This window comes from Neovison vison, chromosome 3 (genome assembly GCF_020171115.1).
Source record: "Neovison vison isolate M4711 chromosome 3, ASM_NN_V1, whole genome shotgun sequence".
NCBI lineage: Eukaryota > Metazoa > Chordata > Mammalia > Carnivora > Mustelidae > Neogale > Neogale vison.
This window is the reverse complement of record NC_058093.1, coordinates 81,893,549-81,965,637: the sequence shown is the minus strand read 5'-3', so window position 1 is coordinate 81,965,637 and position 72,089 is coordinate 81,893,549. Positions and strand designations below refer to the sequence as shown.

Below are 72,089 nucleotides of genomic sequence, written 5' to 3'. Positions count from 1 at the left end.
GCTCACTCCTGGGCTCACTCTTTGCAGCTGGCTTCCCTGCTCCAATACCTGGGAGCTCTGCTGTCCTCAAGTTCCCCTGGTCTTCCTGGGACCCCACGGATCCTGAGACCACACTGTCTCATCGAGGGTTCCACCCCCTGCCCAGCTGCCAGAGTGATATCCTTCACCAGAGCAGACTTCTAAAAGTTCTGATTTTGTGCTCTGCTGCTCCTAGCACTTGGCAGTAGCTGGCTGACAGAGATTTCCTCTCCCCAGGGTTTATCGTCCCACCTATCAGCTCACTTTTCTGTACCCCCTACCTTGTGGAAAGTGGTTGCTTTTCTGTTTGTAGAGTTGCTGCTATTCTTTTCTCAGGTCTGTGCTTGAATTTGCAGGTGTTCAGCATGGTTTGGTAGCTATCTAGCTAAATTCCTTGTGCCAGATGAAATGAAGGTGTCCTGCTCCTCTACCATCTTGGACTCTCTCTCATTCTTCTTGTTCCAGATTGCTTTGGGTATGGTGGACATGTTAACATTATTAACTCTTCCAGTTAATGAGCATGGTGTATGCTTCCATTTATTTGCATCATCTTCCAAATCTTTGGTCCATACATCACCCACCAACACACACATCTTTTCCTTCCTTTTCCACCATGTGTGCAGTATACCAGGTCTTTCTCTTTCTTGGCTACTTTTATTCCTAGGTTTTTTTTTCTTGAAGCAATTGTAATGGCATTGCTTTCTTAATTTCTCTTTGTGAACTTTGGTCTTCCATATATAGAAATACAAGTTGGGGCACTTGGGTGGCTCAGTTGGTTAAATGTCTGCCTTCAGGTCAGGTCATGATCCTGGGGTTCTGGGAATGAATCTGCCATTGGGCTCCCTGCTCAGCAGAGAGTCTGCTTTTCCCTGACTCTCCTCTGCTCCTCCTGCATATGCTTTCTCTCTCTGTCTCTCTGTCTGTTTCTCTCTGTGTCAAATACATTAAAAAAAAAAAAAGAAAGAAATGCGACATGTCTCTATATATTGACTTTGTATCCTGCAGCTTTACTGAATTTATTTATTCTAATTTATTCAAATTCATTTATTTGTTAATAAAACAATTTAATTTTTTTGTGTGGACTCCTTAGAGATTTCTACATATAATATCATGTCATCAGCAAATAGTGACCATTTTCTTTTCCTATTAGATTTCATATCTTCTTTTTTTTTTTTGTATAAATGGTGTGGGGAGGGCTTTCAATACAAAGATGAGTGAAAGTAGTAAGACTGGGCATCTTTGTCTTGTTCTTGCTAGTAGTGGGAAAGTTTTCAGCATTTCACCCTCAAGTGTAATGTCAGCTGTGCTCTTTTCATATAGAGCCTTTGTTTAGTGGAGGTATAATTCCTCAGTACCCAGATGGTTTAGAGTTCTTACCATACATGTATTGAATTTTGTCAAGTGTTCTTTATGCATTTATTGTAACAATCCTAGGGTTTTTGTCTTTTGTTTTGTCAAGGTGGTGTATGCTATTGGTGGATGTGCAGATGTGGAATCATCCCTGCAACCCTGGAATAAATCCCACTGGGTCATGTTGTATGAATCTCCTGATGTATTGTTGAATAAATGTTGCCAATAATTTGTTGAGGATTTTTGCATCTCTGTTCATGAGGGATATTGGCCTTTCCTTTTCTTCCTTGTCTTGTTTTGGTAGCAGGATAATGCTGCCTTCATAAAATGAGTTTGAACATATGCCCTTCTCTCCTTTTTTAAAAACAATTTGTGAAGGGTTGGTATTAATTCTTCTACCTCTGGTTGTACTTGTCAGTGAAATTATCTGGTCTTGGGCATTTGTTTCTTGGGAGGATTTGATTATCAAATCAATCTTTTTACTAGTGATCAGTCTGTTCAGATTTCTTTTTCCCTTCAAGGTTCATTCTAGGTTGTTGTTAGAAATATATCCATTTCTTCTAAGTTGTCCAAGGTGTTGGCCTCTACTTGCTTATAGTACTCTCTAATGATCCTTTGTATTTTTGTGATATTCATTGTAATAGTTTGTGTTTCTTTTTTTTAAGTTTTTCAAATTTTTCATTTAAATTCAGTTAGTTAAAGTATAGTTTTTGATGTAATGGTCAATGATTCATTAGTTGCATATAACATCCAGGGCTCATCACCACATGTCCCCTTATTAATACCCATCACCCAAATACCTCACCCCCGCAACCTACCTCTTCTGCAGTTTGTTTCTTGCATATGATTAAGAGTCTCTCATTGTTTGTCTCTCTTTTTTGTTTCTTCCCATTCAGTTTTCCCTCCCTTCCCCTGTGATCCTCCACACTAGTCCTTATGTTCCACATATGAGTGACACCATATCATTATTGTCGTTCTCTGCTTGACTAAATTCATTTAGCGTTACCCCTTCTAGTTCAATCCATGTCGATGCAAATGGTTGGCATTCATCCCTTCTGGTGGCTAAATACTATTCTATGATATGTATGTACATCTTCTTTATCCATTCCCCTGCTGAAGGACATGTCAGCTCCTTCCACAGTTTAGCTGTTGTGGACATTGCTGCTATGAACATTGCGGAGTGTGTGCCCCTTCTTTTGACTGCATCTGTATCCTTGGGGTAAATACCTAGGAATGCAGTTGCTGGGTTACAGGGCAGCTCTACTTTTAACTTTTTGAGGAACCTCCATGCTGTTTTCCGGAGTGACTGCACCAGCTTGCATTCCCACCAACAGTATAAGAAGGTTCCTCTTTCTCCATATCTTCATCATCTTCATCAACTGTCTTGTTAATTTTAGCCACCATAACTGCTGAAAGGTGGCTATTTGTGTGTCTTCTTTGGAGAAGTGTCTTTTCCTGTCTTCTGCTCATTTCTTGAGTGTTTTCATTGTTTCTTGGGTGTTGAGTTTGAGCAGTTCTTTGTAGATCTTGGATACCAAACCTTTATCTGTCATGCCATTTGCAAATATCTTCTCCCATTCTGTAGGTTGCCTTTTCATCTTGGTAACTCTTCCCTTGGCTATGCAGAAGCTTTTTACCTTGATGAAGTCCCAATAGTTCATTTTTGTGTTTGTTTCCCTGGCCTTTAGAAACATGTCTTGCAAGAAGATGCAGTGCCCAAGGTTGAAGAGGTTGTTGTCTGTGTTCTTCTCTAGGATTTGATGTGAGACAGGAATCAGTTATCTTTCTTTCCTGATTGTATTTGAGCCCTCTCTTGTTCTTGGTGAGTCTAGCTAACAGTTGGTCAGTTTGGTTTATCTTTCCAAAAACAGCAGCTCATGTTTTCATTGATCGTTTGTCTTTTTAGTCTCCATTTGGATTTATTTCAACTTTCCTTTTTTTTAAAGATTTTATTTATGTATTTGACAAACAAAGATCACAAGTAGGCAGAGAAGCAGGCAGGGAGAGAAGAAGGGAAGCAGGTTCCCTGCTGAGCAGAGAGCCTGATGCGGGACTGGATCCCAGAACCCTGGGATCATGATCTGAGCCCAAGGCAGAGGCTTTAACCCACTGAGCCACCCAGGAGCCCCTCAACTTTCCTTTTTGTTATTTCCTTCTATCTACTGATTTGGGGCTTTGCTTGTTTGTTTGTTTGTTTGTTTCCACTTCTTTCCCATGTATATTAGGTTGGCTACTGGAGAGCTTTCAGATGGATGGATGAGGACCTGAATTTCTATGAACTTCCCCCTTAGAGCTACTTTTGCTGTATCCCATAACTTTTCATAGGTTCTCTTTTCCATTTGTCTCAAGGTACATTTAAATTTTCTTTTGATTTCTTATTTGACTATTTGTTGTTTACTAGCATGTTGGTAAATTTCCACATATTTATGACTGTGCCATTTTCTACTTGACTGATTACTATTTTCATACTATTGTGGTTGGACAAGATTTGAACCAGAACATGAAGGGAGCTTCAGTTTAAAGGTTATTTTCCTGGGGTATTTTCTGAGGGCACAACATGACTTCTATGGGGACAGAGGAAGGTTTTGTGAGACTGAGGGGGAGATGCACAACACTTGTTAATAACTGATTACTACCATGAGGGGTGTACCACTGTTCACACTGTAGCCCTGATGGACATGTAATTCCTTAGAAACATTTTCCAGGAGGTGCAGGGTGGCCTTCTCTAACAGAAGGGTGCCATGTGGGTTTATGGCATGGCCCCAAGTCAGCAATCAGGATGTATGGTAAGTTGGGGGATCAGAACCTGACTTTCTGTAGGAGGTAACAGATATAGGTCATGGTGAGTTTCATGACAATAGTTGAGGTCCCAAGTAACCTAGTGCATTTTTGTGGTGGATGATATAGTAGGGCCTTTGGATTTGTCTCATCAGAAACTGTAGAATTCAGGGACACACTCCTGTCTGTTGAGTTGTGTGGAGATTGGTAGACAGTAGTCTCTGGCCAGGCATGAGGGTCACACTAGACCACCATCAGAGGGGTAGTGTGTGGTGGGAGCCAGTGTTTGGTTTCCATGAAAACCAATTGGGACCTGGTGACTGTGATTCCAGAAGCATGTGGAGAGGAGGAAGGTGGTGGTGTGCAATTCCTAGGGTTGTGGTCAGCAGTAAACTGGAGTCCACTGAAGTGAACTGTGTCTGGCACAGAAGGTGCCCAGTCACTGTAGCTATGGGCACTGTGCCCATGGCACTTTCATGTCAGAGTCTTCCATGCTGCCACCTCCAGCTTTTTATCATCTTCATGATCATGAGCCTATGCTCTTGCCCCATGGCCCCCTGAGGTGTTTTCCTCTCTCCATCTGGCCCTCATCCTCTGCCTTGTGCAAACCAATGCCAAAGTAGCCTTCTCATGAGGTAGCTCTTTTGATCCCCTGATGGAACACTTCCTTCTGTCCCCTGTGAGGTAAGGATGATGCCCTGTCCTGGAAGGAGGCTACAGGTCCCCAATCAGGAGACCCATGTCTTCCTTTTCAGCTTTGTCAGCCCTCCCCTCAGTCCTCTTCAGGGAAGGTGTCCCCACTTCCTCAGGTGACAGCTCTGACCTTAAAAACCAATATTGTTTTCTGAATCTCCATGCCTAAGTTCATCCATGGCATGTCTTTCAAACCTCTCAGTGGGTTTTCAGCAGTCCTGCAGGGCTGTCTGCTCAAAACGGGGATGACCTCAGAGGGGCAGCCTTCCCTGCCATCTCCCTCAACATGTCGCTGAGTCCTGGAGCCAGCTGCCCCACTGAGTGCTGAGGGACCTAAGCCAGCCCATCCTGAACCCAAGCTGTGTTAGTAGTGTAGACTGATGTGTGCCAGGAACAGTGGCCATGTGGCATGGGCCAGGTGCAGGCAGTTTTTTGTTCTTATTCCTTCCCCCCTCTCCATCCCAGAGGTAGCTCAAAGCAGCCCCCATACCCCATATCACAAGATCCCTTGACCTGTGCCTCCTGCATTCAGCTGGTGTGCTTGGTGGCTTCCCATTGCTTCTGTCTCCCATAGTGACACCTATGGGAGTTCCTGGATCAGGGGAGGGATTATACCGTTGTCTGTACTTGACCCTCTTCCTATCCCGTACTGAGCCCACCCACCCTTGTGTTTCCATGGATGTGCTTGGAAGTAAGCTCATCCACAGGAAATCTATAAGCCAAATGGCCCAGGGAAAGATCACTGAATTAGTGACCCAGGATAGAGAACAAACCTGCTCTGAAACCTGTCCCACACTCTGTGACCACTCCTACTGAAACAGAAACAGTAATAGCTTTCTGGATTATGACTTGGCATCTATCTCTACTTACACTCTCTTGAATGCATAGGTGCTGATCCTGGATGAAAAGGGACCATGGCTCCTGTGGGCTGGGATTAACAGGTCAAATATAAGAACTCAGTGAAATTTGAGTTCCAGGCATAGAGTGAATAAATATTTTCCAGGAAATACTCCCAAGTAGGGCATATGATCATTGTGTACCAAAGCTTTTTCAAATAGGTCACTGAAAGAAAAATCTTTTTTATTATTTATTTTAATTCTAGTTGAGTTAACATACAGTGTTATACTTGTTTCATGTGTACAATAGCGTGAGTCAGTAATTTTCTAGATCACTCAAAGCTCTTCAAGAAAAGTGTACTCTTAGTCTCCTTCATCTGTTTCACTCATCCCTCCATTTGCCTCCCTTTTGGTAACCATCGATTTGTTTTCTATTATTAAGAATCTTTTTTTTTTTTTTTTTTTTGGTTTGTCTCTTTTTTCCTCCTTTATTTATGTATGTTTGTTTCTTCAATTCTACACAAGAGTGACATCATGTGGTATTGTCTTTCTCTGACTGACTGATTTCACTTAGGGTAATCCTCTCTAGATATCCATCCATGTGGCTGCAAATGGCAAGATTTCATTCCTTTTATGGTTGAGTAAGTTTCTACTGTGTGTGTGTGTGTGTGTGTGTGTGTGTGTTCATCTCTCATCTCATTTAGCACTTAATTAGTGGACACGGGTTGCTTCCCTATTGTGATCTTGTATATAATGCTGCAAGAAACATAGGGGTGCATGTATCATTTTGTGTTATTGTTTTTGTATGTTTCAGGTAAATACCCACTAGTGTGGTTGCTGGATCCTAGGGTAGCTCTATTTTTAATGTTTTGAGGACCCTCCATACTGTTTTCCAGAGTGTCTAGAAAAATGTTGCTTTCCACTCTGTTTTCCAGAGTGTCTTTCCAGAGAGTCTAGAAAAATGTTGCTTTGGTCCATGTTGAGAAGTTACTGTCCGTGCCCTCTTGTGGGATTTTTATGGTTTTAAGTCTTTCATTGAGGTCTTGAAATTGTTTTGAGCTTTTGAGTCTGTATGGTGTAAGGAAGCAGAGTAGTTGCATTCTTGTGTGCGTGGCTGTCCAGTTCTCCCAACACCATTTGTTGTACAGACTTTTCCTTTTTGATATTCTTGCCTGCTTTGTGGAAGACTAATGGGCCACACAACTGTGGCTTTATATCTGAGCTTCTCTCCTGTTCCCTAGGTCACTGTGTGTATTTTTGTGCCAGTGCCATACTGTTAGGATGACTACAGCTTTGTAATATAACTCGAAATCTGGAATTGTGACTTGTCCAGCTTTGTTTTTCTTTATCAACATTGTGTTGGCTGTTCATTATTTTTGGTGGGTCCATACAAATTTGAAAGAGTGTTTGCTTGAGTTCTTTTTGTTTAACTAAATTTCAATGAGCCAACTTATAGTACAGGATTAGTTTCAGATGTAGTGTTCAATAATTGATCAGGTATAACCCCCAATGCTCATTGCATCATGTGCCCTCCTTAATGCCCATCAGCCAGTTACCCCATCCCCAATCCTCTCCCCTCCAGCAACCTTCAGTTTCTTTCTGTAATGAAGAAGCTCTTGTGCTTTTTCTTCCTCTTTGATGACTTCCCATTCTGTTTTCCCTCCCTTTCCCTCTGACCCTCTGTGTTGTTTATCTTATTTCACTTATGAGTAAACCCATGTGCTAATTGTTTTTCTCTTATAGACTTATTTTGCTCAGCATAATACCCTCCAGTTCCATCCAGGTGGATATGATGGTAAGTCTTCATCCTTTCTGATGGCTGAATAATATTCCATTGTAGTTATGAACCACATTTTCTTTATCCATTCATCTTTCCATGGACATCTGGGCTCTTTCAATAGGTTGGCTGGAGTGGATAATACTGCAATGAACATGGCCGGGTGCTACTACTTTTCACTCAATCTGTATCTTTGGGGTAAATAACTAGTAGTGCGATTGTTGGGTCATAGGGTAGCTCTATTTTTTTTTTCTTTAGTATTTATTTACTTGACACAGAGATCACAAGCAGGCAGAGCAATAGGCAGAGAGAGAGGAGGAAGCAGGCTCCCTACTGAGCAGAGAGCCCAATGCAGGGCTCGATCCCAGAACCCCAGGATCATGACCTGAGCTGAAGGCACAGGCTTACCCACTGAACCACCCAGGTACCCCGGGTAGCTCTATTTTTAAATTCTTGAAGAAACTTAATAACATTTGGCAGAGTGGCTATACAAGCTTGCATTCCCACCAGCAGTGTAAGAGTGTTCCCCTTTCACCACATCTTCACCAACATTTGTTGTTTCCTGCCTTGATAATTTTAGCCATGCCAACTGTTGTAAAGTGGTATCTCATTGTGGTTTTGATTTGTATTTCCCTGGTGGCTATTGATGTGGAGCACGTTTTCATGTATCTGTTGGTCTCTTCTATATCCTTTGGTAGAAAGATGTGTTCATGTTTTCACCTATGTCTTAAGCTAGGATAGGGGTAGTCCCAGGAGCATGGAAGTCATGATCCTTAGGTGTGGAGACCTTAAGAGACATCTGAATTGAAGGCTAGAGTTAAGGAGAGTATCAGGCTCAGGCTTTGTGTTCAGTATGGTATGAAAGTATAAATAGGCAGGGATTGGTTCAAGATGCCATTCAGATTTCTCCTGCTCTGAATCCTTTCTGGAGTTCCAAAAGGTGTGATTTCTGACTTTGTTGTGGGATGAGCCCTCTGCTTTGCTTAGGTGTCCCCATTCCCTGGGGATTTGGAGCCAGGCCTCTGGGCATGGTCCTTTAAAAAGCCAACCTACAGTTAGGATTGGGGCCTAGGATCATGGCAGGTTCAATCTGCCAGCTGTGTGGTAAGACTCCCAGAGGGCTAAGTTAAGGGCATGGGTTGGGGAGAGTATCAGGCCCCAGGTTTGTGTCTAGTGGGCCAATGAATGTGGGGGTGACCTCAGGTAGGCATACAGATTTCTCCTGCTCTGAATCATTTCCAGAGTTCCAAAGCCCTGGTTTCCTTCTGGGGGGAGGCAGAGTCCTATGGAATTGCTTGGATGTCCCCAGTCCCTGGAGCTGTGCTGCCAGGTCTCTGGGAAAGAACCCCCCACCCTGAGCCCAACCTGAGGTCAGGGGTGGGGTCAGGTTTAGGGTCCAGATTTAGGGTCATGTGTTAGGGTTAGGGTTCAGGGGTTTGCTAGGGTTAATTTATTTGCCTTTGATACAAGATATACATGCTTAAATAACATTTTCTTAGAGTATTTTAAGTGAATAAAGTTTAGCATACAACACAAACAGTTACAGAGAAGAACCAAATTTTCCAAAGCAACACTTAAGGCAATATTTCTTAATATTTATATTTTATGGTCAAATAAATAAAAATTGAATTTCTCTGTGACTCTTCTCCCATATGAACTCACTGGCCCTGTCTTTCTGGTCTTGGCTAAAAGCATCTTCTCAGTGGGCTTCCTTAATGGGCCTATCTGAATACAATGGCTGTCTTAGCCCTTACTCTGCATTCCTTCCAATCATTAATCTATTGATTATATCCCGAGCTCTTTGCAAGCTCCCAGGTGGAACTAGAGCTATATACATTTGCACTAAGTAGATACTCCATAAATATTTATCAATTCAACAAGTATGGCTTTCTTTTTAATAAAAAATATCCATGTTTTATCAGTGAATTTTTTTTTACCATATCAGAATATATTTGGAGAAAGCTATTGCTCCATGAGTATACATCTGTCAAGGCTGTGACTTTATTATGTCCTGTGTCACGCTTCCCTGAGCTAGCCAGGGTGCTACGTGATACACGTATGAATCTCAGCTTCAAAGCTTAGGAGTGAGTTCTGTGAAAACACTGGGGGGGACGTTGGGGTGTTGCTCTGCTGGATACCACTGTGTCATGTGGGGCCAGATGTGACGTGAGCACCCCTTCTTTCCCTAGCTTTTTCCATCATCTTCTGCCATCTGTCAATATGTGTGTTTCCCATCAGCCATATCTTTGTTGACAAACTATGAGATGACCTATGGCTTGGGACTCCATTGATATTACAGAGTCTCATTATAACTAGTGCCAGAGGTTTCTGTGGCACTGACAGGACCTTGGTTCCCAGAATATGCCCCATGAAGAGTCACATGAGAGTCTGGGAGTCCAGAAAAGGTCAATGGGTGATTGTGGCTCTAGCTAAAGCCACTCTGGGGGATCATGCTGGAAGCCACCTCCCATCTCAGTCTGGCTCTTTTGCTGATTTCCAATACAACCTAGGAGAGTCACTTCATCAGAGCTTGAGGCTCATCATTTCTAAAATGAGGAAATGTTTTTAGATTAATTGATTCATGCAGGATAATGAAATGAACTCCTAAGAAGCTCAGGGCAGTCTCCTAGATGGATTCTACCTCAGGAGTTCTGACTCCCATCCTTCCCACTCCTATTGAGTTCTCCCATTGGACACAGTGGCTGTTCCATGGAAATTCCCCAGGGCAACACTGGGCTAGCAAGTGTCTTCAGGCTGTGCCACCAGGCCATCTGATGTGGTTGTGCTGCCTTACTTGCACAAAATAGCAGTGCCTGAGTCAGGCCTTCACTACAACAGCAGAGCCGGCTTGGTGAGGACCTTGCCCATGACACTGTGAGGGCCTTGGAGTCTACAGTTAAGTCATGCAATGCAACAAGTGATTCTACATCAGGTAGATGATGTGAGGTATAGTTTCACAGCAAACATGACAAAAGATATTTAAATGACAGAATAGTAAGTAGTTAAACATAATCTATATTATGGCAGTGATGGGAAAAGTGAACAATGGGGTCAGAAAGCGGGAATGGGAGTTCCAAGAAGCAGGCTGGAGTCCTCAGTGGGGAGGGGATGTTTCGTGAAGGAAGGGACCAGGAGACTTGTCACGGGTTGTAACAGTGCAGCATCAGGCTGTGTGCTCTGCTTGACCCACGACCCCCAGGGGCATTGGGGATATTCTAGCTCCAGAAGATCTATGGCCTGCAAGTTGGCCTGAGCAGAGCTTCCGTCGTATGCCTTCCTTTTTCCTGGGTGTGCCTCTTTTTCTGCTTCTGGAGGCTGTTGACTCTCCTTTTGTTTTCCTCTGAGCTGCACTATTTTGTGTGGATTCAGTGCTGTTAGATGACACAAATTCTTCCTGAAAAGAAGTGGAATAGTAGTCATCCTTGTTTCCTAAGTAGACCTGAGTAGATTCAACAGTAATAGCCTTTCCCCCAGGCTCCTGGGCTTCATCTGCTCGCCAACACAAAGATTTTTGAAAACATCTACTATTCTTAACAGGTTGAAAGAACTAGTTTTGTTTTTTAAAAATTCAACAAAGTCACACTTTTCATAATCTATAGCATGATGTGCAAACATTGAATGAACAATGTTTGACAGGATGAAGAATTGGCTTTGCAGTGCGATTTGGAGCAATGCTTACTCACTGTTGCCCCCGTGTGGCCACTCTCCAGATAGCACGTGGCCGAATGTGTTCGAATTTACCAGACTGGAGGGAGAATAAGACAGAAGAAGGTAGGTCCCTGAATTCCTTAGCTCCTAAAAACTATCCTCTAATTTATGAGAAAAATTCTAAACCAAGTATATCTTAACTAGATACTAGGGTTTGGGCCAGGGTCAAGTTGTATACATTAACTATGGACATATTTTTTTGTGTGTCAATCTTACCTGCCTAAAGTGTTTTTAAAACATAAATTGGGAGAGGATTTAGTTACCAAAGCATTGAGCACATTACCTGCACCAGGAAATAGGTAACTAACATAATTATTGTTTCATCTTAGCTGAGGACCAGGAGTTGGTCCTACAGGTACTTGGCAGGTAGCATCTGTGGCCAGCTGGCTATCTCCCCCTGACAGCCACAACCAGCTCAGCACATCCTCTGCTCTGCTCAAGGGCAGCAAACAGACAGACCAGATGCAAGTGGGACTCCCTTCTGTCAGGCTTGGCTTGCTTCCGACAGATAGAGAAGTGGGCCAGCTCACATGCACATGACGTGTTCCTTACAGTTCCTTGCTATTGCCCTCCCCTTTCTGTCACCCGGGTCCTGAACCTTTAGCTCCTGTGAGAACTTGGGTTTGCAGATTTCTGTGGACATTTCGAAGTCCGTAACTGTGTTGCCTTTGTTCCATGTCCTTGGGTCAGATATGAAGGCAGGTAAGTCGTCATACTCTGAAAGCAACAAAAAGAAATATCAAGTGTGCTCTACCTCCCAGCACCTCAGGTTTGAAAGCCATGGCCAACAACTTACTTCATGTTCTACACAATCAGCTTTAGGAATTCATGGATGTATGTGACATGAAATTGTACTGAAAGAAATCTCATTACCAAACTTCTGCTTTGCAGAAGACAGTTTAGAGACACCACTCCTTGCCCACCGTGTCATTTTTGGTCTGGCCAATGCCCAGTCACATTGACACGTGTAGCCACATAAGGGCACAACTGTGACATCCTCCTGGAGCATTCCCGGTCTTCCTGTCCCCTGGTCTGGCCAACCCTGCACACACCCAGTCCTCCTGAGTATCCCCTTTCATGACACTTGTTACACAAGGCTGTCATTTGTTGTCTCTTGGTCTGTCCTTTCTCCTTGGAGTAGATCTCTCTCACAGATGCCGGGCTAGATGACAGGCAGATGAATGGTTTCAGGATCTTTTGTCCTGGAACAGCAGGCATCCCTCAAAACCCTGATGGGCATGGGGAGTCTCTGTGTGCCCCCAGCCTCAGTGAAACCTGGTGTCCAGCACAAGGGACTTGGGGGTCCTCCCAGATGAAGTTTGTTCTATGAAAGTGGCTTCCTTCCAAGATCATTATGGACCCACATTGCATGGCTGTTCCTGTGGGACAGAAAGCATGCTACTGTATTGTATTCTCCTTGCACACCGTGGCTAACAAAGAGGAAACACATGCTCACACTCGTAAGTTCACATTTACACCTCCATTTCTGAGCATCAGTACCATGAAAAGGACAATGAATTCTTGTTGGGCTGCAGACATGTAGATGTGCCTTTCAAGGTGTAGAGGAGGATGAAGATGGCATTGTGGTTAAAAGGATGGATGTCTTTGCCTCTGAAGAAATTAAATTTGACCCAGAAGTGCAATGTTCTACTCAAAGAAGGTACATGATCCTAGGATTCATGAGACTAGGGATCAGCACAGACTTTTCTGGAAAGTCTTCTGTAAAGATTTTCTGTGAGGTGTTGCAGTCCATGTGATATCTCTGACAATGACTCCACTCCTGCACTGTGGCTTGATAGCAGCCACAGACTGTCCCTAACTAACGTTCCAGTCACACTAGATTGAGAGAATATGGGGGGAGGTCCTATTTGGCCCATGGGTGGTAGTTTCCCACACCCCAGATCTGTGAGATTGGCCAATTAAGACCTCAGGAATTCAGCCCCCCGCCATTTCTCTGTAGGCCTTGAGCTTCCCACAACATGTTTGTCTGTGGTTGAATTCCATGTAGGTATTGTTTGGCTGTGTAAGTCCCCATTTCCTGGCAGGGATATCTTGCAGGTTATGTACCATACAGATGGTCATCTTGTCCAGGCAAAGACCATGAGCACATTTAGGGTTCTTCTGAGTTAGTGGAGGATCTAGCATGTGTGGGCTTCAGGTCGGGTCTGAATCAGCTTTAAGCAATGTTGTAGAGTATCTGGCTTCCTGGGCCATCTGTGACACTGGCTTGGGCCTGGCCTAGACCACTTCCACAGTCATGATGGGAAAACACCTGGCCTGGTTGTCCACCCCATGCTTGGCTCTTTAGGCTCAGACCCAAGGTTCCTCTCACTTCCTTGGCTGGGACCAGGTCACATGCCCATGGATGAGCCAATCCCTGGAGCCAGGTTGTGGAGCCATGGAGATTGGCACATGTTGTTAGGATCTCCGTTGTAATGACTTTTCTAATGGCCATGGTAGCAAGATCTTCTGGGATGCATCTGGTAATAAAACAAATATTAATTTCTGATAGTAATTGGGCCCAAGGTGCTGGCTGAGCACCTAGTACCTCAGTTCCTCAGTTCCAGCACATCAGTACTACTTTACAGAGACAATGGTTGAAAATGAGCAAGGTGGATGGAAACTGGTCTGGAGTGCATAAGGGAAGGGTGTGTGTGTGTGTGTGTGTGTGTGTGTGTGTGTGTGTGTGTGTCTGTAGAGGGTTAGGGATAATAGCTCTGGCCAAGCTGTATCTCCAACTTACCTAGGCTCAAGAAGATGCAGGAAATCCATGATGTTATACCATCCATCATTTTGTAGATGAAAAACGTGCCTTTTGCATGGAGCAAGGCAAGACTTGTTCTAAGTATTCTCTAGTTGGTATGGAAGTCGGGGAGAGCAGCACCTTCCATCTGCTAGGATAGGTGTGAGAGGCTGAGTGCTCTCAAGATGTCTAGTTTTTGCAGGGCTCACTGTGAGCCTGTACACAGGACTGAGGAGGACAGTTCACAGTTTTGTTCTGAGGATGGAGTATTGGAAGAATGTGGTGCCCCGTGTAATCCCGGGAAGAGGACAGACCTGGAATCCACTGTAGAGTTACTTGGTGGGAGTGGTGGTGATTTGCAGCATATGCTTCATGAGATGTCTGTCCTTTATTGAGTTCTGGGTGTGGTTTCTGTGACTTTGTCCTAGTATCTGTGATTTCCAAGGAGTGGGATTTTTTTGGCTTCAGTGTAAGAATTGGTCGACTGGGAGTGGGCAAGTCCTGCTCTCATGGGGAGAAGTGTGTCTCTAGTGGTTGGAGTGTGTATTACAAGCCTAGAGTTCAATGGTGAGGTGGTTACAGTGGTCGGTAGGCTATTGTTATTGATGATTTTTATGGGTGAATTCTATAGGATGAGATGTTAGATCTTATGGTTAGGGAACCTTATTAAGTGCCCATCAAGGGTGCTTTTTTCTGAGTTTCATATTCTATATCTTTTTATTGCTTCTAATAGCCCTCCTTCTAGTTGGGTATTCCAATGAGCAGTGCATTACAACATTGCCTGCATTTTACCCATGTGTTGATGAGGATTTGAGAAAGGAAAATGTCAGTGCTTCCACAAATTGTACACTGGAAAATACAAATAATAAAATTTTGTTTTGACACAACATAGGAAGTATCCTGCTGTGATTCTTAGTTTAAAGCAGGGGAGGGGGCCCTATTTCAGTACTGGTAACAAGTACCATAGGCCTTCCTAGGGAACATACTGTTTTCCATACTCCATACTGTTTTCCAGAGTGGCTGCACCAGCTTGCTTTTCCACCAATAGTGTAGGAAGGTTCCTCTTTCTCCACATCCTCTCCAACATCTGTCATTTCCTGACTTGTTAATTTTGGCCATTCTAACTGGTGTAAGGTGGTGTCTCATTGTGGTTTTGATTTGTATTTCCCTGATGGCAAGTGATGTTGAACATGTTGCCGTGTATCTGTAAGCCATTTGCATGCTTTGGAGAAATGTCTTCTTGTGTCTTCTGCCCATTTCTTGGTTGGGTTGTTTCTTTTTTGGGTGTTGAGTTTGAGTTTCTTTATATATCTTGGATACCAGCTATTTACATGACAAGTCATTTCCAAGTATCTCCTATTCCATGGGTTGTCTCTTTGTTTTGTTGACTGTTTCCTTTGATGTGAAGAAGTGTTTATCTCGACTAAGTCCCAATAGTTCATTTTTGTTTTTGTTTCCCTTGCCTTTGGTGATGTGTCTAGGAAGAAGTTGCTGTGGCTGATGTTGAAGAGGAGACTACTTATGTTCTCCTCTAGGATTTTGATGGATTCCTGTCTCTCACGGAGGTCTTCCATCCATTTTGAGTTTAACTTTGTACACATGAAGTTAAGAGAATGTTTTGTGTGTACTTTTGTACACACAAAAGTAAGAGAATGGTTGAGTTTCAATCTTCTGCATGTGGCTGTCCAATTTCCCCAGCATGATTAATTGGAAAGACTGTCTTTTTTCCATTGTATATTCATTCCTGTTTTGTCAAAGATGAGTAGACCATAGAGATGAGGGTCAATTTCTGGGGTCTCTATTATGTTCCATTGATCTATGTGTCTGTTTTTGTGTGAATACCATGCTGTCACAGCTTTGGAATGTAGCTTGAGGTCAGGCCTTGTGATGCCTCCAGCTTTGGTTTTCTTTTTCAACATTTCCCTGGCTGTGTGGGGTCTTTTCTGGTTCCATACAAGTTTTAGGAATGTTTGTTCCAGCTCTATGAGAAATGCCGATGGTATTTTAACAGGGATGGTGTTGAAAGTGTGAAGTGCTCTGGGCAGCATAGACATTTTAGCTATGTTTATTCTTCTGATCCATGAGCATGGATTGGTTTTCCATCTTTTTGTGTCTTCCTCCATTTCTTTCATAAGTGTTCTGTAGTTTCTAGAGTATAGATCCTTTGCCTCCTTGGTTAGGTTTATTCCAAGATATCTTACAGTTTTTGGTGCGATTGTAAATGGAATCAATTCCCTAATTTCTCTTTCTACGGTTACATTGTTAGTGTATAGAAAAGCAACAGATTTCTGTGCATTGATTTTGTATCTGCCACATCACTGAATTGCTGTATGAGTTCTAATAATTTGGGAATGGAGTATTTTGGGTTTTCCACATAATGTATCATTTCATCTGGGAAGAGAAAGTTTGACTTCTTTGCCAATTTAAATGCCTTTTATTTCTTTTTGTAATGTGATTGCTGAAGCTAGGACTTCTAGTACTATGTTGAACAATAGTGGTGAGAGTGGGTATTGTATATGTATTCCTGATCTTAAGGAAAAAGCCCTCAACTTTTCCCCATTGAGAATGGTATTCTCTGTGGGCTTTTCATAAATGGTTTTTATGAAACTGATGAATGTCCCTTCTATCCCTGTACTCCGAAGGTTTTAATCAGGAAAGGGTGCTGTATTTTGTCAAATGCTTTTTCTGCATTAATTGAGAGGATCCTATGGTTCTTGTCTTTTCTTTGATTAATGTGCTCTATCATGTTGATTGATTTGCAGATGTTGAACCACACACTTGCATCCCAGGAATAAATTCCAGCTGGTCATGATGGATAATCCTTTTAATGTACTGTTCAATCCTATTGGTTAGGATATTTTTGAGTGTTTTGGCATCAATGATCATCAGGGATATTGCTCTGTAATTCTCCTTTTTGATAGGGTCTTTGCCTGGTTTTGGTATCAATGTAATGCTGGCCTCATAGAACAAGTTTGGAAGTTTTCCTTCTGTTTCTATTTTTTGAAACAGCTTCAGAAGAATAGATATTATTTCTTCTCTGAATGAAAGCCTTGCTGGATGAGGTATCCTTAGATGCATGTTCTTCTCATTTAGTATCCTGAATATGTCTTTCCAGCCCTTTCTGGCTTGTCAGGTCTCTGTGGACAGGTCTGACATTATTCTGATGTTCCTCCTTCCATCCATAAGAGATCTCCTCCCCCAGGCTGTTTTATGGATTGCTTTCTTGGTTCTAAGATTTGCAAGTTTTCCATTTTTAATTCTAGTAGTGTATTTATAGATATTTTATATTTTCCATGTACACCCTAATATTATCTGTGTATAGTCACAATTATCCCCTCAATTCTTATTCTTTTTGTTTCTCTTGCTTTATAACACTTGGTAGACTCTCCAATGCAATGTTGACTAGAGTAGCATTGTTTGAATATTTTAATATATCTTTCTCAATATCTGATACAAAAAGCAGGTGAAACATTGGTAACAAATGTGACCTAATTGACACATATGGAACATTACACATTAAGTACAGAATATGTTATTTTCAAGTGGTCCTAGGATATTTACCCATGTAGATGAGATGTTGGGCCATGAAGCAAGTCTACACATTTTAAAGCCTGAAATTAACTAGATTATATTCTTAGAGCACAGGAGAATTGAGCCATAGTCATAATGAAAAGAAAATCATGAAGTCCCTCAGTGTTTAAAAATTAAATGTAACTTTGCTACATATCCTAAGGGTCAGAGAGGGAATCACAAGGGAAATCCTCAACCTTTCCTACATCAGAGCTTGCAGACAATGGCAGAGCAGTATAATTAGATAGACAAGAATTGAGCCTTGGATAAAACGACAGGACCCATCCATATATTGTCTACAAGAGACCCATTTTGAACCTAAAGATACACCCAGACTGAAAGTGAAGGGATGGAGAAGCATCTTTCATGCCAATGGGCCTCAAAAGAAGGCTGGGGTAGCGATTCTCATATCAGATAAATTAGATTTTAAGCTAAAGACTGTAGTCAGAGATACAGAAGGACACTACATCATTCTTAAAGGGACTATCCACCAAGATGATCTAAAATTGTAAAAATCTATGCCCCCAATATGGGAGCAGCCAATTACATAAGAAAACTGTTATTCAAGATAAAGAGTCATACTGATATGAATTGATTAATAGTAAGAGATCTTAACACGCCTCTCTCAGAAATAGATCATCGAAACAGAAAATCAATAAAGAAACAAGAGCATTGAATGACACATTGGACCAGATGGACCTCATAGATGTATACAGAACATTCCACCCTAAAACAACAGAATACTCGTTTTTCTCAAGTGCACATGGAACCTTCTCAAGAATAGACCACATACTGGGTCACAAATCAGGACTCAACCAATACCAAAAGACTGAAATTATTCCCTGCATATTCTCAGATCACAATGCTTTGAAACTGGAGCTCAATCACAAGAGTTAAGCCTTAAGTCAGAGTTCTGCCTGCCCCAGCCACACCTGGCAGCCTTGGCCTGTGGTCCCCCCACAGCTGCCCTTTTCGGTAGCCCTGAGCTAAGAGGTACAACATGGCCATATGGAAATAGGAAGCTCCCACCCCCTAGTGATGATGGTGTTATTGTATTGTCCTCACCAGTCCAACAGCATATTTTCTGAGTGAAATACGACACAGTAACAGGTTCTTGACCTTCCTTAAGGTCTGAAAATCATCTTGTGAGTGATCTATTAGAAATATGGATTCATGGGCACCTGAGTGGCTCAATGGGCTAAAGCCTCTGCCTTTGGCTCAGTCATGATTCCAGAGTCCTGGGATCAAGCTCTGCATCAGGCTCTCTGCTCAGCGGGGAGCCTGCTTCCCACCACCTGCCCCGCCTACGTTTCTGCCTACTTGTGATCTCTTTCTGTCAAATAAATAAATAAAAATCTTAAAAAAAAAAAAAAGAAATATGGATTCAACATGTGTTCTTTCTTCTGGAAAAGAAGTAGACCCCAATAGTAATCATGGCTTCCTGAACACCTGGTCTTAAGAGCCATCACACCGACTCTTTGTGGAATTCTCCCTCTCAAACTTCCAAACTATGATGTGGATATTATTAGTCACATTTTCTAGATGCCTATACTGGGGCTCAGAGATGATGTGAGTCACAGGATTTTAGTGTCAGAAACCTAAGTGGGATCCCCAAACTGACTCCAAATCCTTTGTTATTCCATACATGGAACTATTTCCCTCTTATCTCTGGTTTTCTCAATCTGGAAACATCTCAAGTTTTAGGATTTTCTTGTTGTGTGGTCAACCAGAATGAATTCAGCTGGCCTTTTTACCTCTGTCAATCATGATCATTAAGCACGGAGGAGCTCTGAGTAAGAGATGCAAAGATCCCTAGGAATAGAAACATTATAATATTTTTCTGATATTAAAGTTACTGAAAGAACTATCTTTTTAAAATTGATTGAGGTTCAGAGTATGCTGTAAGACAGGTCTGAAATAGTGTTTAAAAACACTCAGCTCAGCCTCTTCTACAAAGTGAGACAATGCTTCTAAACATACTAAACTATTCCCTTGCCCATGATGACTTACTTTCCAACCATCCTAGTGTTTATATGGTATGACCATGACTTGCATTAGTCAATATCTGCAGGGAAAGAACTAAGACAGTGTGCCCAAGCTTTAGGGGGACTTCATGTTTTATTTAGTGTTGTGACAATGAGCTACTCTGTTTTATTCTGTAGTCCAAGGGAATGGTGGCAGGCATCTCTAAGATCTTGGAAAGTCCTAAAATTCTGACTTTCAATAATCTGTGTGCTTCAGAGATTTGGGCAGGAGAAAGGGAGGAGTCCAGCTTCTGTGAACACCTCTGTTACCTGTATTGACCATGGAACAGGTAAACTTCTGTAGGCATCATTTTGATTTCTTAGTAGTATTATTAAAAGTGCTTTTGTCTCAATTTCCTCTCTTTAGTAGTAATTAGAATGATAATGGAAATTTTTGCCTTTTACCATCCATGGGCCCAGATCCTGGGCTCCCAGGGAAGCTATCCTTTAACATTCTACCAAGCTCAAAGTGACTGGGAAAAACCTCAGAGCATGGACCCTTTTTCTGCTTCAAGCACATGTTGTACATCTCCTTCAAGAAGAAAAAGAGAAACAAACAAACAAACAAATGCCATTGCAAACACAAAGATGAGAAAAACAAAAGAACCTCTCCTGCTCCCACAAGATTAAAGTCATACTGACTTGCACATAGTGAAAACATAGAAAAAGTCTGTAACTTTCTGGAATGTTTCTTCATGGTGATGTGTCACTCTGTATGTAAAACAAAACAGAACAAATATAGAAACCTGCCCCAAATGTTCCTCCCCCAGAGCACTCCTTTCCTTGTGAAGATCCTGTCTTCCAGGCAGTTATCTTGACTTGGGTTTGAATAAAACTCTCTTCTTTTCTCCTTAAAATGTTTAAACGGGGTTGTTCCTTTAGTTTTGACAATAACAATATGTTTTCTTTCTAAGTGAAAAATCAATGTTCCCGGCTCACAACTCCAACAGTACAGAAGGGCGGTTGTTCTTGTTCATCCTGGAGCTTCCGTGCAGAACCAAGTATATGTATACATATTCCCGCACAAGTGGACTCATCCTAGAAGGAGGCTTGGAAGGTCTGAGAAGCACTATCCTCTCCATGGGTGAGACCAGAAGGTGAAGCTCCTCCCACTTAGAGCATTACTTTTTGGGGTCTTAAAATTGCCTGGAAATGTGGGGACCACTGCATTTCCTTTTCTCCCCCTAAGATTTTATTTATTATTTGACAGAGAGAGACACAGTGAGAGAGGGAACACAAACAGGGGAGTGGGAGAGGGAGAAACAGGCTTCCCACTGAGCCCAAAGCCAGATGCGGGGCTCGATCCCAGTACCCTGGGATCATGGTTTGAGCTGAAGGCAGATGCTTAATGACCGAACCACCAAGGTGCCCCAACCATTGCATTTCCTAAAGCCCAAGCCTGGGAAGATCTGAGAGCAGCAGACCTCGCCAGGAGCCAGGAACAGCTCTATGGGCAGGACTGGTGAAGGAAGGGAAGGGGCAGGGCTCTGAGGGTGGTCTGCAGCCAGAGGGGTCCTCAGAAAGTGCCAGATATCTGGGGGAGAGGGGCCCTGCCCACGACCTGCCCATGACTGCCCTGCGGAGCCAGGTGTTCCAGCAAGGAGATGCCACCTCCAGCAATACCTGCGAAAGCAGGGAGGTGCTGGTGTAAGGGGGGCTCACCTGGTACAGGTAGGCACAGCATGGTCATACCACAGTGGGCTCAGGGCACCACCCTCCAACCATCAGCACGTGGGAGTGGAGCTATGTCCTCTATGGGCAGACCCAGAGCTGCCTTAGGACGCAGAGGCGGGGCAGGCAAATGGATGCTAGGAGAGATGGGGGGTGGGGTGGCGGGTTCTGGCTCACTAAGTGTGGCCTCTCCACTGTTGTGGGGTTCCCGAGGGTAGGGTCCTTGAAGGGTGCATGAAGCGAGTTCATCGTGAAGACTCAGATGGGTTTTCTTTTCCCCTTGAAATTCTCTTCTGCCCAATGTCCTTCAATAGGCCCTATCCCCCACACCCCTGAACTCCAGGGAACCTTCTCACCCAAACTTTTGTGAAATGGGTTGCAGGCATTTCAGGGTTTCCTGTGTTCCCCAGGAAGAATGCATGTAAAGACAGCACACCGTCCCCAACTTCAGTGTGTCCCATCCCCTGGCACAGTGCAGGTAATGGACCTTGAGCAGCAAGCACCCAGAGTTCAGCAGGATGTCCCCTGTTCCCCACCCCCCACAGGCACGGTGCTAACAAGCCCCAGAACCATCCCCCAGCTTCAGCATTGTCCCCCGTGTCCCCGGGGATGGTAGTAATGGGCTGTCGGGATCCCACTGGAGGGTCCCCCAGGTTCCTGCCGCCCACCCCCCCCAGCACAGGTGTGGCTGTAGCAGCCCCAGAGCCATCCCCCAATTTTAGCATTGTGCCCCATGTCCCAGAGGATGGTGGTAATGGGCTGTCAGGATCTTGCAGGAGTGTCCTCCAGGTGGAGGCCTGGAAGCTGGAGGAAACCAGATCCCACTCAAGCTGCATGAGGAACAGGTGAGTTGAGGTGTTCATTTGGAAGGATAATTTCACTTTTCCAAAAAAGACAAAGTCATTGGTCCACTTTAGAATATTGATAATTACTACTTAAGAAAACAAGAATGTGTTTCCAAAAAAGAAAGATAAAAGAAAACAAACAAGTATGTGATTTCCCTTCACCCAAGAACAGAAGCAGGTGTGCTGGCCTTAGGTCAGAGGTGCCTTCTCAACCACATCTGACAATGCTTCTCTGATCTGGCTCCACGAGACCCAACATTTTTTTTTTTTTTTTTGACAGAGAGAGATCACAAGTAGACAGAGAGGCAGGCAGAGAGAGAGAGAGAGAGGGAAGCAGGCTCCCTGACGAGCAGAGAGCCCGATGCGGGACTCGATCCCAGGACCCTGAGATCATGACCTGAGCCGAAGGCAGAGGCTTAGCCCACTGAGCCACCCAGGCGCCCGAGACCCAACATTTTGAACAGCGTCTGAGTCAGTCATGCAGCTGGTCACAGGATGTCAGTGTTCCGAGAAAACAGCAGGTACCTTGGGTGCAATGTCACTTACATTTCCAGACTGGAGGTAAGACTTCTTTTTAACCCAAAACCTCCTGGGCTTTTCTCTTTTCTCTAGTTGAGCCACCAAGTAAAACTGAAGTAGCTGTCTGCATTCTGGATTTGGTGCAAGAGTTACTTAGGTTCCCTGCAGGTAGAACATCACAGGGAATACCATTTTCTCTGTTCATTTCCTGCTTACAAAATGTAACCTGCACAACTGTTTCCTAGGAAATCACTTGTATTAGAGAAGGAAGATGAGATTTACTCTTTGCGTGCTTTTAACATATAATTTGATCCTTCATCTAACAGTGTTTATTCACTTGGGCCTGGGGTATGGTCGAATGGCCACCGTCTAGAGTGAGGTGGCTTTTTGCGGCCTGATAGAGACATGGATGAGTCTTGTCATTTGTCAAAGGTGATGTTTCATAACTGTTTAGTGTCTTCATCTAAAGAGTTATAATTAAGGTATAGGGAAAACTCAAAATTATTCAAAGTAGTCTTTTAGTGTTTAAAAGTAAAGCTTGACTTTCTAGTTTACCTAAATGTATCATCTAGATATTTTGATGTGCTGTATTTTCTCTGTAGTTTCTTTGGTGGTGGAGTCAGAAGGAGATTCTTTGGGAATTCTCCTGGATAGAGGCACACTGGTGGCCTCAAGGGACTTGGCAGACTTCAGCCAGGGGTGAATTCTGGAACTGCTTGCCTGATGTTGGGTGAGTCAGGTTATCCCACAGAGTTTGTTTCTCCTCATGAAATTGCTGGAAGGTAATATCTATGGAAAGGCTTTTTACACAGAAACTTTTGGACTAATGAAGAGAATCTAACAATGAGGTTATTTGGGCTGTATTATTCTGTAAATAATAGTTTTATAGCCCCTGTCCTAGGCTATGGTATTTCATTGCATAAGGAGTCCTCAGAAGTCTATAATGAAAGACTCAGATCTCAGAGCATATTCATGTTCCACTGTTTCTTTACTTATAGTTAGCCCAGGTAGGAAGGTGAGTTGAGAGAAATATGACACATTTATGAAAGCCTTGGGCCAGTGTAATTTTGACAAGAGGGGGGAATCCTGGAGCTTTGCAGCAGAAGGGGAGTTTCAGGATTGGGTAATGCTGGCAGGGGTCCCGGAGGAGAGCGGAATGCATTCTGCAGGAGGGTGTGGGCAGGGCTGGATTTAGAGGTGGCTGTGTGTCTCCCATGTGACAGTTGTGACAGGTCAGGGCTGTGAACAGGTTCCTGGTTGAGGACAGGGGAGGTCCGGGAGGAGAGCTGGCAGAGCACCTTCTTCTGTGCCACCAGCCTTGGCCAACACACACGAGCCCTTCATCTGTCCTTGTCCCTCCAATTCAGACTTCACCTTGCAGGCCAAGATGTTGGTTTGTGTTTCCTCTTTTTTTTTTTTTTTAATTAAAAAGTTTTGTTTATTTATTTGACAGAGAGATAGAGATCACAAGTAGGCAGAGAGGCAGGTGGGGGTGGGGAGCAGGCTCCCTGCAGCAGAGAACCTGATGTGGGTCTTGATCCCAGGACTCTGAGATCATGACCTGAGCTGCAGGCAGAGGCTTAACCCACTGAGCTGCCCAGGTGCCCTAGGCTTCTTTCTTTGAGTGTGTGTGGAGTTTCAAAACCTAGATGATGGAAATGATGGGTCATCAGAACATCTGTTCCTCTTGTATTTCCTGCTCTCCTTTAAGTCACCACAGTGAGTTGTATCTGCTAGTGGAAGGGGCTATCTGTGCATTTTTATTTCTTGTTTTAGTTAAACAATGGGAAACAAATCTTCTGAAATATTAAAAGAATTCTTTGTGGGTGTTCTTGTTTTTCTCTTCCATGAACCACATTCCAATATTAGAAAATATTTTTTAAGGTAAAACACAGGCACGGGGCTCAACAGGTCACAGTGGCCTTTGTGAGGAGGACGCATGGAGAAGGAGAATAGGTTGTTGAATAGCTCGGGGAGGGACTCGTTGTGCTCCCAGAGAAAATCTACCCTTCCCTCGGTGGGGAGGGGTAGCTTCTTACTTGGTGGCCCATCCTGGGCTCTAAAACCTGACCCAGTGAGTCCCTTGTGACCAGAACTAGGGAATTTCTGAAGAAAACAGAATGAACCCTGGAGGGTGCCTGCATCCTTTGCACTCAGACAACTCCATGGAGCAAAGGAACTCATCACCCGTGAGGCATGTCAGGATCCCTGAGGGTGTGGGCTTTGTTGCCTGGGAAAAGGTTCTGTCTTCATCCTTATCTGAACCAGAGCCATGTTGTCTGGCTATGGAGACCCAGACCTTTACGTGACTATGTCACTATTATTCTTGTTATTTTAAGAGAGCAATATAGACATTGACTTTGAGATCCAAATATCAAAAGGAAAAACACAAGGCCAAATATATATAAGAGGACTGAACTTGTGGTATCTCTCATTAGTATGGGCAATGTAGGGCTGCCCATATGAGAAGGAACACGGAATTCTATTTGGATAGAAGTGTGCTGTGCCCACATAGTGTTTTATTCTATCCTTTCCTGACTTCTCTGAAGGGAAATTAGAGCGGTGACTGGAGCTTGGTTTCTGATTTGAAGAAATGGGAGACAAGAGATTTGAAAGAGCAGTGTTCATGCTGACATGGTACTCCGTGCCCAGTGAGGGAGGGTTTGAAGTTTGGACTTGGAAGCGTTGGTGGTCAGGGAGGATGTGGAGTTTCCCACACACAGAGTCACTCAGCTGGCCTGCCTAAATGGACCCATTCCAGCCTTTTGAATGCTGAATGCGTTTCTGAGCCTGGAGTTTGCTTCTCTGTGAGTAACATTGCGCTGGGGTGAAAAGCAGTCTCTGGGTCCTAGGAGTCACCATGTCAGCAGATGTGAGCTGGCAGGGCAGTCTGATCAGATAGCTGTGAGGCTGTGAGGCTGTGGCAGTGGCCTTCACTGCTGATACACAGGCCAGCTTGCTCCAGGGACAGGGCTCTGCTCCCCAGCCAGCCCTCCTCCAGATGTGATAGGAAACTTGCTTCCTCCTTGGTTCTCCAGCCCTCATCTCAGCAGGGTCTTTGGTGGGAAGGAGTCCACAGGCAGCATTACGGATTCTTGCCCAGTGTGCCTCTTGCCTCCTCGGATGAGGCACTACAGGTGTCCTCTGCCTGGTGTCTGTGAATTCAGCCAGGAGAAGCTCTTCTTCCAGAACCACACCCCTGAGAAATCCTCCACTTTCCTGTGCTGTGTGGAAGAGGCCAGTGTTCATTTGGAACTCAATCTCAGCTCCTGCCACTGGGTTCCAAGGCCACATGGCACATCAGTCTCCTTGAATTTCTAGTTCTACATGGGGCCTGATGTGTGAGGCTAAGACTGAACCTGGGGGGCCTGCTGCTGCTGCTGGTTCCTTCCTGAAAACTGTGCAGCAAAGCCTAGTTTGTGATGACATCCCAGGAAAGAGAGACAGGTGCACCATTCTGCTCCAGCACAGGAGGATGCCGGACGTCAATCACTGGTGGTTGGTGCTGGGAAGACAGATGTCTGTTTCCCAGGACCTTGGCCAGAGGGAGATCTGGACCCTGGGATGCTTCTCTGCTCAGGCTTCTCAGATGAGCACATCAGGCAAGGGGAGGACGTGTGTGTGCTCGCCTGGAATCGAGGAAGGTGTCTGGTTTCAGGTTTCTTGTGCAAGTGGATTCCTCTTATGGGTCATTTTCCTGATGGTCTTCAGGGTGCCAAAGGGGGACCCATTGTCCCAGGCATCCTGACTGTGTAAGAAATCTAGTCATCTCCTCCCCCCGCCAGGGCTCTGGACTAGGAAATCGGAAGGAGTCAGTGGTGAAACCATCCGAGTAGGGCTCTGTTTCCTCCTTGCTGAGATGGCTTGGTGACTGTGATAACTGCCCTGGAAATAGAAAGCAGGAGACAGGGCTGTGATGCTGAAGGGGAGGTGGCAGTGGTGCTTGCTATTCACATAGGGGCCAGGTGGGACTTCACTAGGAAGGTGACACTTGAGTCAAGTTCTAAATAAGGTGAGTGATATCACGCCAAGAGCCTTATAAATGGCAAGGAAAGCATATGCAAAGGCCCTGGGGCAGGAGCATACCAGGTATGTCCAGGAGCAGCAAGCCATGTGACCACAGGAGACAGCTTAGGACATGACCTCAAGAAGGTGACAGTAGGGTAACAGAAAGCCATTGCAGGGCTTTGGCCCCATGGGACCTTGTTTCACTGAGCTGTCCTGGCTACAGTGTTGAGAACAGATGACACATGGTTGAGGATGGACAAGGGATGTCAATGATGAAGATTTTCTTGGAACTCAGGCAAGAGATGGGCTCCAGTTTGGGCCAGACAGGTGGCCTTGGAAGGAGGGGTTAATGTTATTCTGGGTACCTATTGAAGATGGAGCTCACAGGATTTGCTGATGGTTTCGATATTGGGTATGGGAGAAAGGAGGAATTGAGGTACCTCTGAGCTCTTGCTGGTGGCCCCAATAAAGGTGAAGGAGGAGGTTTCTGGGAGTAGGAGGTAGTCTTTGTTCCACCTGCTGAGGAAGATGCCTTTCACAGTGGACCTGCTGATGTTTGTGTCTGGGAGAACTCTGAACCTCTACCCCCTTCAGCATCTTTCAAGTACAAGTCTTTCCCACTTTTCTCAAGGTTAATGGTAGGACACTTGGCTTTTTCAAAAGATCTATGTTGTTACCCACCTCCAGTAGCAGGAAGAAACCTGAAGAGGATTTCTCTCTTATGAAAAAAGTAAAAAAGTGGGCGTCGCATTCAGCATCTGTTTTGTGGGGAACCACTACACAAGCAGTGTGCACTCCAGCCAGCTCTTTCCTGAGCATGGCTCTCTGCGTCTAGCCACCCGGGCTTTGAATTGTGTCTGTGAGCATCTGCTGTGCTTTATCTCCATTTATTTTGGGCATCCGTTAGGATGTTGTGTCCTGAGGTCCAAGAAGAGCCAAAGAGAAGGAACTTTTGGTGTCTGAACATGCTCACTCATTTTTCTGTAGAAATGAATGGTAATTCCTTTTTCTGTTTACACCACTTCTGTTGTGAAAGGTTTCCTAGGAGCACTGTACTTTCGAGAATGAGGGAGCCTGTACCCCATCCTGCAGGGTTAGCCTTCGTCTCCATGTTGCACAGAACATTCCATGACTTGCTGATTTTACCACTCAAACACAACACCTTTGACTACCTTCACCCATTTCTCCTCACCATCTCCGAATCTGGCAACTAGCCATCTATTCTCATTATCTCTGAGTTCAGTAATTCTTTTTTCCATGTGGAATGTCCATGACAGCCTCTGTTGTTTGTCTTTCTATGTCTGAGCTACTTAACATAATGCTCCCAAGGTCGATGTTTCCATGTTAGGTTATTGTGAATAATGCTGCCATGAACATGGGAATGCATCTTTCTTTTGGAGGGAATGTTTTTGTGTTCACCAAAGAAATACTCAGTAGAGCAATTACCAGGTCATGTGATAGTTCTATTAATTTTTCCTGGAACCTCCACAGCATTTGTCATAGTGGCTGCACCAATTTCCATTCCCACCAACAGTGCACAGGGTCCCTTGATGTACACACCCTTGACCACATGTGGTGTCTGTCTCTGGGACAATTGCCATTTCCACAGTTGTGAGGTGATAGCTGACTACAGTTTTGACTTCTATTTCCCTGATGACAATTAGTAATGTTGAATAACTTTCTCTGTGTCTGTTGGCCACATGTATGCCATCTTTTGAAAGATGAAATGAAAGAATATGGCTATTCACATATTCTCCCCAGTTTTTATTGATTTTTTTGTTTGGATTTTAAGGAATGTTTTGTGTATTCTGGATCTTAGCCTCTTCTCACACATAGGCTGTGCAGATATTTTTTCTCATTGGGGAAGTTGCTTTTAAGGGTTTGATGGTTTCTTTGTCATTCAGAAATTTCAGTTTGATGTCCTGCCACTTGTTTATTTTTGCTTTTGTTGCCTTTGCTTTTGGTGTCTGATGTAAAAGTCTTCTCCAAAACCAGTATTGAGAAACTTACTACCTGTGTTTTCTTTTTGGAGGTTTATAGATTCAGTTCTTATGTTCAAGTCATTCATCCATTCATAATTTGTATTTGAGGTATAAGAAAGTGATCCAGTCACATGCGTCCACATTTAGTGTTCAGTTTTCCCAGTACTATTCACTGAAGAGACCATCCTTTCCTCATTGTGTATTTTCTGCTTTGTCATAAGTTAAGACTATACATGTGTGGGTTAGTTTCTGATCTGTTTTCCTTTCTTTCTTTTCTTTTCTTTCTTTCTTTCTTTCTTTTTTTCTTTCTTTCTTTCTTTCCTTCTCTTCTTCCTCCCTCCCTCCCTTCCTTCCCTCCTTCTCTCCCTCTTTCTGGTCTTATAGTTTATTTATTGGGAAAATATTTTTCCTGTCAGAATATATGCACTGTGGACTTCAAAGGTGGTGCCTTCATACTCTTTGTTAGGACTTTTCTCTCATATCTCTGTTTTTGTAAATGAGTAGCTAGATCCATAGCTTTCAACAGGTTAAACATTTAGGTAGAACTATTGAAATAGTATCTTGTTCTTCCATCAGATACCAGATTGTGTCTGATTGTCTTCTTTGTGATGTTCTCAGTTGTGATGATGGATATCTATATTTCCTCTTCTGTGGTAGGTTTATTAAAGTGAAATTAATTTTTCTTAAAAGTGTGGATTTTAAATCATCTGTTTATAATATATGTTTATATAAATGTGTTTATATATATATGTTTATATAAAACAGTATCATTTAAAAAATGCATTTGTTAGAAGCAAACATTGGAACAGGACATAAATATTATTAATTCCTGTTCAGAGTTAATAATTCTATCAGGGCTAAGTTCAAATAAACCTTTAATATATGAATGAATAAACATTGCCAAAAGTACTATGGTTATCAGTTTCTGAGCTGTCTGTTGTGTTCCATTTACCCATATGTCTGTTTTTATGCCAGTACCATACAGTTTTGATGACAACAGTTTTGTAATCTAGCTTGAATTTGGAGTGTGGTGACTCCAGGTGGCTTAGTCACTTGTTGGCTTGCTTGCTTGCTTTCTATCAGGGAGATTATTTATTTATTTATTTATTTTTACATAGTTTACATTATTTTCTAATTTCTTTTCTTTCACATCCTTTTTATTATGATCATATAAAGTATTGATCATTTTAAATGATCATTTAAATAAATGATCATTTATTATGATCATATAAAGTGTTATTTGTTTCAGGGGTACATGTTTGTACATTTTACACAGCACACAGTGCCCTCCCCATGCCCTTCACCCATCCACCCCATTCGCATCCTCCTCCCCTTCACAAACCCTCAGTTTATTTCCTGAGATAAAGTGTGTCTTTTGCTTTGACTCCCTCTCTGGATTCATCTTGCTTCCTTTTTTCTTCTCTTCCCCTATGATCCTCTTTCTTCTTTCTTAAATTCCAATTATCAGTGAGATCATATGATAATTATACTTCTCTGATTGACTTATTTTGCTCACCATAATTCTCTCTAGTTCCATCCACGTCATTGCAAATGGCAAGATTTCATTTTTTGATTGCTGCAAAATATTCAGTGATATATATACCCATATATATCCATTCATCTGATGATGGATGTTGGGCTTTTTGCATACTTTGACTTTTGCAGGCATTGCTGCTATAGACATTGGGGTGCAGGTGTCCCTTCAGATCACTACATTTGTATCTTTGGGTTAAATACCCAGTAGCACAGTTGCAGTGTTGTAGGGTAGCTCTATTTTCAACTTCTTGAGGAACCTCCACACTATTTTCCAAGGTGGCTTCACCAGCTTGCATTCCCACCAACAGCATAAAAGGGTTCCCCTTTCTCCACATCCATAACAACACCTTTTGTTTCCTGACTTGTTCTTTTTAACCATTCTAACCAGTGCAAGGTTGGATCTCATTATGGATTTGATTTGTATTTTCCTAATGTCGAGGGATGTGGAGCACTTTTTATAGGTCTGTTGGCCATTTAGATGTCTTCTTTGGAGAAATGTCTGTTCATGTCTTTGGCCCATTTCTTGACTAAATTATTTGTTCTGTGGGTGTTGATTTTGGTAAGTTCTTTCTAGATTTTGGATATGAGCCCTTTATCTGATACGTCATTTGAAAATATCTTCTCTCGTTCTTTTGGTTGTCTTTCCATTTTGTAGACTGTTTCCTTTGCTGTGTAAAAGCTTGCTATCTTGATGATATCCCAATAGTTCATTTTTGGTTTTGTTTCCCTCACCTTTGGAGATGTGTCTAGCAAGAAGTTGCTGTAGCTAAGGTGTTGGAGGCTATGGCATGGTTGGAGTTGAGGATCAAACCAGGCCCTGACTTGTGTCTCCTTCAAAGTCCAGACACTTTGACAAGGTTAAGGACTGGAAAGTTGAGTGCACTGGGAAAAGGGTCTGTGCTATGCGCCGTGTGCTCACCTACATGACTTCCCACACACTCTGGCTACAGAAGGGAACAATGTGGCCGGGGTCCTGAAGTCTTAGTTAGTCCTTGTTGTTTCGTACCTCCATAACCCACTCCCTGGTTGATTGTCTTGCTAATGGCTTTAGCCCAAACTATCTGGCATCACGAGGTTTGCTTGTAGTTAATGTAAACTTGTTATAGGAACTTGTGGTCACCTGACTAGGTACTGATGTATTACTCCTTCTATTGTGATCTGCCTTATAAACGCTTGTAAGATGTGAAATAAAATTGGCACTGTTGGACATCATCTTCTGTGTCCCTCCTGCCCCCATCTCTTTGCCTCTTAATTTCTTTTCACCATCCTCTTCGCCCTCATGGTTTTCCTGGTCGATTCGTCACACTGGCCATGACACTAAGGTCAAAGAGTTTTCTGCCTCTGTTCTCCTCAAGGATTTGGGTGAATTCTTGTTTCACATTGAGGTCTTCCATCCACTTGGAGTCTATTTTTTGTGTATGGTGTAAGGAAATGGTCCAGTTTCATTATTCTGCATATGGCTGTCCCGTGTTCCTGGCACTATTTATTGAACTTCCCCCCCTCCATTGGATCTTCCTTCCTGCTTTGAAGAAGATTAGTTGACCCTAGAGTTGAGGGTCCATTTCTGGTTACTCTATTCTGTTCCACTGATCTGTGTGTCTGTTTTTGTGCCAGGACCATCCTGTCTGGATATCACAGCTTTGTAATAGAGCTTAAAGTCTACAACTGTGTTGCCATCAGCTTTGGTTTTCTTTTTCTACATCCCTTTGGCTATTTGGGGTCTTCTCTGCTTCCATACAAATTTGGGGATTCTTTATTCCAGTTCTGTGAAAAATGTGGATGGTATTTAGATAGGAGTCTCATTGAATCTGTGGACTGTTCTGGGTAGCATAGACATTTTCACAGTATTTGTTCTTCCAATCCATGAGCATGGAACATTTTTCCATTTCTTTGTCTTTCTCCATTTCCTTCATGACTGTGATATGGTTTTCTGAGTACAGATCCTTTGCCTCTTTGCTTAGATGGATTCCTAAGTATCTTATGGTTTGGGGTGCAATTATATATGGGATGGACTCCTTAATTTCTCTTTCTTCCATCTCATTGTTGCTGTAGACAAATGCAAGTGATTTCTGTGTATTGATTTTATATTCTGCCACTTTATGGAATTCCTGGATGGGTTCTAGCAATTCTGGGGTGGAGTCTTTTGGGTTTCCCACAGAAAGTGTCCTATTGTCTGCAAAGGGTGGGAGGTTCAGATACCTTTTATTTCTTTTTGTTAAACAGAATGGGCATCCCTCTCATTTTCCTGACCTGAAGGGAAAAACTGAGTTTTTCCCCATTGGGAAAGATATTCTCTGCGCATTTCCCATAGATGGCCTTTATGATGTGGAGGTACCGTCTATCCTCTATCCCTCCACGGTGAAGAGTTTTGATCAAGAAGGGATGCATTAATTTGTCAAATGCTTTTTCTGCATCTATTGAGAGGATCCTATGGTTCTTTTTTCTTCTACGAAGGTAGTGGATTCCATTGATTAATTAGTGGTTGTCAAATCACCCTTGCAGCCCAGGAATAAATTCCATTTGGTCGTGGTGCATCATCCTTTTAATGGGCTGTTGGATTTTATTGGCTAGTATGTTGGTGAGAATTTTTGCATCATATTCATTAGGGATAGTGGTCCATAATTCTCCTTTGGGATGGAGTCTTTGCCTGGTTTTAGAATCAAGGTAATGCTGGCCTTATCAAAAGGGTTTGAAAATTTTCCTTCCATTTCTATTTTTTGGAAAAGTTTCAGAGGAAGAGGTATTAAAACTTCTTTAAATGTTTGGTAGAATTCCCCTGGGAAGCCATCTGGCCCTGGGCTCTTGTTTCCTGGAGGATTTTTGATGCCTGCTTCAACTTTGTTGCTGATTATGAGTCTCTTCGGGTTCCCTTTTCTTCCTGGTTCAGTTTTGGTCATTCCTATGTTTCTGGGAATGCATCCATTTTTTTCGAGACTGCCTGATTTGTGGACATAGAGTTGCCATCCTATGTTCTTATAATTGTTTGTATTTCTTTGGTGTTGGGTGTGATCTCTCCTTCTTGATTCATGATTTTATTGATTTGGGTCCGTTCTGTTTTCTTTTTGAGAAATCTGGCCAGTGGTGAATCAATCTAACTAATTCTTTCAAATAAGAAGCTCCTAGTTTCATTGCTTTGTTCTACTATTCTTTTGGTTTCTACTTCATTGATTTCTGCTCCAATCTTTATTTCTCTTCTCCTTCTGGGTTTAGGCTTACTATGCTATTTTTTTTTTTCTTCAGCTCCTTTAGGTGTAGGGTTAGGTTGTGTATTTGACATCTTTCTTGGCTCCTGAGAAAGGCTTTTGTTGCTATATACTTCCCTCTTAGGAGCACCTTTGCTGCATCCCAAGGATATTGAATGGTTGTGTCTTCACTCTCATGTGTTCCCATGAATTTTCAAAATTCACCTTGAGTTGACTGGTTGATCCATACAGTCTTTAGTAGGATGCTCTTTAGGCTCCATTTATTTGAGTTCTTTCCACCTTTCCTCTTGTGACTGAGTTTCCTTTTCAAAACATTGTGGTCTGAAAATAGGCAGGGAATGGTCCCAGTCTTCTGGGATGAGAATGAACATGGCAGCCTCCCTATCTCTGGCCCTAGAGTTGAGAGCGTGAGGCCCCACTTCTCAATGCTCCCTCACAGAAACGTGGTCAATCCTCTGTATCTCCCCAGCCTCTGTCCAGACTCCATGCTCACTGCACCTGTGACCAAGTATTTCTGTGTCTGGCACACAACCCTGTTTGGAGTTTCCAAACCCAACAGACTCCTGCAGCATACACAGCACCACTCTTCCTGGGGGAGGAAGGGGGCTCTCCCCAGTTGTGCTGCTTCTTGGGCCCCTTCTCAAAGAACAGTGGCCAGACTGTGCTATGGATCAAAATTTATGGCAACCTCCAGCTTAGAACTCACTCCTTGGCTCACTCTTTGCAGCTGGCTTCCCTGCTCCAATACCTGGGAGCTCTGCTGCCCTCAAGTGCCCCTGGTATTCCTGGGACCCCAAGGATCCTGAGACCACACTGTCTCATTGAGGGTTCCACCCCCTGCCCAACTGCCAGAGTGACATCCCTCACCAGAGCAGACTTCTAAACATTCTAATTTTGTGCTCTGCTTCTCCTAGGACTTGGCAGTAACTGGCTGACAGAGGCTCCCTCCCCCCACGGTTTATCTTCCCACCTATCAACTTAGACTCACTTTTCTGTACCCCCTACCTTGTGGAAAGTGGTCACCTTTCTGTTTTTAGAGTTGCTGCTATTCTTTTCTCAGGTCTGTGCTTGAATTTGCAGGTGTTCATCATGGTTTGGTAGCTATCTAGCTAAATTCCTTGTGCCAGATGAGATGAAGGTGTCCTGCTCCTCTGCCATCTTGGACTCTCTCTCATTCTTCTTTCTCCAGATTGCTTTGGGTACGGTGGACCTGATAACATCAATAACTCTCCCAGTTAATGAGCATGGCATATGCTTCCATTTATTTGCCTCATCTTCTAAATCTTTGGTCTATAAATCACTCACCAACATGCACATCTTTTTCTTTCCTTTTCCACCATGTGTGCAGTATACCAGGTCTTTCTCTTCCTTGGTTACTTTTTTTTTTTTTTAAGATTTTATTTATTTATTTGAGAGAGAGATAGTGAGAGAGAACATGAGCGAGGAGAAGGTCAGAGGGAGAAGCAGACTCCCCATGGAGCTGGGAGCCCGATGTGGGACTCAATCCCAGGACTCCAGGATCATGACCTGAGCTGAAGGCAGTCGTCCAACCGAGCCACCCAGGCGCCCCACCTTCCTTGGTTACTTTTATTCCTAGATTTTTTCTTTTGCCTGATGCAATTGTAATGGCATTACTTTCTTAATTTCTCTTTGTGAACATTGGTCATCAGCATATAGAAATACACGTTGGGGCTCTTGGGTGGCTCTGTCGGTTAACTGTCTACCTTCAGGTCAGGTCATGATCCTGGGGTTCTGGGAATGAGTCTGCCATTGGACTCCCTGCTCAGCAGAGAGTCTGCATTTCCCTGACTCTCTGCTGCTCCCCTTGCTTTTTCTCTCTCTCTCTCTGTCTCTCTGTGTGTCTCTGTGTCTCTCTCTCTGTGTGTCAAATAAATACATTCTTTAAAGAAAAAAAGAAATGCAACATGTTTCTGTATATTGACTTTGTATCATGCAGCTTTACTGAATTTATTCTAATTTATTTAAATTCATTTATTTGTTAATAAAAGAATTTAAATTTTTTGCATGGACTCTTTAGAGAGATTTCTACATATAGTATCATGTCATCTGCAGATAGTGACCATTTTCTTTTCCTATTTAGATTTCATATCTTTTTTGTTTGTTTGTTTTTTGGTTTCTTTTGTCTAAATGGTTTGGCGAGGGCTTTCCATACAATGATGAATGAGAGTGGTAAGACTGGGCATCTTTATCTTGTTCTTGCTGGTAGTGGGAAAGTTTTCAGCATTTCACCCTCAAGTATAATGTCAGCTGTGGGCTTTTTATACAGGGCCTTTGTTTGGTGGGTATGTTCTGTCAGTATCCAGATGCTTTAGAGTCCTTACCATACATGTATTGAATCTTGTCAAGTGTTCTTTAAGCATTTATTGTAACAATCCTAGGGTTTTTGTTTTTTATTTTGTCAAGGTGGTGTATGCTATTGGTGGATGTGCAGATGTGGAATCATCCTTGCATCTCTGGAATAAATCCCACTGTGTCATGTTGTGTGATTCTCCTGATGTATTGTTGAATAAATGTTGCCAATAATTTGTTGAGGATTTTTGCATCTCTGTTCATGAGGGATATTGGCCTTTCCTTTTCATATAGCATCCTTGTCTTTTTTGGTAGCAGGATAATTTTGCCTTCATAAAATGAGTTTGGACATATGCCTTCTCTCCTTTTTTAAAAACAGTTTGTGAAGGGTTGGTATTAATTCTTCTTCTACCTCTGGTTGAAATTCTCAGTGAAACTATCTGGGCTTGGGTATTTGTTTTTTGGGAGGTTTTGATTATCGAGTCAATCTTTTTACTAGTGGTCAGTCTGTTCAGATTTTCTTTTTCCAACCAAGGTTCATTCTAGGTTGTTTTTAGGAACATATCCATTTCTTCTAGGTTGTTCAAGGTATTGGCCTCTACTTGCTCAAAGTACTCTCTAACAATCCTTTGTATTTTTTTGATATCCATTGTAATAGTTCGTGTTTCTTTTTTTTTTTTTTTTAGTTTTTCAAATTTTCACTTAAATTCAGTTAGGCAAAGTATAGTTTTTGATGTATTAGTCAATGATTCATTAGTTGCGTATAACACCCAGGGCTCATCATAACATGTCCCCTCCTTAATACCCATGCCCCCCCCCCCCAACCTACCTCTCCTCTAGTTGGTTTCCTATGAATAAGAGACTCATGGTTTATCACCTTCTCTGATTTCTTCCCACTAAGTTTTCCCTCCCTACCCCTGTGGTCCTCCACACTATTCCTTGTGTTCCACATATGAGTGACACCATATGATTGTCATTCTCTGCTTGACTGATTTCATTTAGCATAACCCCCTCCAGTTCCATCCATGTCAATGCAAATGGTGAGCATTCATCCCTTCTGATGGCTGAGTATTATTCCATGGTATGTATGTACCACATGTTCTTTCTCCATTCCTCTGTTGAAGGACATCTGAACTCCTTCCACAGTTTAGCTCTTGTGGACATTGCTGCTATGAACATTGGGGAGTGTGTGTCCTTTCTTTTCACTGCATCTGTATCTTTGAGGTAAATACTCAGGAGTGCAATTGCTGGGTCATAGGGCAGCTCTACTTTTAACTTTTTGAGGAATCTCCCTGCTGTTTTCCAGAGTGACTGCACCAGTTTGCATTCCCACCAACAGGGTAAGAAGGTTCCCCTTTCTCCACATCCTCATCAACGGTTGTTGTTTCCTGTCCTGTTAATTTTAGCCATCCTAAGTACCAGGAGGTGGTATCTCATTGTGGTTTTGGATTCGCTGATGAAAATTGAGGTGAAGCATTTTTTCATGGACTGTTGGCCATTTGTGTGTCCTCTATGGAGAAGTGTCTCTTCCTGTCTTCTGCTCATTTCTTGAGTGTTTTGTTTCTTGGGTGTTGAGTTGAGCAGTTCTTTGTAGATCTTGGATACCAGACCTTTATCTGTCATGCCATTTGCAAATATCTTCTCCCATTCTACAGGTTGCCTTTTCATTTTGTTAATTGTTCCCTTTACGGTGCAGAAGCTTTTTACCTTGACAGAGTCCCAATAGTTCATTTTTGCTTTTGCTTCCCTGGCCTGTAGAGACATGTCTTGCAAGAAGTTGCAGTGCCCAGGTTGAAGTGGTTGTTATCTGTGTTCTCAAGGATGTTGATGTGAGACAGGAATCAGTTATCTTTCTTTCCTGATTGTATTTGAGCCCTCTCTCTTTTTTGGTGAGTCTAGTTAATAGTTTGTCTGTTTTGTTTATCTTTCCAAAAAAGGCAGCTTGTATTTTCATTGATCTTTTGTCTTTTTAGTCTCCATTGGATTTATTTCAACTTTTCTTTTTGTTATTTTCTTCTATCTACTGATTGGGGGCTTTGCTTATTTTTTTGTTCTTTCTTTTTTTTTCCATTTCTTTCTCATGTATATTTGGTTGGTTATTGGAGAGCTTTCAGATGGATGGATGAGGACCTGAATTTCTATGAACTTCCCCCTTAGAGCTACTTTTGCTGTATCCCATAACTCTTCATAGGTTCTCTTTTCCATTTGTCTCAAGGTACTTTTAAATTTTCTTTTGATTTCTTACTTGACTTTTGGTTGTTTACTAGCATGTTGTTAAATTTCCACATATTTGTGACTATCTCATTTTCTTCTTGTGACTGATTTCTACTTTCATACTATTGTGGTTACACAAGATTTGAACCAGAGCATGAAGGGAGCATTCAGTTTAGAGGTTAGTTTCCTGGAATACTTTCTGAGAGCAGACCCTGACTTCCATGGGTACAGAGGAAGGTTTTGTGAGACTTGGCGGGAGGTGCTAAACACTTGTTAGAATTATTTATTACTACCATGCAGGCTGTGTACTACTGTTCACACTGTAGCCCTGACGGGCATGTATGTCCTTAGAAACATTTTCCAGGAGGTGCAGGGTGGCCTTCTCTAACAAGTGTGCCATGTGGGTTCATGGCATGGCCTCAGGTCATAAATCAGGACTTATGGTAAATTGGGGCATCAGAATCTGACTTTCTCTTGAAAGTGACAGAAACAGGGCATGGTGAGTTTCATGACAATTGCTGAGGTCCCAAGTGACCCACTGGGTATTGGTGGTGGGTAGGGTCATGGAGTCTGTGGATCTGTCTCATCAGAACCTGTGGAATTCAGGGACACCTTCTTGTCTGTTGAGTTGTGTGGGGACAGGTAGACAGCAGCCTCTTGCCAGGCATGAGAGTCACACTAGACCACCACCAGAGGGGCAGTGTGTGGTGGGAGCCAGTGCTTGCTTTCCATGAAAACCAATCAGGATCTGGTGACTGTTCCTAGCAGCATCATGGGGAGAGGAGGGCGGTGGTGATGCACAATTCCTAGGGTTATGGTCAGCACTAATCTGGAGTTCGGTAAAGTGAATCATGCCTGGCACAGAAGGCACCCAGTCACTGTAGCTGTGGGCACTGTCCCCATGGCACTTTCATGTCAGAGACTCCCATGCTGCCACCTCCTACTTTTCATCATCTTCATGATCATGAGCCTATGCTCTTGCCCATGGCTCCCCAGAGTATTGCCCTCCCTCAATCTGGCCCGCATCCATTGTCTTTTGCAACCAGATGCCATGGTAGCCTTCTCAAGAGGCAGCTCTGTCAGTCTCCTGATGGAACACTTCCTTCAATCCCCTGTGAGGTGAGGATGATGCCTTGCCCTAGAGGGGGGCTATAGATCCCCCAATCAGGAGAGCCCTGCCTTCCTTTTCAGCTTTGTCAGCCCTCCCCTCAGTCTCTTCAGGGAAGCTGTCCCCACTTCCTCAGGTGACAGCTCTGACCTTAAAAGCCAATATTGTTTTCTGTATCTCCATGCCTAAGTTTATCCATGCCAATCTTTCAAACCCCTCAGTGGGTTTTCAGCAGTCCTGCAGGGCTGTCTGCTCAAAGAGGGGATGACCTCAGAGGGGCAGCCTTCCCTGCCACCTCCCTCAACATGTCGCTGAGTCCTGGAGCCAGCTGCCCCACTGAGTGCTGAGGGACCCAAGCCAGCCCATCCTAAGGCCAAGCTGTGTCAGTAGTGTAGACTGATGTGTGCCAGGAGCGGTGGGCAGGTGGCATGGGCCAGGTTCAGGCAGTTTCTCTTTCTTATTCCTTCCCCCCCTCCCTCCCAGAAGTAGCTCAGAGCAGCCTCCACACCCCACATCATGAGATCCCTTGACATGAGCCTCCTGCATTCAGCTGGTGGGCTTGGTGGCTTCCCATTGCTTCTGTCTCCCATAATGACACCCATGGCAGTTTCTGGATCAGGGGAGGGGTTATACCCTTGTCTGTACTTGACCCTCTTCCTATCCCGCACTGAGCCCACCCACCTTTGTGTTTCCATGGATGTGCTTGGAAGCAAGCTCTTCTACAGAAAATGTATTAGCCAAATGAGTCCAAGTAATGACCATTGAATTAGTGACCCAGGATAGAGAACAAACCTGCTCTGAAACCTGTCCCACACTCTGTGACCATCTCTTACTGAAACAGAAACAGTAATAGCTTTCTGGATTATGACATGGCATCTATCTCTACTTACACTCTCTTGAATGCATAGGTACTGATCCAGGATGAAAGGGGACCACGGCTCCTGTGGGCTAGAATTAACAGGTAAGATATAAGAATTTAGTGAAAATTGAATTTGAGGCATAGAATGAATAAATATTGATGAGGAAATCCTCCCAATAAGGGCATATGAACATTGTGTACCAAAGCTTTTTCAAATAGGTAACTGAAAGAAAAATGTATTTTATTGTTTAATTCCAGTCAAGTTAACATACAGTGTTATATTAGTTTCATGTGTACAATAGCATGTGTCAGTAATTCTATATATTAGTCACTGCTCATTAAGAAAAGTGTACTCCTAGTCCCCTTTATCTATTTCACTCATCCCTCCATCCACCTCCCCTTTGGTAATCATCAGTTTGTTCTCTATTGTTAAGAACCTGTATTTTGGTTAGTTTCTTTTTTCTCCATTATTTATGTACATTTGTTTCTTCAATTCTACACAAGAGTGACATCATATGGTATTGTCTTTCTCTGACTGATTTCACTTAGGGTAATCCTCTCTAGATATCCATCTGTGTGGCTGCAAATGGCAAGATTTCATTCTTTTTCTGGATGAGTAATATTCCACTGTGTGTGTGTGTGTCTGTGTGTATGCGTGTGTGTGTGTGTACACATCTCTCATCTATCAATTTATCAACAGACACTTGAGTTGCTTGCATATTGTGATCTTGTATATAATGCTGCAGGAAACATAGGGGTGCATGTATCCTTTTGTGTTATCTTTTTCATATGCTTTGGGTAAATACCCAATAGTGTGGTTGCTGGATCCTAGAGTAGCTCTATTTTTAACATTTTGAGGACCCTCCATACTGTTTTCCAGAGTGGCTGCAGCAGGTTGCCTTTCTACCCACAGTGCGCAAGGGTTCCCCTTTTTCCACATCCTCCCAGCACCTGTTGTTCCTTGTGCTGTTGATGGGAGCCATTCTGATAGTATGTGACAATATCTCATTATACTTTTGATTTGCATTTTCTTGAGGTCGGGTGATGGTGAACATCTTTTCATGGGACCGTTGGCCATCTGTATTTCTTCTTTGAAGAAATACCTGTTCATGTCTTCACAATATTTTTTAATTGGATTTTTTGTTTTTTGGTGTTGAGTTATATCCATTCCACATATTTTGGATGCTGCCCCTTTACTGCATAAGATATTTGCAAATATCTTCTCCCTTTTAGTAGGTTGCCTTATTATTATTACTTCTTCCTAGTTCTGCTGTGCAGGAACTTTTTATTTTGATATAGTCCCATTTGTTTATTTTTTCTTTTATTCCCTTTGCCTCAGGAGACAGTCTAGAAAAATGTTGCTTTGGTCCATGTCAAGAAGTTACTGTCTATGCCCTCTTGTAGGATTTTTATGGTTTCAGATCTTCCATTAAGGTCTTGAAACTGTTTTGAGTTTATGTGTCTGTATGGTGTAAAGAAGCAAAGTAATTGCATTCTTCTATGAGTAGAGGTCCAGTTTTCCGAACTTTTCACAAACTTTTTCTACAACTTTGTTGTAGAGACTGTCCTTTTCCTTTTGGATATTCTTGCCTGCTTTGGGGAACGCTAATTGGCCACACCATTGTGGGCTTATCTCTGAGCGTCTCTCCTATTCCCTAGGTCACTGTGTGTATTTTTGTGCCAGTGCCATACTGGTAGGATGATTAGAGCTTTGAAATATAACTTGAAATCTGGAATTGTGACTCATCCAACTTTGTTTTTCTTTCTCAACATTGCATTGACAGTTCAGTATCTTTGGTAGTACCATATAGATTTTTAGAAGTGTTTGCTTGAGTTCTTTTTGTTTAACTGAATGTCAATGAGCCAACCTATAATACATCATTAGTTTCAGATGTAGTGTTCAATAATAAATCAGGTGTGTATAACACCCAGTGCTCAATGCATCACATGCCCTCCTTAATACCCATCAGCCAGTTACCCTAATCCCTATCCACCTCCCCTCTAGCAACCCTGTTTGTTTCTGTAATGAAAAGTCTCTCATGGTTTTTCTCCCTCTCTGATGACTTCCCATTCAGTTTTCCCTCCCTTATCCTTTGATCCTCTGTGGTGCTTCTCCTATTTCACATATGAGTGAACCCATGTGCTGATTGTCTTTCTCTGATAGAATTATTTCGCTGAGCATAATACCCTCCAGTTCCATCCAGGTGGATGTGATGGTAAGTCTTCATCCTATCTGATGGCTAAATAATATTCCATTGTAGATATTAGCCACATCTTCTTTATCCATTCATCTGTCCATGAACATCCGGGCTCTTTCCATAGTTTGGCTAGAGCAGATAATGCTGCAATGAACATTGGGGGGCAGGTGCTACTACTTTTCACTCAATCTGTATCTTTGGTGTAAATACCAAGTAATACAATTGCTGGGTCATGAGGTAGTCTATTTTTAAATGTTTTTAAGTTCTGGGGTATCTCCAAGATGGATTCTCTCTCAGGATTTCTGACTTCCATCATCCCTGCTCCTGTGGAGTTCCCCCATTACACACAATGGCTGTTCCATGGAGATTCCCAGGGCAACACTGGACTAGCAAGTGTCTTCAGGGTGTGCCACCAGGCCATCTGAGGTGGCTGAGAGGCCACAAGCAATCCTGAACCCAAACCAAGGTTTTGGCTTTGCTGCCTTACTTGCACACAAATAGCAGTGCCTGGGTCAGGCCTTCACTGCAACTGCTGAGCCGGCTTAGTGAGGACCTTGCCTAGAGCACTAGCCTCCTGACACTGTGAGGGCACAGCGAAGTCAGGCAATGTGACAAGGTATTCTACATCAGGGTAGATGATGCAAGGTATCGTTTCACAGCAAACATGACCAAAAACATGTAAATGACAAAATAGTAAATAGTTCAACAAAAACTATATGAGAGCAGTGATGGGTAAAGTAAAGGATGGGGTCAGAAAGGGAAAGAGGAGTTCCAAGAAGCAGGCTGGGGTCGTCAGGAGGTAGGGGGTGTCTCGTGGAGGAAGGGACCAGGAGGCTTGACACAGGTTCCCACAGGGCAGCATCAGAGTGTGCACTCTGCCTGACCCACGACCCCCAGGGGCACTGGGGACATTCTAGCTCCAGAGGATCTACAGAAATGCCAATTGGCCTGAGCTGAGCTTCGTGGTACATCTTCTTTGTTCCTGGGTGTGGCTCCTTCTCTGCTTCTGGAAGCTGTTGATTCTCCTTTGTGTTCCTCTGAGCTGCACCATTTTTGCATTCTTTTATTGGTGTGGACTCAGTGCTGTTAGATGACACAAATTCTTCCTGAAAAGAAGTGGAATAGAAGCCTTCCTTGTTTCCTAAGTAGACCTGAATAGATTCCATAGTAATAGCCCTTTCGCAGGCCCCTGGCTTTCACCTGCTCTCCAAGTCCAAGATTTTAGAAGACATCTTCTATTCTTAATAGGTTGAAAGAATTCATTTGGTTTTTAAAAATTTTAGCAGAGTCACACTTTTCAGCATCTATACAATGACCTGTAAACATTGAATGAACAATATTTGACAGGATGAAGAAGAATTGGCTTTGCAGTGCGATTTGGGGCAATGCTTACTCACTGTTGCCCCCGTGTGGCCACTCTCCAGATAGCACGTGGCCGAATGTGTTCCCATTCACCGGATTCAAGGGAGAATAAGATTGAAGATTGTTGGTCCCTGAATTCCTTATCTCCTAGAAACCATCCTCTAATTTATGAGCAATATTCTAAATCGAGTATATCTTAAGTAGATATTAGGGTTATGGTCAGGGTCAAGTTACATATATTAACTATGGACAGCTTTGTGTATGTCAGTTTTACCTGCCTAAGGTGTTTTCTAAAAATACAGTGGGAGAGGATATACTCACCAAAGCACTGAGCACATGACCTGTCCCCGGAAATAGGTCACTACACATAATGATTGTTTCATCTTAACTGAGGACCAGGAGCTGGTCCTATAGGTACTTGGCAGGTAGCATCTGTGGCCAGCTGGCTATTTCCCCTGACAGCCACACCCAGCTCAGCCCATCTTCTGCTCTGCTCAAGAACAGCAAACAGACAGACCAGGTGCAGGTGGGACTCCCTCCTGTCAGGCTTGGCTTGCTTCTGATAGGTAGAGAAGTGAACCAGCTCACATGCACATGACATGTTCCTTTAGTTCCTTGCTATTGGCCTCCCCTTTCTGTCACCCAGGCCCTGAAACTTCAGCTCTTGTGAGAACTTGGGTTTGCAGATTTCTGTGGACATTTCACAGTGTAGATATGTGTTGCCTTTGTTCCCTATCTTGGGGTTGGAGATGAAGGTGGGAAAAGTCTGAAAAGTTGCTACTCTGAAAGCAACAAAAAGAAACATCAAGTGTGCTCTGCCCCCAGCACCTCAGGTTTGAAAGCCATGGCCAACTAGGTACTTCATGTTCTACACAATGAGCTTTAGGGACTCATGGATGCATGTGACATGAAATCGTACTGAAAGAAATCTAGTTACTGAACTTTTGCCTTGCAGAAGATAGTTTAGGGACACCGTCCCTCACCTGTGCTGTCATTTCCCATCTGGCCAATGCCCAATCACACTGACATATGTAGCCACCCAAGGGCACAGCTGTGACATCCTCCTGGAGTACCCCTGGTCCCCCTGCACCCCGGTCTGGCCAACCCTGCACAGCCCCAGTCCTCCTGAGCATCCCATGTCATGACACAGCTGTGCTCACCCTCCTAGAGTGTTCCCTGTTTTTCTACCCCCAGGTCTCGTCAACCCTGCACACCCCCAGTCCTCCTGAGTGTCCTTTGTCATAGCACTTGCCACACAAGGCTGTCATTTGTTGTCTCTCGCTCTGTCCTTTCTGCTTGGAGTAGATCTCTGACACAAATGCCTGGCTGGGTGACAGGCAGATGAATGGTTTCAGGATCTTTTGTCCTGGAACAGCAGGCATCCCTCAAAACCCTGACAGGCATGGAGACTCTCTGTCCCTCTATGTGCCCCCAGCCTTGATGGAACCTAGTGTCCAGGACAAGGGGCTTGGGAGTCCTCCCAGATGAAGTTTATTCTCTGAAGGTGATCTCCTTCCGAGATCATTATGGAACCACATTGCATGGCTGTTCCTGTGGGACAGAAAGCACGCTGCTGTATTGTACTCTCCTTGCACACTGTGGCTAACAAAGAGGAAACACACACTCACACTCACACTCACAAGTTCACACTTATGCCTCCATTTCTGAGCATCAGTACCATGGAAACGATAGTGAATTCCCATTGGGCTGCAGACCTGTAGATGCGCCATTCAAGGTGTCAACAGAGGAGGATGGAGATGGTGTACTGGCTAAAAAAAATGGACATCCTTGCCTCTAGGGGTGAAGAAATTAGATATGACCCAGAAGGCGCTACGTTCTACTTAAAGAAGGGACATGATCCGAGGATCTTTGAGACCAGGGATCAGCACTTTTTCTGGGAAGTCTTCTGTAAAGATTTTCTGTGAGGTGTTGCAGTCCATGTGATGTCTCTGGCAATGACTCCACTCTTGCATTGTGGCTTAAAAGCAGCCACAGACTATCCATAACTAATGTTCCAGAGACACTTGATTGCAAGAACATGGGGGTAGGTCCATTTGGCCCATGGGCGGTAGCTTTCCACACCCCAGATTTGCACCATGATGGATAATGTGGGAGAGGGCTCTTCTTTTCCAGTGGCAGACCGGGAAGACATTGGGATCTATCCTACCTGACTCCAGGCCCTGCCCATGAAAGGAAAAAAAGATTATAGTGAGAATATTCCCCATGAAGGGTCCCATGAGAGTCTGGGAGTACAGGAAAGATCTGCAGGTGCTGAGGCAGGATCGCTGGGGTGCTGAGTGGAGGGCAGCTGTCAGACGGGGCTTCAGGTTCTGAAGGGCAAGGGGCCATGGAAGTTGGCGGTGGCCTCAGGGAGCAGGTTGTTTCTCCCCTTCTGTGAGTTCTGCGCAGCTCCAAATGGCACAGTTTCCTCCTTGGGAGCACATGTTCTCTTGGGGTATGGCTCAAGGGTCCCCGATCTGAAGGGGCTCAGGGCCAAGACTCTGTGGAGTCTCTGTATGAGAACCTAACCCAGGGTTGGGGTTCAGGTCTAGGGGCCTGGCAGGGCCCACCTGTTGCTGCTGGAACAGGCTCTCTGGGGGGCTTAAGTAGAGGGTGGGTTACCCTGGCATTCAAGGAGACCTGAACCACTCCTACAAGTGGCATTTAGAGCACTTTCCTCAGGCTTCCAGCGACACCACACGGGACCACAGGCCAGACCAGGCAGCTGCACCGAAGGCCCCTGCTGCCAGAAACGAGTTTGACGGGGCTTTCCAGCCAATTCCCAGGGGGCTTCTGCCCAAATCGACATCGATTGGGTCGGCAATTCGGTCCACACACCATCCCCGTGCTGAGAGCGCTTTCTCTCTAGGAGCGTGTTGCGGCCATGCAAGACAGCAACCCGGGCCCACCTGCTCCTGGAGGCGCCCCACAGAGGTGAGGTTCCCCAGGAGCAGAGTTGAGTTAGGTTGTCAGCCTAAGCCTCACACTCCAGCTTCTTTTGGCAGAAGGGGACTCCAAAAGTGAGGGCTGCCTGATGTGGGCATGCAGGTTTCTCCCACTCTGAGTGTTTCCCGAAGCTCCCAATGGCATCTTTCTTCCTGGGTGGCAGGAGGAGTCCTGTGGTATGGCTCAGGGGTCCCCAATCTGGAGGGCTTGAGGGTCAGGCCTCTGGGGACAGAAGCCTGAGAACCCAACCCAGGCATAGAGTTGGGGCTAGGGGCATGGTATGCCCAGCTGCCGGTGCTGAGGCAGCCTCCTGGGAAGCTGAGTCGTGGGGGATTGGCTGACATTCACCCAGTGAATTCACCCAGGCGACCCAGGCTGCACGTGCCTGAGGCATGTAGAGCACTTTCTTGCAGCGTTCGGGCCGCGACCACGCGGGACCTCGTGCCAGGCCCAGTCAGCTCTCCTGAAGGCCCACGCAGCCAGAAAGGTGTTCGCTGGGGGTTTCTGGCCAATTCTCACAAGCTTTCTGCCCAAATCGATATTGATTTGGGCAGAAACTCGTGAGAATTGGCCAGCATTGTGCAGCGATTCAGGCCACACTCGCACCTGCTGTTGAGATCACTTTCTGGCTAGGTGTGTGTTGCAGCCATCCAGGAACTCGGGCCAGGAACACCCAGTTTCGTGGGCATTGAAATCAGAAGGAGAGTCTTTGGGAATTCTCCTGGACAGAGGCATGCTGGTGGCTTCAAGGGGCTTGGTGTCAGGAACGCTGTGGTGAAATTCTTGCCTGATGCTGGATAAGTCAGGTTATCCCACAGGTTTTCCACTTCCTCCTTAGGAAATTGCTAGCAGGGAATGTTAAATGGATCAGGGGTCCCCAATGTGGAGGGCTTGGGGACCAGACCTCTTGGGATGGAAGCCTGAAAACCCAACTTAGAATTAGGGGTCAGGGGCATGGCAGGCCCAATCTGCCAGCGCTGAGGTGGAATCCCAGTGGACGATGTTGAGGACAGGTATCATGGGGACCATCAGGCTCCAGGTTGGTGACCAGGGGGCCACTGAATGTTGGGGTGGCCTCCGGGAGCCATGCAGGTTTCTCCCCAGCTGAGAGTTCTGTGCAACTCCAGATGGCCATTCTCATCTGGGTGGCAGGCGGACACCTGAGGTGTGGGTCTGGGGTCCACAATCTGGAAAGCTTGGGGGACAGGCCCCTGGAGACGGAAACCTGAATACCCAGCATAGGGTTCTGATTAAGGCATGGGGCATGTCAGGCCCGATCTCCTAGCACTGAGACGGGCACTCCAGAGGACTGAATAGACGGGGCTTTTGCCCACGTGTGCACATAGTTTTTAGAGTGCCTTCTCGCAGGCTGGCGACACCACACGGGACCCTGCGCAGGGCCCAGGTGGCTCCCCCTGAAGCACTCTAAACACTGGGTGCATGCATAGCCCAGGACACTCTGAATGCCTGCCCAACCTGCCAAATTTTACTCAGCCCCCCATGGATTCTGCCTCAGCACCAGCAGGTGGGGCCTGCCATGTACCTGCACCCTAACCCAGGGCTGGGTTCTCAGGCTTCCGTATCCAGAAGCCTGGCCCTCAAGCCCTCCAGACTGGGGACCCCTGAGCCATACCGCAGACTCTGCCTGCCACCAGGAGGAAACCGTGCCCTTGGGAGCTGCAGGAAACACTTAGAGCAGGAGAAACCTGCATGCCCACCTCAGGCCACCCTCACCTTCCGTGACCCCTTCTGCCAACAAAAGCTAGAACCCTATGCTAATGCACACCACCTCCCTCAAATCTGCCCCGGGGGAGCCTTCCTCAGCCAGGGCCAGCCGTGGGCTCTGCTCGCAGTCCTGCATGGCCCCAACACACCCCTAATGAGAAAGCGCTCCCAGCATAGAGCCAGCGAGCGACCCAAATCACTGCCCAGCACCGGCCAATTCTTACTTCTTGCTGCCCAAATCGGTGTTGATTTAGGCAGAGAGCTCATGACAATTGGCTGGAAAACCCTGGCAAACTCACTTCCAGCAGCGTGTGCCTTTGGGGAACTGCCTGGGCATGGCCCAGGGTCCTGTGTGGTGTTGTCCGAAGACTGCGAGAAAGCACTCTAAATTCCCGGTGCACAAGCGGACCCGGTTAGCCTCCAAATGCCGGCCCAACCCTCCTTCTACTCAGCCCCCCAGTGAGCTCACTTCAGCACCGGCAGGTGGGCCTGATATACCCCTAGGCCCAAACCCTAACCCAGGGCTGGGTTCTCAGCCTTCCATCCCCTGAGGCCTCGGCACTGGCTGGGGCTGCAGGAAACTCTCAAAGCAGGAGAAACCTGCATGCCCACCTCAGGCCATAATGCCCTTTGGCACCCCCTGCTGCCAAAAAAAACCCAGAGGCTGACACTAATGCTCACACCCTACCTCAACTCTGTCACTGGGGAGCTTTCCTCTGTGGGGACCCTCAGGGAGCATCATGGCCCTGCTTGCAGTCCAGCAAGGCCACTACATGCAACGAGCGAGAAAGCGCTCCCAGCACGGGGCCGGCGCACCATCTGAATTACCACCCAGCACCGGCCAATTCTCATGAGCTTTCTGCCCAAATTGGTGCCCAAATCATTGTCCTGTGTGGTGGTGCCCAAACCCTTCGAGAAGGCGCTCTAAAAGCCATGCGTGCGCACACGTGCCAAACACTCTGCCCACTCAGCCCCCTGGAGTGCCCGTCTCATCGCTGGGAGACATTCCCCAGCCTTAAGCTGGACTGACATGCCCCTATGCCTTAATCAGAACCCTATGATATTCAGGCTTCTGTCCCCAGGAGCCTGTTCCACAAGCTCTCCAGATTGTGGACCCCAGACCCACACCTCAGGTGTCTGCCTACCACCCAGATGGAAACTGCCATCCGGAGTTGCGCAGAACTCCAGAGAGGGAGAAACCTGTATGGCTCCCTCAGGCCACCCCAACCTTCAGCGGCACCCCTGGTCACCAACCTGGAGCCTGATGCACCCCGAGATGCCAGTCTTCAAAACCACCCCCAGGTATCCCACCTCAGCACTGGCAGATTGGATCTTTCATGCCCCTAGCCCCTAACCCTAATTCTAAGTTAGGTTTTCAGGCTTCCGTTCCAAGAGGCCTGGCCCCCAAGCCCTCTAGATTGGGGACCCCTGAGCCACAACCTGGACTCTGTCTGCCACCATGCTGTTTGGAGCTGCACAAAACCTCAGGGTGGGAGAAAGCAGCATGCCCCCAGAGGCCAACCCTCCTTCAGTGCTGCACCAGGCCACCAACATGGAGCCTGGGGCTTGGTCTGAGCCCCTCCCTCAACTCTGGCCCTATAAAGTTCCCCTCAGCTATGGCCCTCAGGGGAGTCGAATGGGTCTGGCCTGTTTTTCCAGATGGCCACAACATGCACCTAGCAAGAAAGCGCTCTAGACCACTGGCACCAGCACAGCCCAAATCATCGCCAATGCCAGCCAATTCTCATGAGATTTCTACCCAATCAATATCAGTTTGTAGAAATCTCATGAGAATTGGCCAGAAATCCCCTGGCGAACTTGCTTCTGACAATGGTAGGGCACCCCCTGGATCTGGCCCAGGACAGGAGAGGTTACGAACCTAACCCTGTGAGAAAGCCCTCTATGAGCCAGGCGCACACGAGGCCAATGGCTTCTGCCACTAATCAGCACCCTAGGGTGTCCGCCCCAGCGCTGATGGACTGGCCCTGTCATGCCCCTAGGCCCTGGTCCTGGCCCTAACCCTCAGCTGGGTTTTCAGGCTTCCGTCCCCAGGGACTTATCCCTGGAGTCCTCCAGATTGGGGACCCCTAAGCCACACCCTAGGACTCCGCCTGCCAAACACAAGAAAACTGTGCCTTTAGATCTCCTTAAAACCCTCAGAGAAGGAGAAACCTGCATGCCTCCCCCAGTGCCCCCCCCACATCTTCGGCGCCCCACTGGGCCGCAAACACAGAGGCTGATGCTCAGTCAGACCTCCTCCCTCAACTCTGCCCCTGAAAGCTCCCCTGTGAGAAGTCTCCTGTGTGAGCCATGTGGGCCCAGCCTGTGTTCCCGGATGGCCGTGACAGCACCTACCAAGAAAGTGCTCTAGACCACGGGTGCCTGCGCCGGCAGACTCGCCACCCACAGCTGGCCAGTTCTCATGAGCTTTCTGCCCAAATCGATATTGATTTGGGCTGAAACCTCATGAGAATTGGCCGGAAAAGCCACCGACAAACTCGCTTCTGGTGGCGCAGGCCCTCCTGGGCCCAACCCAGGGTCCCAAGTGGTCACAGCATTAACCCTTCAAGAAAGCCTTCTACAAGGCAGGTATACATGAGGACAAATGCCGCCCGCTACTCAGCCCCCTGCAGTGCCCACCCCAGTGCCTATGGATCAGGCTCGCTTCCAGAGGCAAGGGCCCCCAAGGACTCTGCGTGTGCCTGGCCTGGAGTCCCAAGTGGTAGTGACCCGAACCATGCAAGAAAGCCATTTACAAGGCAACCACATGGGAGAACAATGACTCTCGCTACTCAGCCCCTTGGGGTGCCCATCCCAGTGCTAGCAGATTGGGCCTGCCACGTGCCTAGGCCCTGGCCCTAACCCTTGGTTGGGTTTTCAGGCTTCCATCCCCAGGAGCCTGTCCCTCGAGCCCTCCAGATTGGGGAACCCTGAGCCACACCCCAGGATTCTGCCTGTGACCCAGGTGGAAAGTGTGCTGTTTAGATCTGTGCAAAACCCTCAGAGCAGAAGAATCCTGCACGGCACCCCCTGAGGCCACCCCCCACATTTGGCACCCCACTAGGGCACAAACACGGAAGCTGATGCTCAGCTGGACCCCTCCCTCAACTCTACCCCTTGAACACTCCCCTGCGCGGGGGTCCTCTCAGGAGACACATGGACACGGCCCATGTTCCCGGATGGCCATGACACGCACTTGGTGAAGAAAGCACTCTAGACCGAGGGCACAAGTGCGGCCCAAATCGCCATCTAACGCCGGCCAATTCTCATGAGCTTTCTACCCAAATCGATATCAATTTGGGCAGAAAGCTCTTGAGAATTGGTTGGAAAACCCCCTGCGAATTTGCTTCCAGAGTATGGGCCCACAGGGCTAACACCTGGGCCTGGCCTGGGGTCCCGAGTGGTCACGGTCTGATCCCCGCAAGAAAGCCCTCGACGAGCCAGGCACACACCAGGCCAATGCCTTCCACTACTAAGCCCACTGGGTTGCCCGCACTAGTGCTCGCAGTTCAGACCTGTCATGCCCCTAGTCCCTGGCTCTAACGCTCCGTTGGGTTTTCAGGGTCCATCCCCAGGGGCCTGTCCCTGGAGTCCTCCAGATTGGGGACCCCTGAGCCACACTCCAGACTCCACCTGCCACCCAGGAGGAAACCAAGCCCTTTGGAGCTGCACAAAACCCTCAGAGTGGGAGAAGCCTGCATCTCCCCCTGAGGCCATCCCCACTTTCGGCGCCCAACAGAGCCGGAAACACAGAGACTGACACTCAGCTGGACCCCCTCCCTCAAATCTGTACTCGGAAAGCTACTCTCTCAGGGTCCCACGTGGGAACCACATGGGCCCAACCCGTGTTCCCAGATCGCCGCAACAAGCACCTAGCAAGAAAGTGCTCTAGACTGTGGGCACCAGCTCAGCCCAAATCGACGCCCAGTGTGGGCTAATTCTCACAAGCTTTCTGCCCAAATACATATCGATTTGGGCAGAAAGCTTGTGAGAATTGGCTGGAAAACCGCCGGCAAACTTGCTTCTGGCAGCATGGACCCACATGGTTGCCGCCTGGGCCTGGTCCAGGGTCCTGAGCAGTTGCAGCCCAAACCCCGCCATAAAGCGCTCTGTGAGGCAGGTGCATGCGAGGCCAATGCCTCCCACTACTCATCCCCTGGGGTTCCCATTTCGCCGCTGCTGGATCAGGCCTCCCATGCCCCTAGGCCCTCATTCCAACCCTAGGTTGGGTTTTCAACCTTCTGTCCCCAGGGGCCTGTCCCTGAGCCCTCTATATTGGGTACCCCGGAGCCACACCCTAGGAGTCTGCCTGCCACCCAGCAGGAAACTGTGCTGTTTGGAGCTGTGGAGAACTCTCAGACCAGGAGAAATCTGCTTGCCTCCCTGAGGCCACCCCAAAATTCAGCAGTCTTATTGGTCACAAACTCAGAGCATGATGTGCCTCCTGACCCTTGTCCTTGACTCACCCCCGAGGGGAGCCTGCCTCAGCGCCAGCAAATCGGATCTGCTATGCCAATAAACCCTAACCATAACCCTAGGTGGCGTGGCCAGACTTCCATTCCCAGAGGCCTGGCCTCAACCCTGCCAGACTGGGGATCCCTGACACTCATGCTGGAACTCTGATGGCCGCCTCGGTCGCAGTGTTGCCATTTGGAACTCTGCAGAACCCTCAGAGAGAGAGAAACCTTCATGCCCTTCTAAAGCCACCCCCACCATCCGTGCCCCCTGGCCAAAAAGCCACATCTGGTGGGCTGCTGGACACAGGTCCACAACTCAGCCCTGGGGGGATCCTGCTTCAGCTCCAGCAGATAGGGCCTGCCATGCCCCAAGTGACTAACCCTAACCCTAGGTGGAGTATACAGGCTTCCTGGCCCGCAAGCTTGCCAGATTGGGGACCCCTGAGTCTTACCCCAGGACTCCACCTGCCACCCAGAGTGAAAGGTGCCTTCTGGAGTTGGGCAGGACCCTCAGAGCAGGAGAAACCTGCATGTCGCCTGAGGCATCCTCAGCTTCTGCGGCCACTCTGGACTCAAACCTGGAGTCCGTCATGCCACCTGATACCTGCCCTCAACTCAGCCCACCACGGAACATGCCTCAGAACCGGTAGATCGGATCTGCCATGGCCCTAGGCCCTAACCCTAACCCTAGTTTGGGTTTTCTGGCTTCAATCCCAAAAGGCCTGGCCCCTGAGCCCCACAGATTAAGGACGCCTCAGTGATACCCCAAGACTGCACCTGCCACATGGGAGGAAACTGTGCCATTTGGAGGAGGAAGAAACCTGCATGCCACCCTGAGGCCACCCCCAGCTTCTGTGGAACCCCTGGACACAAACTCGGAGTCAGACATGCTGCCTAATGCCCAGCCTCAAGTCAGCCCACCAGGGAGCCTGCCTCAGCACCGGCAGATCGAGCCTGCCGTGCCCCTAGGCCCTAACCCTAAGTCTACCTTCTGTTTTCAGGCTTCTATCCCAAGAGGCCTGGCCCCAAAACTCCCCAGATTAAGGACCCCTGAGTGACACCTCAGGAATCCAACTGCCTGTGGGAGAAAACCGTGCCATTTGGAGCTCTGCAGATCCCTCAGAGAGGGAGAAACCTGCATGCCCCCCTAAAGCCACCCCCACCATCAGCGGCCCCCCTGGCCACAAACCCCAATTCTGCCACACCTCCGGATGCATTCCCTCAACTCAAGCCTGAGGGGAGCCCACCTCAGCGCCAGGGCATCAGGCCTACCATGCCCCTGGGCTATAACCCTAAGTTGTGTTTTTGGGCTTCCTTCCCAAGGGACCTGTCCCTCAAGCTCTCTAGATTGGGAATCTTGGAGCCACACCATAGGAGTCCGTCTGCCACCCAGAAGAAAACCAGTCCATTTGGAGCTGTGCAGAACCCTTAGAGCCAGAGAAACCTGCATGGACCCCCGAGGTTCCCCCATGTTCTGCAGGCCCCAGCAACAAACCTGGAGCCTGATACACTGCCTGACCCCATCTTCATCTCAGCTCCTCAGGCAACCCACCTCAGCACCAGCAGTTCGGGCCTGCCATGTGCCTGGCTCAACTCTCTTCAGGAAACCCTGTCGACTGTAGACAGACCTGGAACTCCCCTGTCTGCCACAAAGCTCTGGGATCCTCCTTCCTTCTTCTAAATTTACACTGGCCCAAGGCTTTCATGAGAAAGGGAGAAGGCTACCTCCTGAATGCTTAACACCTCCTTTCCTCTTCTGTCCTATTTCTCTCCACTTACCTTTCTACCTGGGCAAACTGTAAGTAACATATCAATGGAATATGTACATGCTCTGACATCTGACTCTTTCTTGGCAGCTTCCTGAGGACTCCTTAGGCAATCAGAAACTAGTGTGTTTGAAAATGATCATCCGCAGAACAGGAGAGCGAAAATCACTCCATTTTCACCTCACTCTTCATGAAGTAGAACATGGTCTTCTTTTCTTCATTGACTTCAATTCCAATTCGTTTCCATGCTGTGATAATTCCTTTGCTTCAGGGGTGGGATTCCATGATTCTTCACCTGCACAGAACACCCAGAGCTCATCATAACAAATACCCTCCCTAGGAGCCATCACACATTTAACATTTCCCCCCACACCCTGCTCTCTAGCAAACTTCGGCTTGTGCTCTAAGGTTGAGTCTGTTTCCTCATTGATCTATCTTTCTCCCCTCACTATGTTCATCTGTTTTCTTTGAGAAACTCCACAGCAGTCAAGTCATAAGGTATCGGTCTTGTCCTACTGATTTTGCTTAGCTTAATCCACCTAGATCCATCCACATCTTTGCAGATGGTAAGATTTCATTCTTTTTGAAGCTGGGTCCTATTCCATTCAGAAGATGTGGGAAATTATAGATAGATAGATAGATATACTCATCAGTGAATGGACACTGGGATTCCCTCCATCGTTTCGCTATGTTTGATAATGGTACTATAAATATCACAGTGTTTGTACCCCATTGAATGTGCATTTTTGTGCCCTTTGGGAAAATACCTAGGAGGGCAATTGCTAGATCCTAGGGTTGTTCAGTTTTAAGCTTTTGGAGGAACCACCATACTGAGTGGCTGCAACAGCCCACAAGCCCACCAACAGTGCAGGAGCGTTCTGCTTTAAGCAGAACATTCCCTGCCAGCAATTTCCTAAGGAGGAAATGGGAAACATGTGGGATAACCTGACTCACCCAGCGTGAGGCAAGCAGTCACAGAAATTCACCCCAGCTTTCCTGACACCAAGCCCCTTGAAGCCACCAGAATGCCTTTATCCAGGGGAATTCCCAAAGACTCTCCTTCTGACTTTACCACCCATAAAACTGCAGAGAAAATATGTCATGTCCAACTATCTAGATGGTCTACTGAGTGAAATTAGAAAGTCAAGCTTCCCTTTTAAAGCTCCCAAGGCTCCTTGGAATCCTTTTGAACTTTCCCTCTGCCCTCATTGGAAATCTTTGGAGGAAAAGAAACCATTAGGATACATCACCTCTGACAAAGGACATCATCCAAGTCTCTATCTGACCACAAACAGCCACCTAATTCTAGATGCCTGCCATTCCACCACAGCCTAGGCCCAATGGAATAAACACTGTTAGATGAAGAAAAAACACACCAAGTCAATCTCATCTTCCCTTTCTAATCCAAGGGACTGGCTAGGAAAGAGGTGTTCCAAATACCTTTGTAAGCCAGAAATAAACAGAGAAAATGGGATCCCCTGCCATGGGCTCCCTGCAGGGAAACTCAGGATCTCTGGCATCCACTCTAGATTGCTTCAATTTGACTTTGTGGCTCCACTGGAGACAAGAAAAAAGCCCAGGAGATTTGGGGTGAAAGAGAAGTTTTACCTCTCATCCTGGCATGGATGTGACATTGCGCCCATTGCGCCTGCTGTTTTCTCTGAACACGGACGTCCTGGGACAAGCTGCATGACTGACTCAGACCTGATTTCCAAACTTCAGGTCTCGTGGAGCCAGAGTGAGGAAGGGTTGTCAGGCAGGGATAAGCAGGCTCGTCCCACCTGAAGCCTGCACGCCTGCTCCAATTTCTGGGAGGAGGAGAGACACATGCTTGCTTCTTAAGTGGTCATTAACTCACTTCTAAAGCTGACCAATGCCCTTGTCCTTTTTGGAGAAGCAAAAATACTCTTCCAAATAAACACTCAACTCCTCACTTCCAAACGCTTCATGAGTCGGGTTTGACACACACACACACACACACACCCGCCTTTGGCTCCAGAGCCCCACTGGGAGGACCCTCCTGAACCATCCTGACTGCACATTACTTCCAAACCTGGGGAAACAGGGCACAACACTGAGTGGGGGCCTGGTTCCACGGTTTGTTACCACCACTCCTCAGCCTGGAGAAACAGAGACTGTATAGCTCACCACTCCCTCCTGTAAAAACAAGCTACAGTGCCTCACCTTTCAGGGTCTCTCACCCAGCACCTCACCACCACCGTCGTCAGACCCCACAGGCTGCACGGACTCCTCTTATGGCTTGTTTCCCACTGCAGCTCGACACTGCCTCCAGTGGTGGCAAGCAGCATTGCCATGCCGTCCGGGGACTCTCGCACCGCAGCTCACCACTCCCTCCAGTGGCGTGAACCGGCACTGCCGGGCCTTCCAAAGACTAATGCAGCTCCCAACCCCTCCACAGGTCTAAAGCCACATTGGCACTGTCCCTCCAGATTGGGGAATACTGAGCCACGCCCCACGACTCCACTTGTCACCCAGGAGGAAACCGTGCCATTTCAAGCTTCACAGAACCCGCAGCAGGGGAGAAACCTGCATGACCCCTGATGACACCCACACTTTGGTGAACACCCTGGCTCTAAATCCAGAGCCTGACACCCAGTCTGACCACCACCCTTATCTCAGCTACCCTGGAATCCCGCCTCACCACCAGCAGATCGGGCTGCCATGTCCCTAGGCCCTAACCTTGCCCTAGCTTGGGTTTCAGTTTTCTGTCCCCAGAAGCCTGGCCCCCAAGCCCTCCACACTGGGCACCTCTGAGCCACACTCGAGAACTCTGCCTGCCACCCAGGACAAAACCGTGTCATTTGGAGGTGCGCAGAACCGTCAGAGCGGGAGAAACCAGCATGCGCCATGAGGACACCCCCAACCTCAGCAGACACACTGGCTACAAACCAGAGTCTGAAACTCTATCTGAGCCATGCTCCCCGCTCAGCCTCCCGGGATCCCGGCTCCGCAACGGCAGATCCGCCAGCTATGCCCCTAGGCTCTAACCCTAACCCTAGGTTGGGTTTTCAGGCTTCCATCCCCAGAGGCCTGGTTCCCAAGCCCCTAGGTTGAGGACCACTAGGACCACTAGGTTGAGTCACAGCACAGGAGTCTACCTGCCACTCAAGAAGAAACCATGCTGTTTGGAGCTGAGCAGAACCCTCAGCAGAGGGGAAAGCTGCATGAGACATGAAGATAACCCAAAATTGATGGACAAACTGGCTACAAACCCAGAGTCTGATACCCTGTCTGAACTACACCCTCCACTCAGCCCCCCGGGAATCCCACCTCAGCAATGGCAGATCTGGCCTGCTACAGCCCTAGGCCCTAAACTTAACCCTAGGTTGAGTTTGAAATCTCTGTCCCCAGAGGCCTGGCCCCCAAGCCCCTCAGATTGAGGACCCCTGAATCACACCCCAGGAGTCTTCCTGCCACCCAGGAAGAAACAGTGCCATTTGAAGCTGCACAGATCTCTCAGGTCAGGAGAAACCTGCTTGCACCTCTGAGGCCACCCCCACCTTCAGCAGCCCTCCTGGCTATAAACCCAGGCCTGACACCCCAACTGAAACCCTTCCTCCACTTAGCACTCTTGGGATCCCATTTCAGCACCAACAGATCAGGCCTGCCATGCCCCTAGTCACTAACCCTAATCCTAGGTTGGGTTTTTAGGCTTCCATCCCCTGAGACCTGACCCCCAGGCTCTCCAGTTTGGGATCTCTGAGCCACATCCCAGGATTCCACCTGTCACCGAGGAGGAAACTGTGCTGTTTGGAGCTTTGAGGGAGAAACCTGCATGCCCCCCTGAGGACTCCCACCTTCGGCAGACACCCTGGCTCTAAATCCAGAGCCTGACTCCCCCACTGATCACCGCCCTCCACTCAGCCACAGGGGGATCCCGCCTCAGCATTGTCATATCGGGCCTGCCATGCCACTATGCCCTAACCCTATCCCTACCTTGGGTTTTCAAATTCCATCCCCAGAGACCTGGTCCCCAAGCCCTCCACATTAGGCATCCCTGAGTCACACCCCCGAAGTCAGGCTGCCACTCAGGATGAAATGGTGCCCTTTGGAGCTACAAAAAAAAACAAAAACAAAAAACAAAAAAACCCTCAGAGTGGGGATCATCTATCTGTATGCCCCCTGAGGACACCCCCACAATCAGTGGTGAACCTTATCATAAACCCGGATCCTGATGCCCCATCTAACCCCGACTTCCACTCACTGCCCCTGGGATGCTGCTTCAGCACCAGCAGAATGGGCTTCCCATGCCCCAGGCACTAACCCTAACCCTAAGCTGGGTTTTCAGGCTGAGACCTGACCCCCAGGACCTCCAGTTTGGGGACCTCTGAGCAATACCCCAGGACTCTGCCTGCCACCAGGAAAAAAAACCATCCCTTTTAGAGCGGCACAAAACACGCAGTGAGGAAGAAACCTGCATGTCCCCCTGAGAACACCCCTCACCTTCGGGAGAAACCCTGGCTCTATATCTGATGCCCCTTCTAACCCCACCCTTCACTCAACGCCCTGGGGATCCACCTCAGTACCAGCAGATCGGGCCTGCCATGCCCCCAGTCCCTAATCTTACCCTAATTTGTGTTTCAGGCTTCTATCCACAGAGACCTGGCTGTGACGCCATCCAGACTGGGGACCTCTAAGCCACACTCCAGAACTCTGCCTGCCACCCAGGAGGAAACTGTGTCATTTGGAGCTGCAGGGAACCCTCAGGAGAAACCTGCATGCCCCCCTGAAGCCACCCCCACCATCGGTGCTACCCCCTGGACCAGTAACCCCAAGTCTGAAGATCAGCCTAACCCCTCTCTGTACTCTGTCTCTGAGAGCTAGCCTCAGTGGGAGCCCATAGGGCAGCCGCATGGGCTGGCCCTTGGTCAGGACAGTCGCAAAACACACCTATTGAGAAAGCGCTCCCAACACTTGGTATGCTCCTGGCCTGAATCGCTGCCGAACGCCAGCCAAGTCTCATGAGATTTCTGCCCAGATGGATATTGATTTGACAGAAAGCTTGTGAGAATTGGCCAGAACCAGCGGCAATCTCACTTCCAGTGGTAGGTCCTTCAGGGGAGCCGACTGGACCTGGCCAGTGGTCCCGAGTGGTTGCAGGCCAAAGCCCTGTGAGAAAGCGACCTAAACATCAGCGCACACAGGGCCTAGATCGCCTCAAATGCTGACCAATACTGCCCTCTGACTAGCCCCCAGGGAAGCCCGCCTCAGGGCTGGCAGATCTGGACTGCTATGCCCCTAGACCCTAACGCTAACCCTGGGTTGGGTTTTTAGACTTCCATCCGTTGAGACCTGACCCCAGGCCCTCTAGTTTGGGGACCTCTGAGCCACATCCCAGGACTCCCCCCGTCACCCAGGAAGAAACTGTGCCTCCTAGAGCTGTACAAAACCCACAGCGAGGGAGAAACCTGCATGACCCCCGAGGAGACCCCCAACTTCGGTGACACCCTGGCTCTAAATCCAGAGCCTGACGCCCCGTGAGACCAGCACCCTCCACTCAGCCACCCCAGGGTCCCACCTCAGCACCAGCAGATTGTGCCTCCCACGCCCCTAGGCCTTAACCATAACCCTAGGTTGGTTCAGGCTTTAGTCCCAGAAGCCTGGCCCGAAGCCCTCCAGACTGGGGACCTCTGAGCCACAGCAAAGACTCCGCACGCCACCCAGGAGGAAACCGTGCCCTTTGAAGATGCACATAACCCTCAGCACAGGAGAAACCAGCATGAGCCCTTGAGGACACCCCCAACTCGGTGGACACACTGGCTACAACCCCAGAGCCTGATGTCCTCCCTCTCTGAACCACTCCCTCCACTCGCCCCCCTGGAATTCCGCCTCAGCACTGGTAGATTGGGTCTGCTATGCCCCTAGGCCCTAACCCTAACCCTGGGTTGGGTTTTCTGGCTTCTGTCCTCAGATGCCTCCCCAAGCCCTCTAGATTGAGGACCCCTGAATCACACCTGGGAGTCCACCTGCCAAACAAGAAGAAACTATGCCATTTGGAGCTGTGCAGAACCCTCAACGAGGGAGAAATCTGCATGCCCCATGAGGACACCCCCAACTTCAGCAGATGCACTGGCTACAAACCCAGCACCTGATGCTCTGTCTGAACTATACCCTCAAATCAGCCCCCTGGGAATCCTGCCTCAGCACTGGCAGATCAGACCTGTTATGCCCCTAGGCCCTAACCCTAACACTAGACTGGGTTTTCAGGCTTCCATCCCCCGAGGCTTATTCCCCAAGCCCTCCAGATTGAGGGCCCCTGAGTCACATCCCTGGAGTTTGCCTGCCACACAGGAAGAAACGGTGCCATTCAGAGCTGTGCAGATCCCTCAGTGCAGGAGAAACATGCATGCACCCCTGAGGCACCCCCACCTTCAGCTGTCCCCCGGCTATAAACCCAGGCCTGACACCCCATTTGAAACCCTCCCTCCACTCAGCACTCCTGGCATCCCACATCAGCACCAACAGAACGGACCTGACATGCCCTAGTCACTAATCCTAAACCTAGTTTGGGTTTTAAGGCTTCCCTCCCCTGATACCTGACACCCAGGCCCTCAAGTTTGGGGACCTCTGAACCACACCTCCGGACTCTGCGTGGCACCCAGGAGGAAACCATGCCATTTGGAGCCGCACAAAACCTTCAGCGAGGGAGAAACCTGCATGCCCCCAGAGGACAACCCCAACTTTGGCCGACACCCTGACTCTAAATCTGGACCCTGATACCCCATCTGAGTCCTGCCGTCCACTCAGCCCCCCAGGGATACCGCCACAGTATCGGCATATCCAGGCCCGCCATGCCTCTAGGCAATAGCTCTAACCCTTGCTTGGGTTTCAGGCTACTGTCCCCAGAATCCTGACCCACAAGCCCTCCAGGTTGGGGACCTCTGAGCTACACTCCAGGAATCTGCCTGCCACCTAGGAGGAAACCGGGCCGTCTGGAGCTGCGCTCAACCTCAGTATAGGAGAAACTTGCATGCCCCCCTGACAACACCCCCAACTTCAGTGGACACACTGGCTACAAACCCATAGCCTTACGCCCTTTCTGTCCCATGCCCTCCACTCTGCCTCCTGAGGATTCCGCCTCAGTACTGCAGATCAGGCCTCCTATCCCCCTAGGCCCTAACCCTAACCTTAGGTTTGGTTTTCAGGCTTCCATCCCCAAGTCCTGGTCCCCAAGCCCTCTAGGTTGAGTACCCCTGAGTCACACCCAAGAGTCTGCCTGCCACCAGCAGAAACCATGCCATTTAGAACTACACAGATCCCTCAGCGCAGGAGAAACCTGTTTGCCCCTTGAGGTCACCCTACCTTTTGTAGCCTCCCGGCTATAAAGCCAGGCCTGACTCTCCATCTGAAAACCACCTTCCACTCAGCGCCCCTGGGATCCTGCTTCAGCACTGACAGAATGGGCCTGCCATGGCCCTAAGCCCTAACCCTAACCCTAGGTTGAATTTACAGGCTTCTGTCCCCAGAGACCTGGTCCCCAAGCTTCCAAATTGAGGACCCCTGAATCATACCTCAGGAGTCCTCCTGCCACCCAGGAGGAAGCTGTGCCCTTTGGAGCCGTACACAGCCCTCAGCACGGGAGAAATCTGCGTGCCACCCTGAGGCCACCCCCACCTTGGGCACCCCCTGCGGCCACAAACACAGCCTGACGCTCAGCCTGACCCCCTTCCTCAACTCTTGCTGCCTAGGAACTTGCCTCAGCAGGGTCCTCCAGGGAGCTACGAGGGCCAGCCTGTGGTCACAGAGGGTCGCAACACACACCTAGAAAGAAAGAGTGCCAAACGCCTATCAGAATCGCCACACTACGCTGGCCAATTCTCAGGAGTTTGCCCAAATGATATCAGTTTTGGCAGAAAGCTTGTGAGAATTGGCCTGAGACCCCCGCTGAGCTTGCTTCTGGTGGCAGGGACTTTCAGGAGAGCGGCCTGCGTGCGGCCCAAGTTCTGGAGTGGTGGAGGTCTGAACCCGTAAGAAAGTGCTCTAAAGGCCAGGTGCAAGGGTGGACTGAGTCACCTTAGAATGCCGGCCAGTACTGCCCTCTCTTCAGCCACCTGGGCAGCCGCCTCAGCTCTGGCAGTTCAGGCCTGCCATGCCCCTAGGCCCTAACCCTAACCCTAGGGCTAGGGTTTTCAGGCTTCCGCTCCCTGAGACCTGACCTCCAGGCCCTCCAGGTTGGGGACTTTTTTTTTTTTTTTTTAAAGATTTTATTTATTTATCAGAGAGAGAGAGATGGGGAGAGAGCGAGCACAGGCAGACAGAGTGGCAGGCAGAGGCAGAGGGAGAAGCAGGCTCCCCGCCGAGCAAGGAGCCTGATGTGGGACTCGATCCCCGGACGCTGGGATCATGACCTGAGCCGAAGGCAGCTGCTTAACCAACTGAGCCAGCCAGGCGTCCCCAGGTTGGGGACTTTTAAGCCACACCCCAGGAGTTGGCCTGCCACCCAAGAGGAAACTGTGACATTTGGAGATGAAAAAACCCTCAGAGCAGGAGAAATCTTCATGCTCCCTGAGGACACCCATAAGTTCAGCAGCAACCCTGACCAAAAAACCGGATCCTGACTCCCCATCTGACCCTGACCTCCACTTAGCCCCCCGGGGATCCCACCTCACCACCAGCAGATCGGGCCTGCCATACCCCGAGTCCTTAACCTTAACCCAAGTTTGGGTTTTCAGGCTTCCATCCCCAGAAGCCTGGCCCTCACATCCTCAAGACTGGGAATCCCTAGATGGGGGACACAAAAATGATGGATAGATATCCATTGTTCATGGATGAAAAAAAATTAATATTGTTTTAATGTCCTTAGTCCCCTATAGCCATCTATAGATTCAGTAAAATATCTATCAAAATTCTAGTGGCATTTTTCATAGAAATTTAAAAAATCCTATAATTCATCTGGAACCCCAAAGGAATGTGAATTAGCCAAAACAATCTTGAGGGGGAAAAAAAAAGTCCTGGAGACATAATACTACCCGATTTCAAAATACGCTTTAAAGCCGGAGAAATCAGAACAGTGTGGTATAAAAACAGACACTGGGCAAATGAAACAGAATGAAGAGCCCAGAAATAAATCCAAACATTTATGGTCAATTGATCTTTAGCAAGTTACCAAGAACACACAATGAGAAGGAGAGTTTCTTCAATAAATGCTATTAGGAAAACCAGTTAGCCACATACAGAATAATGAAATCAGACCCTATCGAGAACTCTATAAACAAAAAATCAACTCAAAATGGGTTAAAGACGGGCACATGGGTGACTCAGTGAATTAAGAGGCTGCCTTCAGCTCAGGTCATGATCTCGAGGTCCTGGAATCTGGCCCTGAGTTAGGCTTCCTTCTCAGTGGGAATCTACTTCTTCTCCCTCTGTCCCTTCCCACCATTCATGCTCTCTCTCTTCCTCTCTTTCAAACAAATAAATAAAATCCAAAATGTGTTAAAGACTTAACTGCACTACCCAAAACTATAAAACTACTGGAAGGAAACATGGGGGAAAACTTCTTGATATCCCTCTTCTCAGTGATTTTTTTGGACATGGCACCAAAGCACCAGCATTAGAAGCAAAAAACAAATGAGATTACACCAAACCAAAAACCTTCACAACAAAGGAAACAATTACCAGAATGAAGAGACAATCCACCGAATAGGAGAAAATATTTGCAAACCACACATCTTATAAAGGGTTAATATCCAAAATACATAAGGAAGTTAGACAACTCAATAGCAAGAAAACAAATAATCCAATTTTAAAATGGACAAATAAAATAGAGAGCCCAGAAATAGACCATAAAAAAATTGACAATTAACTTATAACAAAGAGACAAGAATATACACTGGGGAAAGGAAAGTCTCTTTAGTAAATGGTGTTGGAAAAACTGAGGAGCCACATGCAAAAGAATGAAACGACTACTATTTGACACCATATACAAAAATTAGCTCAAAACAGATTACAGACGTGAGGGGTAACTGGCTGGCTCAGTTGGTGGAATATGTGACTCTTGATCTCAGGGTTGTGATGTAGAGCCCCATACTGGGTGTAGAGACTGATAGCAAAATCTAAAGAAATGGATTGAAGATTTTTTTTTTTTTTAGATTTTTTTTTTTTTTAATGTAACAAGATCACAAGTAGGCAGAGAGGCAGGCAGAGAGAGAGGAGGAAGCAGGCTCCCTGCTGAGCAAAGAGCCCAATCCAGGGCTTGTTCCCAGGACCCTGAGATCATGACCTGAGCCAAAGGCAGAGGCTTTAACCCACTGAGCCACCCAGGCACCGCTGGATTGAAGATTTGATGTAAGGCTTAAAACTATAAAACTCTTAGAAGAAAACACAGGCAATAAACTCCTCAACATGCATCTCAACAGTGGCAAAAAAGCAAAAATAAAGAAGTGTGAGTGCATCAAACTAAAAAGCTTCTGCACAGGAAAGGAAACCATCAGCAAAATGAAAAGGGAATCTATGGAATGGGAGAAAATATTTGTAAATAATATATCCGATAAGGGGTTAATATCCAAATATATAGAGAACACACACACAAAATAAATAGGAAAAAACTCAAACGATATGATTAAAAAGTGGGTAGAAGATTTGAATAGACATTTTCCAAAGAAGACACATCATTGGCCAACAGGTACATGAAAAGAGACTCAACATCACTCATCATCTGGGAAATGCAAATCAAAACCTCAAAGAGATCTTACCTCACACCCAAGAAATAACAAGTGTTGGCAGGATATGGAGAAAAGGGAACTCTTGTGCACTGTTGGTGAAGAAGTAAATTGGTATAGCCACTGTGGAAAACAGTATGGAGGGTCTTCTAAACCTAAAAAATAGAACTATCCAACAATTCAGCAATTCTTCTTCTGGACATTTATCCAAAGAAAATGAGAACACTAATTCAAAAAGATAACTGCACTTCTATGTTCTGTGCAGCACCTTTTCAATAGCTAAGGTATGGAAACAACATAAGTGTTCTTCAGTGACAAAGAAAATGTGTCACACACACACACACACACACACACACACACGAATACTATTTAACCATAAGAAAGAATGAAATCTTACACCATGGATGGATTTTGAGGGTGTCAAGCTAAAAGAAATAAGTCAGAGAAAGAAATACCTTATGATCTCATTTGTTATGTGGAACTAAATAAGAACAAACCAAGCCTATAGATACAGAGAATGGGTAAGTGGTTGCCACAGGCAGGGGGCGGAGTGTGGGAGAAGTGGGTGAAAAGGACCAAAAGTTACAAATTCTCGCTGTAAAATAAATAAGTTATGGGGATATAATGTACAGCATGGTGATGATAATGAAATACTGTACTGCATATTTAAAGTTACTAAGAGTCCTTAAATATTTATAATTAATGTTTATAAAATATACATTATAATAACAATGCGTGCTGACAGATGTTTACTAGACTTAGTATGATGATCATTTTGCAATATATACAAGTATCCAGTCATTATGTTGTACACCTGGAACTAATATAATATTAAATGTCAATTATACCTTATTTAAAAAAAAAACAAGAAAGAAAGAAACCAAATTCATCTACAGAATCAACACAATCCTTACCAGAATCTGAGATGACTCCTTTGTAGAAGTTGACAAACTGATTCTAAAAATCACATGGAGTTGCATGGGACCCCATATTGCCAAAACAGTCTTGAAAGATAAGAATAAAGTAAGTAGATAGCCTCGCTGGCATCCCAGCTGGCTATTGCTCTGTAGAATGCATAGATTTGGTCACAGCTGAAAAAAGTTTGCATGAAACTAATGGGAAACGTATTCTAGGAGCCACACCTGCAAAACATTTTAAACTAAACTCTGACACTTACAGAAATAACCAGATAATAGCCCTGTGTACTCCTATTTTGGGGTGGGGTTGAGGGGGATAGTGGTATGTGGTTTGGCTGATCGCCAGCATCCGCCTGTCCTGTTGAAGAGACAAGGTGGTTGTGAATCAGGCTATGTCTAAGGGTTTTGGTTTTATGGAGTTCATGGATGAACTTGTACAGAAGCAAACCCCGACAGGATGCCAGGGAACAGTGGGACTGGAGTCCAAACCAGTGCTTCTGAGTGCAGCAGTCGCTAAAGGGAGCTATGTGAAGCCAGTGGAATATAATCAGTTGTCCATTTGTAGCTACAACCAGTGTTTCCAGCAGTACCAGACTATCATGCCTAGTGGAGTTATGACTAGAACACAGGCAACAACAGCTACAGTTACTCCCCAAACGACTATCCCCAAAGCTGGACACGGACATAGGAAGAAGTTGAAGGTAATGCCCCCGGTGACCCCAGGCCAGAGCTCAGTGTGGCTGAGGCCAACAAGGAGTTCATGGAACAGAGTAAGGAGCAGTATGTTCACTGGTAGTCTCTGTACAGTGTGTCTTCAGAGACCCCACCATGACCTAGCCACGACAAAAGACTAGCCAGAATGAACGATGTGAGGGAGAAGACAGAATCCTTTTCAAACAAATTGTTGTGAGAAATTTTACCTTTTTCAGAAATACGATTGTTGAATAGTCAGCGATCAACTATTCCTTAAATTATGACTATTCCTGCAATACTGCTCTTTTCATTTGATAATGAACCATTTCATTTGAGTTTGAAAGCCAAAGGACCACCCACTATTGAAGAGGACTGAGCAAGGGTGATATTTGTATTTTTTGGAACAAGAATTATTTACCCAGATAGGGCTACCCACACTCCTGGGGATAAAGACAGTTTAGGATTATTAGCCAAAGTGGATCATGTGATTCAAACAGTTACTAACACTCAGGTTTAGAGCCTTCTAAGGTGACAGGCATTGTAAATCATTAAGATTACCGTCAGAATACCTGGGTTACGTGCCATATGTCAAAGAGTGGGCAGTCTCATCTGTGGCATTTCAGGTACAAGCCCTCCAATCCCACTCTTGTGTTTCTTGTCCTTAATTATATAAATTCATTAAGCAAGTATAAATTTATAAAAAGAGAACTCAGGAAACCAGGACTTGATGATTTGCAAAATTCTCAACATATCTAGATTGTGTGATAAAATAATGAGGCTCATCCGATGACTAAAATTGAATGGATCTAGGAGAGGATGTGGAGTGGGTAAGGTGAAGAACTGCATTTGGAATATTAGAGGTGAGAAGAAGAGCCCATCTCTGTATGGTGGGCAAACCACATTCTCGGGGCTGTTACTGAACCACTGCTCCACTGCAGCTGCTTTAGTGTTCCCCTGGGAGACTAGAGCTTTCCAGTGGGAATAAGATGAACTTAATTACCACTATGCCATCTCTGTTACTTGGGAATCACTGAGTATCTGTGGGATGAATGAAGAAAGACCCTTGAGTTTCAATTTGTGCCAGTAATTTAATACCACACAGTGGTGAAATGCTTGGCTTTGTTTTAGTAATTAAAGGTTTTAGTCAAAGTCAACACTGGTATTACTAAGAAGGTGGAAACTCATTATTCTTTAATAAAGTCTTCCCTTTCATTTCCTCACTAAAGTACGCTGACAAATTCAAAATGATTCACTTGTCTGTCAGGTGATAATATCTCTGAATTTTGAAAGCACTTATGTCACTTATAATCTCAAGAAGAATTTTAACTGCACTGTTCAAAGATGAGAAAATTTATAAGATACCAACTTTCTTAAAGTGCTCCACATCACTCAGCATCAGGGAAATACAAATCAAAACCACAATGAGATATCACCTCACACCAGTCAGAATGGCTAAAATTGACAAGTCAGGAAATGACAGATGCTGGCGAGGATGTGGAGAAAGGGGAACCCTCCTACACTGTTAGTGGGAATGCAAGCTGGTGCAGCCACTCTGGAAAACAGCATGGAGGTTCCTCAAAATGTTGAAAATAGAACTGCCCTATGACCCAGCTATTGCACTACTGGGCATTTACCCTAAAGATACAAACGGAGTGATCCGAAGGGGCACGTGCACCCGAATGTTTATAGCAGCATTGTCCACAATAGCCAAACTATGGAAAGAACCTAGATGTCCATCAACAGATGAATGGATAAAGAAGAAGTGGTATATATACACAATGGAATACTATGCAGCCATCAAAAGAAATGAACTCTTGCCATTTGCGACGACGTGGATGGAACTAGAGGGTGTCATGCTTAGCGAAATAAGTTAATCAGAGAAAGACAACTATCATATGATCTCCCTGATATGAGGAAGTAGAGATGCAACATGGGGGATTAAGGGGGTAGGAGAAGAATCAATGAAACAAGATGGGATTGGGAGGGAGACAAACCATAAGTGACTCTTAATCTCACAAAACAAACTGAGGGTTGCTGGGGGGAGGGGGTTGGGAGGGGGGGTGGGGTTATGGACATTGGGGAGGGTATGTGCTATGGTGAGTGCTGTGAAGTGTGTAAATCTGGCGATTCACAGACCTGTACCCCTGGGGATAAAAATACATTATATGTTTATAAAAAATTAAAAAATTTAAAAAAAGATACCAAATTTCTTGTCTCCCATGGGAAATTTACCATGTATCTTACACAAGATCAAAAATAACTTCTATTATTCAGGTGGAGAGCATAATTCTCCAAATTAAGTACTACTAGTATATATCATTTAGTACTTTTTGTGAATAACCCTGTAGTCATTAATTAATATTCTGAATATAAAATTGGCTAAAAAGTAATCCCTTAAGATTCCATTTTGATACTATAATATCTGAAAAATGGTTTAGAAGTTAAAATTAGTTACTTTGAATAATTTTTTTAATACCATGAAGGTAAATTACTGTATAAAGTTTAAGTTCAAAATCTAAATGCTCCTTTTATTAAAACACCACCAATTAATGTATTTGTTTCTTTTCAGGAAATAAAGCTGACAAGGGAAGTGAACCAGGGTGCAAAAGGAAATTAAACCATGTAACTCTAGGCAGTTCAGAACAGTTCAGAAAGTGAGTATCCACTAGATAGTAACAAATCAATTTTATATAAAGGGCCACTAGGAATGTAGGCAGTCTTGCAAGCCGAAAGCACATGGAAATAAGAATTTGAATATATAAGCTTCAGTTCAAATCCTGCCAGTACGAATTTGGACAAAAAATGAACTCTGGGCATCATTACCAGTATGTAGGGGTGAGGTAAACCCTTTCTTTCTTTTCTTTCTTTCTTTAATATTTTATTTATTTATTTGAGAGAGAGAGAGAGAGTTAGAGAGAGAGAGCATGAGAAGGGGGAGGGTCAGAGGGAAAAGCAGACTCCCCACCAAGCAGGGAGCCTGACATGGGACTCGGTCCTGAGACTCCAGGATCACGACCTGAGCTGAAGGCAGTTGCTTAACCAACTGAGCCACCCAGGTGCCCCAGGTGAACCCTTTCTAACTTGCAGTTTTTAGCCGTTGGACCATGATGCACATAGATAGCGTTTTGCGATTGTCATGTTTAGGGTTCACTGAGCTTCCACAACTGTGTGGTTGCTACATTTTACCAAATTTGACAACTTTTTTATTTCAAGTTAGTCTGTCTCCATTTTCTCTCTGCTCGGACTCCTTTCCTTTTACACCTAGATTGACCCAGTATCACTGAGGCCATTTATTTTGTAATCCACACCACTAGCCCCTGCCCCACCCCCATGTGGTGCTTCAGTTTAGATGCATCTATTGCTCTCAAAATTCACAAATTCTTCCTTTTCTTGATCTACTTTGTATCCCCCTCCAATGAGTTTCTGACTTCAGATACTGCATTTTTTAGTAATGGAATTTCCACTTGTCTTTTATTAATTTCCAATCTCTTCTGAAATGCCCATTTCCATGTTTTTCTTGAATTTTTAACATATTTCTAATTGTTACTTAAAGTCACACCTGCTAAATTGTTTGTGGGTCTGTTCCTATTGACTTTCTCTTTTTTTCCCCTTCAAACTATGGGTAAGATTTTCTTTTCTCACACACACACACGACATTGTGGATGGAACATTGCAGTCTTTATAGTGGTCCTCCACTCAAATTAACTGCCTAAAGGAGCAAATGAATTACATGTGGATCACCTTAAATTTGTGAAATCTTGGTTTTACGCTTTGTTTGAGGGGGCCAATGGTGTTGCTCTTCATCCTAGGGCTTATCAGTCAATTTTGGTGTGTAGTATTTATTCCTAAGGCATAGATCCTCCAAGGTTTCGATGGAAAGACTGGATGTTTCCAAGCTCTTCTCACTCCAGCCTCCAATTTCGCCAATCCCATTTCTCCTACAGTAGACAGTAGCTGAATTAACTGTTCAGCTCTTCCAAACTTCCACCTGCTGTTTTCCTTTTGGGGCCCTTGGAGTCTCACTAAAGCAGGGTCATGGAAAGGGTCAGAAAAAGATTTGAGGGGAAAACATTCCTCCCTTCCACAATGCAGCTCCCTCCTTTCCTCAACTTTTATCCATGATGGCAGTCCCATCATTCCAGGAAAATAAGGACCCTTTTCTGCTTGTATTCTATCCAACAACAGAAAGTAACTTCCAGGAAAAACGGTGGTTCCCCTCTTTAATAATCAAATCCACTCCAGTTTCTGTCAAGCTGCTTTTACTAACTTCAGTGTTTTCAAAAAGGTTCCCCCCCTTCTTTTGTTCATCACTTATCATTTTTATCTGATAAAAGCTACCTTGCCATTATTGGAAATAGAAACCCCTTTTCAATTTTAAAATTTAAAATTCTGTGATTTGTAATTGGTGTGTTTTAAACTTAGGTTCCTTTTGCTCTTTTTGTGTTACCCTTTTTCCAATAAATAACACTCATAAGGAATTCAGACTTTCAAAGAAGCACCTCTTTGAGGTCATCCTCTTACTCCATTATTGCTGGCTCATGTGATTAAAAAACAAAACTGTGATTGCAAAGGAAAATATACACAAAAGTGGCACCATATGCTCAAGTTTATTGAATATACACAAGTTACACATTGGAAACTAAGTAAAACACTGTACCGGTTTTAACTAAATCAAGTCAGCAAATGACAAGTTTTAGAAGACACGCGTTTTATGTCTCACCCAATGTGGGTGATCATAAGAGAAGCTAAACAAAGAAAATTACTATGTTATTAGGTAGCAAATTAACTTGATATACAGTTATAAGTTAGTTTAAGATATTTCAAAGTGTTTCAAAACTAGTAGGGAATAGGTCATGTCCAACCTGAAATAAAATGTAGAATGTATCTTTTAGGGGTAAATAACTTTATTTGTATATCCATAGCAGAATCCCTCCTTCCTACGAACCAAAATTCTAATAAATTTAAGTCTGTTTAGATTAGGTTTACTAAATTAACAATGACTCTGAAAATTATCTAGGTTTGGTTACATTGTTATATTGCACTTGAGAACAATGACAACGAATATCAAGGATTTGGTACCTCTCCCAAGAAGCTCATTACATATCAAGAAATTACAAAGAAATACAAGCATATATTCCTGGGGTTCATTGTCCAAACTAGCATATCAACAAATTAAAAGGGCTAGTCTCCAAAACTGAGTATTAAGTTATTTTATTTGCCATTTTTGATCCTATATTCAATTTCTGAATTCCACATTTTTTTATTTGCCAAACTACCACATATACAAACTATCCAAGAGAACATACAAGGTAACATTAAGATCGGCAATGGTTATACACATGTATTTCAGAAATTCCAATTATTCTTCTTCTCCAAGCTTGGCACTGTGTTTTGCAACAAAAAACTGTCTATCAAATTACAGTCTGTTTGCCTTATATAAAGCAGCTGATCTAGTATATACTGTACTTTTGCCACTGAAATCTCTCTTGGGGACATCATTAACTATCACAAGTCTTTCACAGCCCTCTTAAGGAAGTCAGTATAAGTACAGTCTCTTTTACTAATACTTCAATTTTCTTGTTATATGAAGTATT

General features: G+C 45.7%; 1 pseudogene; it reads left to right on the top strand.

Moving 5' to 3' along the window:
- The first annotated feature begins 52,970 nt into the window (after positions 1-52,970).
- LOC122903527 lies at positions 52,971-66,598 on the top strand (annotated as a pseudogene).
- Positions 66,599-72,089: the final 5,491 nt, after the last annotated feature.